Genomic DNA, 71578 nt, shown 5'->3' with positions numbered 1-71578 from the left:
GCATCCTGATGAAGTACACATTTCTTCTCCTCAGCTTGCTGGAGTTGTCTCTGAAGAAGCTCGCCATCAGGTTTGGGAAGTCCTGGTGTGATCTGGATGATTTCAAACGGATCTTCTGGAAGCTAAAAAGTCCCATAGCTGGTGGGTAAATACACACTGGTGGGGGGAAAATGACTAAAAACCCAAACGGCTGGACGCTTTCCTGTTGCCTGCTACTAAGTCAAATAGTTTCTAAATATTTATCTTACAAGGACAGAAACATCCAGGGTTGCTTACTAATCCAGCATGTGTGTTTGGCACAGAGTACTGTATGGAGCACTGGAAGGAGGACTGGTTCTTTGGCTACCAGTGTATGAATGGCTCGAACCCGAGGATGATCCAGAAGTGCAAGAAGCTGCCAGAGAACTTCCCTGTCCTACCAAACATGGTGCAGAGCTCCATGGCTCCCAGGACCAACCTGGACAAAGAACTCAAGGTGGAGAAATGCTCTACATCTGTCGACAAGTATTCAACGTGACACCACAAATTTAGCAAAATTAGTACATGCTTCTATGTTTACATTCTTAGTTGTTTGCTTATGTCTCGTGCAGGCAGGGAATATCTACTTGTTAGACTACGCCATCATGGATGGGGTTCCCACCAACACAATCAGGGGTAAACCTCAGTACATCGCTGCTCCACTCTGTCTCCTGTACCTACATCCAGATGACGGACTCATACCTATTGCTATACAGGTATGTCATTCAGGAGGTGACTGAAAATATGAGTTAATGTTAATCTGAAAGAAAATATGTAGAAATCTGAGAAGATTGAATGTAAACCTGAAAAATTATTTAGAAAACTGAAACAAGATTTTAGAAAAATTTGAGAATACTGATTGTAATTTTCAAAAATATGAACATATGAGAATACTAAATGTAAACATGACAATATATTTATAAAATCTTAGAAAAATTAAAGCAACTCTGAGAACATTTTATAACAATCTGAGAATAATTGTAGAATACTGAAAATATTTGCAAAAGTCTGAGAATATGGAAAGTGAACCTATGAGAATGTTATCAAAATGATCCAATAATGAAAGTGAACCTGTGAAACTTGTGAATATTTAACAAGAACATAAGTAAAATGAATGTAAACCTAAAAAGACTTTATGAAAATCTCTGAAGATTCCTGCAAATATTGAATGTGAACTTGCCTGACAATACTGAATGGATGCTGAGAATATTGAATGAACCCCAAAGAAATGCTCGTGGTCACTTTTTATAAATCTTATTTTACCACTGATGACTGACATCTGTACTTCTTATGCTCTGGGACGTCCTAGTTATGTGAGGATCAGGTTCATGTTCCCCTTTCCTTGTCCTCAGCTGGAGCAGAATCCAGACCGGGACACTCCCATATTCCTGCCCAGTGACCCGCCCCTGTCCTGGCTAATGGCGAAGATGTGGGTGCGTCACTCTGAGTTCCAGGTGTTCCAGCTGCTGTCTCACCTGCTCAGGACTCACCTGGTGATAGAGGTGTTTTGTGTGGCCACTCTGAGACAGCTGCCTGCTGTGCACCCTATATATAAGGTAAACATGCACAAGTCGTATTATTCAGAACTGCAGTTTTCTGTTAGAAGATTTCATCCATGTCTGTTTACAATTCTGGGGACAAAGTGGAGTAATTGTAAGTTTACATTATACGGTCAATGTGAAAGTACTATACCAATTTACAAATACAGAGAGAACCTGACCTTTAGTTTAAAACATGCTTGTACAGAGACAAGCCTTTATTTCTAATGCCCCTTATTCTGTGGACAAACTCAACACTTCTTCCACATTTACCTGTTAATAAAATAAATCCTTACAAGAACAGAGTCATGTCATACTAACCACTCTGCTTTTTTAACAAAAAAAATAGTTGCTATTTATTGATTATTTACTGCCTTCTCTAGATTTGTCTTTTTAATTTTTTAATTTAATGTTTCACATTAAAAGACTTCCAGTGCCTCAAAGGACATAATTCATTCTTTTACTGGCAAGCTTTTAATTTGAAAAATCTACAGGAAGTGAAGTTCCTTAATGGTAGCTTAACTAAAATATATAAAACGGCAAAATAGAGACAACTGGAAATAACTAATGAATTAAAAAATGTTTTGTGTTGACGCCATTATTGCTGATTTAAATTGTACATTCAAATTATCCTACAACATATTTGAAATGTTTTTTATAGAAGTTTAGTTCTTGGTGCTATTATTGAAGACTCTGTGACACTCTGCTAATACAGTTATTATGTTGTACCTTGAGCATTTCTTTTATGTCTTCTTACTGCAGCTCCTGTCTCCTCATCTGCGCTACACTCTAGAGATCAACTGTAGGGGGCGCACTCAGCTCATCTCGCCTGATGGCATCTTCAAAAGGGTGTGTCCCTCTGGAACAATACATTGTTTAAAGATGTTCACAGGTTTCACCTTATTTGATGTGGGCTTGATATAGGAAGACTGTCACTGGGCCCTCCACCTCATCACATCACATCTCGGAAAAACGAACACACCTTCTGTGTTAAACCATCTGATGATGAAGCACATCGTCATGGTCGTGTGTGTGTGTGTGTGTGTGCAGGTTGTGTCTACGGGTGGGGATGGCCTGTTGATTCTGGCTCAGAGGGAGTACAAGGTGCTGACGTACCGCTCCCTGCAGCCCTGCAACGACTTCACTGACAGAGGAGTTAACCAGCTCCCAAAGTATTTCTACAGAGAACACGGGATGATGCTGTGGGACGCAATACTCAGGTAGATAACGCACACATGTCAAAATACTTGTTTGACTTATTTTTATTAAATGAACCTTTTTCAAGTTTATTATTGATCTGCCCAGTTTGCCCCAATTCCATTTTGATGTCTTACTAACTGTGCCTCTTCTTTCAGTTTTGTCTCGAGTATAGTAAACCTATACTACCAGTCAGACCAGGATGTGCAGGAGGACCTGGAGCTCCAAGCCTGGATCAGAGACATAACCGAGGAAGGCTTCACAGAGCTCCCCAAATTTGGTCAGTTATTAATAGCCTGCATTTTTTATCCTTAAGATCCGTGTTAAAAAGCACATTTACAGCGGGGCATTTTTACAAAAATCCTAAGCCTTTATTCAACTATGCAGCTGTGTTATGTGAGAAAATGTAATACATACTTAACTGTGTGCAAAAGTGGTTTCAATATTTTAAATGCCTGACAAAAAAGGTCAGCTTTTAGAAATCAAGGTATAAACTAAGAAATGCATTAGCGATCGTTTGCATAATAAATCACAAGATGCCTTGTGAGCAATTTTTGTGTTTCGTCTTTGACGTGTACTCAGTCTATCCAGGAGACTTGTGCACAAGTTAAAATGTTGGCCTGATGCAACTAAAAATAGTTAGAGGGTCACAGGAATCAGGAATATTTATAAAATTAAAAAAGAAGAAAAAAGGCCAAGTTCTGGACCAACATTTTGGATGGATGCTTCCACTTTTAGGATGCTGCCATGAAGCAGGGCAAAGATATAAAATAGCAGCTATTTTCTAATAGAGTGATACTGGTCTGGAAAATATGAAGAAATTATATATTATTTGTGCATTTCTTTTTAGATTTTTTGAAGTGTTGCAAAAATGCAAAAACAGAATGTATGCAAAGAAACAAACATGTAATGTACTAATCTAATTCCTGATGGTGGATGTATGTTCAGGTCTGCCCAGTACGCTCAGCACCAGAGAGGAACTCTCCACCCTGCTGTCTGTGGTCATCTTCACCAGCACAGCCCAGCATGCTGCTACTAACAACGGACAGGTGCTACACACTTACTCTCCGTTACTTATGTTAATGCTGTTGCTAAAGATGCTGTCATCTCTGAAATGTGAAGTGTTGGAGGAAAAATGATTCGGTCCCGGGCCACAGTGTCAAACATTCTGTTCTATTCTCTCTGTTGATGTGTTTCCAGTTTGACTGGTGTGCCTGGGTCCCCAACACCCCCTGCACCATGAGACACCCCCATCCAAAAGACAAGGATGCTGTTACCATGGAGATGATCATGGACACCCTTCCTGATGTCAGCCAGTCCTGTATGCAGATGGCCATCACATGGCATCTGGGGCGAGCACAACCAGACGCGGTGAGTCCATCTGGGTCTGTTAATAGCTCATAAACTAAATGTGGACTCAATTAGTTCCTCTTTCTTCAGTAACTTCCTGTTTTCTCCTGCCTAGATTCCTTTAGGGAAATACACAGAGGACCACTTCATTGAGGGGCAGGCCCAGGAGCTGATTGACAGGTTCAGAACAGATCTGAAGAAGATTGAGAGCCACATCGAGAGTGAGAATGAAGGACTGGAGCTTCAGTACCTTTTCCTGCTGCCCAGCCGCATAGAAAACAGCATCACTATATAGAATACATGCAGGTTTCTTTTCACATTAGATTATTTTGTGTTTAGAAAGGAAAGCACAAGTAGGGGAAAATACATTTTAATTTGTATAAACAATTTAACAGGCACAGCCGTCTGTTTTTGCAATGTGTACAAGTTGTCAAGCTAAACATGGATTATTTTTGTCATTTTATTACACAGCCAATATTTTCATGTATAGGTATTTAACACTTTTTATGAAACTTTTAAAATGTTGTAATTACAGATGTTGATGTGTTGGAGAGCTAGAAAGTCATAATTCAGCTAATAAAGAAAATTCCAGGCTGGTGTTAAATAAATTGAATTCAGTCATCCACATACTTTTTAATGCAATCTTGGACATTAAATATCATTTTGATATAAATAAAAGACAACCTCAAGGATATGATTTCATTCCAAACACAGATGGATACTTGCAATCACATTCTGGTGTACAGTACAGTATGAAAGAAATAATTTATTACCTTTTACATATAACAAGGATAAATCACTGGGACTCTGGAGAACAATGATTTGCGTACAGGTGGGTAGTTTTTAAGTCCACAATCAAATCATTTCAGCTCTTGCGATCAGAGGTAGAATTAATCTCGTTAAAGACAAGAAGAAGCACAACGTTGATCTGCTGTCACGCAGCGTCCAGTCTCCTCCCTGTAGTTTATAAACCAGTGAGCGCTGCCAGTGGCACTAGTGCACCAGGTACTCCTAAAGAACAAAAAACACATTAAAGACTGCAGCAAACATTATTTTTAATCCATCAATCATTTAATATACAAATTAAGCATGGATCAAAAATATGTATCTCACTACTTTCACACATGCTCCATTTCTGATCAAACTTCTTATACTGATTTTTCCAGGATCGTATTTTAAAAATGCACAATATGTAATTTTCTGCAGAGACAGATTTTGGTGGTGAAGTAGCGTGGGATCATGGCAGTTGTTGTCTTTACCACCAGTGCAGTCAACTTCTCCCAGATTCTTCATTGTTCAGGAGTTTCCTCTTAAACGCAAAACTTGTAAAACAAAACTAAATAAAGCAGGTTCTTAAAAATCAGTGTTTCTCCGACACTGTTCGACTGCCGCTATAGTTGTCTCAGATTGTTTAACTTCAGATCCAGATGTCCGATAACTAAAATCCTTTATCCGGTTAAAATATATAGTAGGACCTAGATATAAAAAGTGTATCGTAAAAACGTGGCTTAAAAAAAATCAATTGCTGAGACATGCACAAAAGGATACGTCACCATTACAGGGGACTAAATGAAACACACCTGGATTAATATTACAGATTTTTTTCTAGGTTTTAAAATTGTTGGAAACATTTTGGATAATGTATGTACACAAGTCAACATTATATATAACTTCTAGTTGTTTTTGCACATTCTAATGCAGAAAATTAACAACTTTAATGTCTCAACCCACAATCACATCACACGTCTTCTATTACTGCAGAAGAAAGTAGCTCCAATGTATCTGCATGAAGACACAACTCCCCTCTGTAATTCGCTGTGGTCTGACTCTTTCCACAAAAAGGTTAATCACATAACATTAAACAAAAAAATAAATCACCTTCTGTTTGTTGAGCTTCATCTGGCAGCAGGAGAAGACTCCGAACACGACGTAGATAGCAGCTGCTATGAAGCAGTTGTAGCCCACTTTGTTGTACAGGGCGTAGATCCTCTGAGGAGGGTTCGAACTGAGGGACAACACAACAACATTAAAACCTAGGGAAAAAACCTGAAGATGTTCACTTTAAAAAAAAAAAAAAGGGACAGTTAACCCCCAAAACACCTATTTCATCACCTACATGTAGGTGTCTATATGTTTTGGTGTTTTATCTAGGAACTATTTTCTTTCAACCGAACTACACTCGCCACCTGCAGTCACCTACCTCTACAACACACCATATAAAAAAAAGATAGTATTCTATAGCTGCTGTTTTTGTTTTTTTATTAACAAAAACACAACATAAATAATTGTGAACAAGATACATGTACTGTGTATAAATCTACTTGTGAGTGCTGGACAAATGCCGACACTGGTTCTATGCAATTTCTTGTCGTTAGTCAACCAACATGTACACAGATACTGATATGGATGCAATAAGCTAATATCAGCCGATATATCAGTCTAGCTCTAATAGAAAGTGCGACAGTAAAAGCCTTACTCCTGGTGGATGTCTTCCTCTGACACAGGAACATCTTCAAACAGCACTGCTGAATGTGTGGTGAAGAAAATCCCCAGCATGGCCTGAGAAAGAGGGGGGGGGACTCGTTACTGAAGGGCACAGGGAAGTCAGTCAACATGGCTGATGTTAAGTCTAACTGTAGATTAGATTGAAACAGAAGATACTGAACTAAGACTACATTAAATTAATGTTTTTGTCTAATTGGTAAAACATTTGAGGCTCTATATCTCACAAATTAAATACATAGAAACCAATACTAGGAGTCTCCTTCAGCATATGGCTTTACACTAATCTTATGTCAAATATTGGTTCACATTAACCTATCATGATATGGTTTACAAAGCTGTGAACCCTGTGTACCAAGTATTATCAAAACCACTTCTTTGTAACTATAATTTTAAAGACATTTTCTAAAAAGAAGAAAGAAACGTTTTTCCTATGACAAAGAAAAATTTAATAAGTAAAGTTAGTATTTTATTTTAATTTAGTTAGTTTTTCCTCATTTAAAAAAAATATGAAACTCAATATAAATAATAGGCGTATCAAGATTTTTTGTCAAAATATATTTATATTGGCTAAATAACCGTGTAAATTGTAGTTAAACTAAATTTGATATCCAATTACATCAAATGATTTTGACCAAACGCATTTTGTTAAGTGCAACATTTACCAGTAACAGCAGTGTTTGTAACGTTATACAGGACATAATCCAAGATGAACTTTACCTCAACAACAACTATGTGTGTAGGGTATGTTTGAAAATGTTATGTCATTTGACCTGTTATTAAACGTGTCTTCCTTAGATGCGGTTTAAATTAAACTGAGTGACTAAAGTCTATCGAAAATTAAGGTTTGATTACCGAGAATAAAAAAGTAAAGCGAAGAATCACACTCACCAACATTATAACCCCCCACGCGCTCAACACAATCCCACACGCGGCGAATTTTGGTCCACATATCAACCCACGCATTATTAAACTCTATTCTAACAAAGAAACAAAATTGACTTGCTGCTGGTCAAACTTCTGCCACTTGTTAGGTCATGTGACTGTGATTGAACACCGGAAGTTACCGGGATGTTGAGCGCGTTTGGTTTAGAAATGTTTCTTTATTTAAATATAGCTAATTGTGTATATTTGATTTGATGATTTGACATGCGGTAAATCAAACACAAATAAGTACATGAGGATGAAAATGCTGCCATTAATGTCCGTATCGAAACTTGATTTAAGTCACGTGACATTTCTTTAATGGACGCTCCATTCACGCAATGGACAGAACAGGGAAAACTCACATTATTCCACTAACACCACATAGCCTAAATTAACTGCTTTTGTTGAGTTATTTATATGTTTCTAGTGGTTACCATGTGACAACAGACACAAACAAACAGAGTATAGCTCCTATAAAATTAGCTGAATGTATTATTATGTTTTTGATGTAACTGCCAGCAGTGGTTGGCTACATTTCATCGAGAAACGAGGCATGGGCATGACGTGGTAGTCCGCTGCGTTCATGTACTGTCGGAATTAATACAATCTTCAGCCCACACAGGCAACAAAACAGATGATACGTTCCTTTCTTTATTTCTGCAGTTGCTCTTACTTAGCACTGTCTGTGCCTTTTTATTTGTACTGGTTTGTATTTAATTTGTTCATTGTTGTTATTGCTGTTGTGTGTTCAAGTTGTAAGTAAAGTTATTCATGTTGTTACAGAAACAGTATGGTGCATTCAGGCTGGTTTTTCGTTATGTTGTAAAAACATATATTTCCCTGTTTATTATCAGGAAGTTGCCTTTAAACAGCTGATAAAGTGATGAATAACAGTGCTAAACACAGGCAATTTCCATGTAGTCTACAAGATGTAATGTCTCACTTCTGCAAATGATGGGCGAAGAGTTTATTTCTGGCTTCCATTGACACACACTGGTAAATATGACATGGTCATGTAATATGTTCTTACTTTAAATTCAACTTCAATTCAACTTTATTTATATTGCACATTTCATACATAATGTGGCAATTCATCAGGCAACACAATGTGCTTTACATGAAAAAATTACATGCGAAATATATAAGACTCACACACACAAGTCTACATACTGTAGCCAAACTTGCATACATATCTGCTAAGAAGTTAGTCAGAAGAGTGGTGTTTTTAATCTGCTTTTAAAAAATGTGGGGGGGCTAATTTAGATCCTCAGCCAGGGTGCTCCATCTACTTGGGAAATAAATACATATTGATTATATACTTAGTTTTCTCTAAGCAATTTAAACAGACAACACATTTGTTTAATATGCCTTGGCCTACAAGAACAGTGCAACAGTAGTATTGCTCTTTTTTCTTAATTCTTAATTTCTTTGGCTAGCTCCCACTCATCTACTGAATAATGGTGGAGAGCACCCCACATTTTGTTTATTAGTGCTTCTAGGTAGTTTTACATTTTGTTGTTTGTAATTTTCTTATTTTGTGACAATATTGTAAAGTAGTAAAGTATGGCAGACAAAAATGACGACACATAGCCTGTGATTGAAACTTGAATGGCTGCTATCATTTCTGCAAACCACCAGATGTCAGTGTGCTGCGTGATGTCAATGCCCCTAAATGTTCTTTCTTTTTACGGCACAAACTCAAAGAAAGTATTTTAAAAACCTTTACGATTATTAATTGAAACTACTTAAATGTACATTTAAATATCAATTTATTTTACTGAACGCAAACAGCTCCTTCCAGTGTCCTCATACGTAAGGGTATTTGCGTAATTTCATTCATTGTTAACTATTTTCCTCCTTTTTTTTCTTTCTTCATATATGTAGATGTTGTGTCTATATTGTAGAGTGTTACAACAAACAAACAAACAAACAAACAAACAAACAAACAAACAAACGAACCGTAAAGCTTCATAAGGCTTCCGCCACCCATTCTATGTGGGCAACCATGGGGTGTATGACATAAAGTGTGTAACTGAACATGGAGTTTACAGGTGGACATTGAAGGCGGCACTAGCCTCATCGTTGTATTGTGTGTGCCCTGACCTATTTGTCTCCAGTGATAACGCAACTCACCACAGATACAATTTAATTAGCAGTATGCAGCGGTCGGTTCAAATGTCGGACTTTTCTAAGCAGCACCGACGCTAAAAGCGGTAGAGGAACAGATTTCTAGCTGCTCTGCTACATCAAGAGGCGCACCAAATGCTAACTTACCTAGCTACACTGTTAGCATCTTAGCAGCTGTTCCGTCCACTTGAAGGCATAATTGAATCCTACTATACAGTCTATTGACTATATGCAGTCTATGGTACCTCGGAGATAATCAAAATGACCTCAGCTTCCACTAAAGTAAGTAATCTTTACACATGATAGTTCATGAGAAGTAGTTTGATGCCGCAGTTAGCCCCGTTTGAATATAACGTACACAAACGCACGAGCCCCTCAGTATGTTTCCCGCTGCTGCTCGCGGCAACAAGGTAGAATAACAGTGAATTTAAGGTCACTTCAGTGTGGGCAGAAGCATGTAGATAAATTGGATACTTTGATCAGTTCTTTTGGAAAAGCTTCTAGATTAATTATTCCGCTGAACACATTTGATGTGATCTAAATGTCTTCGTCTAATTGGCTTAAAGTTTGCACTCATAATTTCCATAAAGCTTCTTCATAAACTGTATCCACAAAAGTATGTGTACACTATGTCCACATGTTTTTCCTGGTTAGGTCCAAGTCCCTCTGAATAGAAATGCTCCAGCATATAATGGTATTAGACAACCTAGTACTTCCAGACCATATCACACAACATCAGCGTTAGCCCTCACTAATAAATGTTGTTGTATTTGAATGGGAGGAAATCGCTGCTTCCAGGCTCCAACATCGCATCATTCATGATGACACAGATGCCATTGGAATTTCAAAATAAAGGTGTATTTTAAAGATGATGACATGCATGAATGTTTTCACTTTGCATCAATGATATTGGATCGTTAATCCGTATCGGTACACCCCTAATTTCCATTTTCACTTATTATTTCAGTCTTCCTTTTCTCTGCAAAGTCGGTTAATGTGAAACTGCCACCGTGCACTGTTGTAGAGTCCAGTTTTAAAGCTTGGTCTGTGTTCCACAGGTTGGGGAAATCTTCTCTGCAGCTGGAGCTGCCTTCACCAAACTAGGAGAGCTCACAATGCAGCTTCACCCAGTGGCAGACTCCAGTCCTGCAGGGTAACACACACAATACATATTAATGGCACATTTACAAAGAAACTAACGTATGTAAACATGATATAAATACTAAACTCAGTTTAGTTCCCATCCCCCCTCCAGTGGTCAGACAAAGAGCACTGTGAAGAGGAAGCTGTATGAAGATGGAGCTCTCCCTGCCATCTCTGACGGGCCTAAGAAGGGCACCAAGAAAACCCTTGCTGCTGTTTCCATGGCAACGCAGGGCACTCCGACCATCATTTCCATGCCCACTGCTCGGGTTGTCGTAACGTCAGGACTGCAGGGTTCCCCCTCCAGACAGACCACTCTGAAGAAACAGAAGACTGCAGGTGAGTCAGGAAAACTACTACTAAACTATTAAAGTTTACAAAACATTGTAGCCTCCACACGCTCTTTCTTTTACTCCCGCAATAACTTGTATTTACTGTTGCTGTCCAACGTTTCGATCTCAACGCTTTCTTCTATACATTATCTACATTTACACAAACGATACTAAAAATGTTAATCTTTCTGGTGTGTGTGTGTGTGTGTGTGTGTGTGTGTGTGTGTGTGTGTGTGTGTGTGTGTGTGTGTGTGTGTGTGTGTATAGACGTGACCCTCAGTGCTCTTAACGACTCAGATGTCAACAGTGATCTTGTGGACATCGAGGGACTGGGTGAAGGATCCAACTCCAAAAAGCTCAACAACTTTGATCAAGGTGAAGTTCATGAACAGCTACTGAAACACACCACACAGAGGGGATGATCCAGAGGAATTTAAAGTAGGGCTGGGGATAGAACATCAATACTGTTTTTGGTACCAACCGACATAATGGCTTTAATTCTAACAGGCAGTCTACATTGAACATTTCACGTTTCGCAGAGTGTAATATACAATTACTACAACTAACAAATATTCTGTGTATCAAAACTTGATATATCTTATTCCTCTGTGCCATCGAGCTCCATTGTTGTCTAAAAACTATTAAAAACATATAAATGAGCCACACTGTTACACTGGGTGCCATATTCCTTTATGAACACACACACTGTAGTTTATTCTAACTCAATCCACAAGTACTCACCAAATGTGGATTAATCCGCCACTAAATGTAGTCCCCAACATTTCATTCAACTATTTCATCCCCTTTATTTGATAAAAACAATAGTATCCTGCTGGTTTAGGAAATTACTAAGCCTTTAAAAAATGTTTAACTTAAATTCCCACAGATTCTTGAAAGTTTGTGAAATTGAGGAGAAAAAATCAAGACTATGAAAGTTTTTGAAAATAGACATGGGTCATTGAAAGTGCTTGAATTTATATATTTTGTGTAAGAATAGAAATGAGTTATTTTGATTTTTTTTTTTACTCAACGTTATTAAATTGTAAAGCCTGCTAGTTCTCGTTGTAAAAATTCTCAGTGCTGTAGCAGTTATTAACCGTGGATCCTGTCTCCAACTTTGCCATGTTGGGTTCTTGATTTTGAGGGAATTGGGCCTTGAAAGTCATTGAGATGTCTTTTAACTGGATGTTTAAGGTGTGAAAACTCTGATAGACAGGGTAGAGAAGTCAGAAAGTGTTGGGAGACGGACTAACACATTATTCGTTTTTTGTCTTTTCACAGAAATTGTTGACAATAAAACTTATAATAACCGCAGACTTCTCTCCCCCGTTTCTGTGTCTCCACAGATAACCTGAACCTGGACTCGAGCCTCATCATGAACCCCAGTGACCTCCCTCTGCTCTCCCGCTGACCTGTCACTTCCTGTGGACTTGAAGTAATGGACAAAACTATGGAAAAAAAAAAGACCCAAGTTGTAATAAACTGGACTTATCCTTTGAGCCAGAAGATGCTATCCACCCACATTGGAGTAAATACAGTCAAGAGTATTAAATATTTTTGTTGTGTCATGCGGGTTACCAATTTCGATCAGCTAAAATATTTTTTACTGCAATCATTTTTATTCTACTCCTTTCCTCGTTGACTTTTAAAACCTCAGCTGCATCAACTAGATGAAATTCAGGCCATGGATTAGAGCGCAGAAGTTGTCGTAACAATGTAAACCCTAACTTCTTAATACATTTAGCTAATTATTGTATTAGCAGGTGAACACAAGGCTCAGTTTAGTTGAAAGGTATTGGAGTAGCCTTTAGAGTATTTAGAAACACAAAGACATTTTGGACTCATGTCTGAGTGATTTGGTTTCAGTATAATTTGTCTACATTTCTTTCCTGCCTCTTAACTTGACAGAAGTGTTACAAGAACACAGAGGGTCAGATCATACACTCTTTTCCTTCCAGTTAAGGTGAAGCTAAGTAATAACTAACAAGAGTAGTTGCTAATCGTTTTAAGAGCTTAAACATAATTATCCCCTTGAAGTACAGTATACATTTTTACAACACATGTGATTTGTCACTAAGTATGAAGCCAGACATTCTGAGGTTTATATTTTAATAAATGAAAGAAAAAGAAATACTCACTTTTCACACAAAAATAAATGCTAAAAGGTCTTAAAATGTTAACATTACTACTGCTGCTGTTTTCTGTATTTAAGGAATAACCATGTAACCACCCATTAACTATAATGTTCATAAATACTTTTTTGAAATACTCACAGGTTTCATATCATGATATCAATCCTTTTCTTTCTGAAAGTGAAGTCAAATTTATGGTAGCGCCAGTTCTTATCCTACTATATTTCCATAGCAATAATACCAATAAACATGTATTTATACAAGACTTGCATAAACACTTAATTATTGAAGTTGAAATGTTATAATTCATTTCCTTTGTCAATTATGTGACGTGGCTGTTTTTGCCTATTGTAGCATTTAACAGCATTATGTAATTTTTCACCTTTAAGAGCCATTTGATTCTATTAATTTCAGAAGACTGAGTTTGGTTGTCAATCATGTCTGTGTTTATCTTATTTTTTACTGTAAAGCTCTACGACAACTGAGTAAATGACATCACTGAGATGTGTATAAAGCTTGTAAGCTAATTTTGATATATTTTCTTGTCAAAATAAGAAAAACCAAGCATGGAAGATCTACTGCTGAGCGTTTAGTAACATGTATGTTACTTTAGACACTTCAGTATTTAGAGACAATTGGAACATTTGTCACCTGGGCATATCTGTATTTATACACCAACGCTGAAAACAATTAGTGCTTAATAATCTAAAATACTATGGAATGCATTGGAAAAGGGTCAGCAGGAATGTATAGTGGAGGCACTTAGTTTAAATTAATATATAACATGTAAGACAGAGTGTGCAGGGATCCGTTAAAGGACCATCGTATTTTGTTAAATGCTCTTTAGGAGGGAGTGACTATAATAGATCTACATGTGATTATCAAAATGTTACTTTCTTCCCCTGGATATAAAATTAGCCACAACACAACCATATTCCCTTCTTCTTTTGAAAGTCATCTCCTCCTTGGTCCAGTTTGAGATACTTTCCTTCTGCGTGTGTTGATTTAATCTGTGTTGTCTGTTTTCGGAGTGTAACAGTAACTAAGGAAACAATTTAATTGCTTCCTTTTCCAAAATTAGGAAAAATAATCCTCAAGTGACTTCAAAATGTGAAAGTGGCCTTTATAAAGAAGTGTATAAAGAATTAAAGGAGCAGACTTGTTATTTTTTTATTATTAGTCAGTGAAACAGTCAATATCGAAACATATATGTCAACCTTTAAAGAGCAATATTTAATAAATAACATGTGTTCTCATTCGATACAAGAAAAGTATAGAAAAGGTATGAATACATTTCCTTATTTTTTGGAAGAAGATGTTGATGAAGAGGAGTGTGTGTCTGACAGGAGCAGCACATATCATACTGGCAATGCAGACAGAATAACTACCAGTAATGATGTGCTGCTACAGCCTGGCACACTGATCGCCCGCCTCAAATATTCAGTATTTCATCTGGATAATTAATCATGTGGTATTTATTTTAGCTCAAATGTAGGGGCTGTTTCTGTAGAACATCACTAGAACATCAGAAGCTTCACTCACAGCGACAGAGCGGTAGTTCTTCTTACAGGGAGGCTTCGACACATTCCCCTGGTGGAAAACACAAATGAAAAGGTTAGAGTAATTATATTACCACAGTAAAACAGATGAATGGTTAAATTAATTGGTGTCAGAAACACTGAATACTGCAGAACCTGTCCTCTCCTGTATATAATAAAGTGACCATGAGCCAATCAGAGCAGAGTATAAATTACGCAGTGCAGACAAGTTGTGACTGACTTTAGTACAGGATATTATAGTATTTTAAATATATTTATACTGCAGTTAATAGACTTTGCTTCCATTTAGCATGCGCGACAAATTAATACTGCATTATATTATTTACAGAATACAATTCACTTTTATTCTCAATGCTAGATACATGTTCCAGACTTCCCCTGAACGTTACTTTCAATTGATCCACAACCATCCATTAAATCGTAACCTGTCATGATGCGAATCTTATCGCCAGATTTTTGCCAATACACATTCCTGATTTAAACTTTTAGCAGCTGGCATAACTCTTGGAAACATAAAGAGAAAGACGAAGTTCATGTTCTACAAATTGTAATTTGAATAAACTTGTTACCAATTTCCCCCAAAATGAAATTAGTTTATGGAGAGGACACACATTTATTTAGTTATTGAGAAGGAAAGCGTCGCCCTGCTGTTAACCCTTCTGAAGGTAGTAATGTAGAGGAAAAACAGAAACTGGATTTTTAACATTTCACTCCAGACACTAATTACACCACTCAAACTTCTGTCATTAATTCAAACAGATTTATTTGGTTTTTCACTGAACTGTTGTTAAAAATAATATTTTTTCTTGTTTTTTTACAATAATTGACGGCACTTGTAATGCCCACTTTTCATTCAGTCCCTTATCTCATTCAATCTACCTAATGTTCTTAAAACCAGTGACAGAAATCAGCCAATCAAATACAACATGTCATGTTTCCAATACACATTCTCTATAGTAAGAATTTGCACATATCAACTTTAAATGTTCTTGAATACTAGTGTAGTCATTTGCCAGTCATTATTCTGTTTTTAAAAAAAAGTTTTTATATAATCTGAGCACATTAACAGAATGTGTTGTGAGGACTGTGGTGAATTAAGGATGACAGGTTTGAACAGTTTTCATACACAAACACTAAACTCTCTGAATAGACAGTAAAAACACGTTGTTTTTTACTGGTGCCAATAAAATAGCAGACTTAATACTTTCTTTTTACATGTTTTTCTACAAACACTTTTGAACAAAATAAACCTGATGTTCCAGTGAGTCTGATGAGGCTGCACACATGGACAGAGGACATGCAACACTTCTGACCTTTAAGGAAACAAGTAGTTACTGCAGTCACAAGGAGGCTGACTGGGAGCGTCTCCAGTGTTTTGTTGGGAATCCCAGGGCTCACGGTGGCAGCACATAATGATTTGGAGTGATTCAGCAAATATCTGCAAAACATGATGTGCTGCTAGAGCGCACCCTGAACACTGAGTCCATCACATGTACTGGCTCAGATTGCAGACTCGGGGGGGGGGGGGGTTACACCATCAGTGTAACACTCAAAGACATCAAAAGGGAAATACATGTTTTTTCCCTTTCCTTTCTTTTATAAATGTAGTAACCCCTAAATAAAATGTGCCTTAATTTAAATGTAAAAGACATGCCTAATAGCTGCACATTGCTTAAAATGAGGTTCTCTTTTAGCAGCTCACTTCAGCCAAATGTGTAACTTTTTGTGGAAAATGACAGAATAATGTCATTATTATGAAGATTAACAGACACATACGTTTTTGAATGTTCTGTATCATTTGTGAAGAAAATGTAACACAAACAAAATGGTTGAAGAGGACAAAATGGAGGAAGAAAAAAGAGGAAAGACAAGAAGTGGTACAGAAGAGACACACTGCTTATCTGCTTTTAGAATTGTTGTAGAAAATAAATTCAGAATAAGAGAATTGGATTTGTTACTTTTTCTTTTTGGTTGAGATTAACTCTCATGTAGGTTTAACATATTTCAAATGTTCTGTAATGTTACATATTTTCAAATGAAAGGTATGTTATATCTCCTTACTTCAAAAATACATCTCACAACACAAGATGAAAAAAAGAAAGATTGTTTGACTAGTTAACACAGATTACTAATCTGCGTCAATCTGCCCTGATCTCAAAATACTGAAGATTTTTCAAAATGTTACATTTTATGTAAATTAGAAACAGCTCTATTAGTAAAATCGTTTGTATTTAAAACAGTTTTAATTTAAGATAGTTTTATTTTTCAAATCGGCTTTCAGTCATTTTCCCATAAAAGAGCCCGAAAGAGAGCAGGATATTCATGTCTGCATAATGATATGATCTAATATTAATACATATGAGCCTGGTAAAGAACATCAACAACATACTGTATATTGTTATTTAAATAACTAAAATATTAAAGGAATAAAAAGTGGGCCATATGGAGTTTGTAGCCATGGGACAAAAGTTAAAGAGGGGAGGTGTGATCAGCATCTTACCTGCAGAGGGTCACACATGAAACACTGGACAGATGAGTTAGTGGGGGTGGGGGCTCGTCATGTGTTGCTGATGTGGCCCAGATTCATGCCACGTACAGTTGTAGTATTAAAAATTATTTTCATATTGCTCGGTTTAAAGGCGTGCCAACCCGTCACACAACTGTTTCACTTCACGCGTTTTCTACCTTACTCAGCAGGCGAAAGTGAGATGGAGATCAGTCCATCATATAAATCAATCAATAACTTTATATGTCCCCAGTGGGGCAATTGGTTATGCAGCAGTGAACACATAAAACACAGGGCACATAAATACAACACTAAAACCAATAAAAACACAGTAAAAATACTAATACTAATTAAAAAGATGAGAAAACCAATAAGTTAAACCATTTTACAAATAACTACCACATGTGTCGCAGGACAGGATCAGACAAATTACAAAGTGTTGCTGAGAAGGAAAAACAAGTCAGGTGAGGAATGATCCGAAGCGGCTTGTGTTATGTTTTATTAGGAGCATGCATAAATTAGTTTATAAAAGAAGCAGAAGTTCTTTCCATATTGCTGAAAGCCATGCCATCATAAAAAAGACACAGCTGCAACCAACTATTATTTTACACTGGCATTGGCTGATTAGTTTTATTAACCCATTTATCATTTGCTCTATAAAAATGTCATGTGTCCACAAAGTGAGATCTTTAAATTGCCTTTTTATTTTAATCAAAAAGTGTATTAATTGTCCGGCAGTGGCTCAGTCAGTAGGGGCTTGGACTGTGAGCCGTAGGGTTGCTGGTTCACCGACCAGACCTAAAAAAAATGGAGTGTGACTGCTACTTGGAGAGGTCCCAGTTCACCTCCTGCCCTGCAGCCCTTGAGCAAGGCACCAGATCTTCCCCCCCTCACTCACATTGCTCATAGGGTGCTGTACATTAGCTGCCCACTGCTCCTAGTACTGAACTCCTGGTACTAGGATGGGTTAAAAGCAGAGTACAAATTTCACTGTGTGCTCTGCATGTGTGACCATTAAAAAGAGGGGTTCATCCCTCCGATTCTAATTAATAGGGAACAGAGAAAAAGCAGCAAAACCTAACTCTGGGCACTAGTTTGGATCAAAATAAAATGATTAAAATGAACTAAGAAAAGCCTGTAAATTGATCAGATTTTACAAGTGTTTCACAACTAACAACATCAGCCTGAGCAGCCATATTAATGCCACATAACCAAGGTTAAGCAGCCACACGAGCCATTTGAGCAGAATGAAGCTGTCAATCAAACATCTTGAAGAGGGTTCTAATAGGAACAATTTTACATATGATGGGTTTGTAGATAAATAAGTGAGCGGTTTTATATTGAATCTGTTCAGCTCTGGTACATACAGTAGGTGCAAGGGGAACACAACTGGTCTTTAAAAAGTCATTTAAATTTATATGGCAATATTGATACATATTGTGATACAGGCCTAGTACATTTATTGTAGATATTTATTTTGCTTATTTAATAAAAAATTTGGTCTAAGTTCCCAAAGCGATGTTATTAACCAACAGTGTAAAACTCAGAGGCTGAAACCAGAGATATTTTGCCACATTTGTTTCTAATTAATTTCCTGTCAATTGATTAATCAATTAACTAACATTTGCTTCAACACTAAAATACAATATAAACAGTAAACATGAGTTACATAATTTAACTGAAAACCAAGAGTTGTGCTGGCATTTTACTTTAAAGCTGAGAGACGGGAATCATGGCCTGTAAGCACCACACCCAACGTCATGTACTTTTCATAAAAAGAGGTAAAAATTCCAATATACATCTCATTCTTTGCCACAAATAATTATTAGAAAGTCAAATATACATTAAAAAAAATCTGATTAGGTATTTAAAAGGTGGGGTCAACATTCGGGACAAATATGGACGTGATTAAGTGGGAAAAGCTCATGCTGAGCCTCCAGGACTGCTCAAGTGAAGCCCTATTATAGAGCCATACGACCACAGTCAATCAGAAAGATCTCTACTGATGGAAGGGGATTCGATTTGAAACAAGAGGTCATGTCAGCAGGGAGCGCAGCAACAGACAGACCCCAACTTCCAGCCTCAAAACAGAAGAGGAAAAACATGAAACAGTGAGAGAGAGAGAGAGAGAGAGAGAGAGAGAGAGAGAGAGAGAGAGAGAGAGAGAGAGAGAGAGAGAGAGAGAGAGAGAGAGAGAGAAGAGAGAGAGAAGAGAGAGAGAGAGAGACAGAGACAGACAGAGGAGTGGGTGAGGGAGAGAAGGAAAAAAAAGAGCACAACTGAAATTGTAGTGGAGTGATAGGAAGGAGAAAGAAGCAACGTAGAGCAGAGAAAAGCTCTCCCCTCTGTGGCCTGCTGCTCTCTCCATTCACATCAACAGAGGCCATTTTAAATGCTTCAGAGAGAGAAAAAGGATTCACTTACCGTCTGCTGCTGAGATCATTAACCAAGTGATGGAAGGACTAACTAGCCCTGACTGCTGCCTAACTAAGAACGCTGCTAGTTTTCTGAACAGTCCCTCTCGCCCCTCTCACTTTGTGTGGATGCTCTTACCAAAAGGCCAGTGACACGAACCAGACCCAAACTAGTCCTCAAAAAATAAAATAAAAAGAAACAACACACACGCATACATACACACACACACACACACACAGAAACACGCTCACACAGAAACACACACACACAACACACTCGTACTACATTTAGGCTACAGGATGACAAAGATATTCAAATAAAAATGAAAACAGGAAAAACAGCACAACACACACACGCTCCATACAAACAAATATCAATGGGAATATACCCAGTCTACTATAGTGACAGGGAGAGAGCAGAAAAAAGGCCTGTTAAGGGTTTCTGGTTGCTCCTGCTTCTGTTCCTAGTAAGAGGGGGGTGTCAGGGGGGGTTGGGTTGGGGTGTTCGGGTCCCAGTCCCAAAAAATTGCCCCCCCCAAAAACTGAGTGTCCCCCCCTCATCCTTCCTTCCTGGCCCTTCACATCTTCACCTCCTAGCTATGTGAGTGTGTGTGTCCCAGTCCTCCTCAATGCTGCCTGCTGCCTCGCTGGAGCTCCAGCTACGCACACTGAGAAAGTGAGGAGGCTCAGTAGGCATAAAAACCTACAAGGCTGCAGCCTTTTTCCCTGGCCATCACTTTCTACAATAAAAATCAACATTTTTGGGGGCGACAAAAAATCTGAAAAAAATTAAGGTCGACCCTGTGGGTGCGTGTGAGACAGGTGTGAAAGGAGGGGTCTGACGGAGTTACTGTTCATGAGTAAAAAATTTATTTGTATGAGGCGAGGGGGCTGCTGCGCTGAGCCGAGTGCTGAGCTGTAAGCCTGCCAAGCTGCTCGGCTGTCAGACGGAAAGAAAAAGACTGAGGAGACGGGGTGGGAGGAGAGGGAGGGAAATAAAATGAAGAAAGTGTGGCTCTGAGAGGAAGCTCTCTTCGCTTTCATTCGCACGGCTTAAGAAGTCTGCTTTCATGGGTAAAGTTGCAAAATAACAACCATAAACCACAGCAACGACATGAGGGAAGTGAGTGCAACAGGCTGACTTTCATACACGCAGACACAGAAGGGAAGGGCTGAACGGAGACACAGGTGGACTGGCATTAATGCAGAAATATAATGTTAATCGCACTGATGGCTGGGCTCAATGTTTGCCTTACTCTCCTGTATTTTCTCATGTAATTCGGTCATGAGATGGGAGTCGGCGGGAAGGAGGCCGGCCCTTATAATGCTGAAAGTGCTGCTCTAAAACGACACAGCTTTACCAGGAGGACACAGAGGCCCTGCCCACCCCCTTTTTGTTACCCGTGCATGTAGACACACACACATACAGAAAAACATAGTGCACATAAAAAAAAGAAAAGAAAAACCAAGCTCTCTGCTGAATTGTGACTTAAACAAATCCTTAACCAGACATAAAATTGGCTTAATTCTCCAGCACTCCTCAGTTTAACACTAGTTACCATAGTGAAGCTACCAGGTAGGCCCCTAAAGAGAGAATTCTGATTTTATCCTTATTTAAGTCACTGGAAATTATCTCACTTACACAGTAATAATGACTACGCTCCAGACTAATCTCATCAAATCACCCCAGGGTGATAATATTGAAAGGAATGGCATTAAAACTGGCTAGTAGTACGCGTGGTTTCTTAAAATGTCTGTTTGAAACCTCAAAACTTTGAGCACAGCCACGTTTTAACCATACATTTTAATCACAAAATGTCACTTAAAGGTTCGAACTGAATACCCTGGTCAGATTCTCACACTACTTAATATTTGAATCCAATATTTCCTGATTTAAGTCAAAATATTGTTCATTTTATTTTGTAGTTTGTAAAGTTCAAATTATAATTTTGGATATCTGCATCAAAAATCAGGTATTGGCACCATCGACATCCAACCTATATCTAGTTTTGTGCAGCATTCCTCTTTAAACTGCTCTCCTGCTTTAAAATTAACTGTTTAAACGTTTTTTTTAAATTGATTAATTGTTTAAGTAATTTATTAAGCAAAAATGTTAAACAACATCATGTTGGAATGTGAGGATTTGCTTCTTTTCTCTCTTTTATAATCACTGTAAACTATATTTGAATTTTTGACTGTTGGCCGGACAAAACAAGCAAACTGAACACGTCAACTTGGGCTGGGAAACTATTATCTGACATATATAGACCACATGACTAATCCAAAAATAGTTGTCAAATTAATGGATAATGAAAAATGGCAATTGTTTCTGCCCTAAAAAGCTAAGTAGATTTCTTCCTAAATCTAAAAAAGACAGGTATAGTACTTTAATGTTAAGTAAGGTTCAGTTAACATCCTAACATGTGGGTAAACTGATGGCACATTTAAGTTGATAAATATAACTTGTAAAAATGTAATTTCACATTTTGGATGTCATATTCAGTGCAGAAAGTTATTCTCAATCTAGTAAAAATAATTATGAGAATCCTCTATATATAGAGTCTACTCTTTATAACCAAATAGAATACGATATAGCACCTAAATATATAGACAATTCAGGTGACAGGAAATATACAGATGGCAATTTTGATAATGTGAAAAATAATAATCCAATAAATTAAAAATGTGAAGACTTTCTGCTTTGTTCTCGATGATCTCACAGTAAAATGCCTGAGACTTAGTTTCCTATTTGAAATCATAACTTTTGGCTACTAAAACTTGTGATGGAAATACTTTGACTTTTCTTTTTAATAAATAGAAATCAGCCCTTGAAAATACATTTTACATTACTTCTATGTGAGCACCTGTTTTAGCAATATTCAACTGTATTTGCTCTCAGAATAAGTGCACATTCTCAGAAATAAAGTACGAGGATCAGTTGACTTCTAAAAGGGGCTTCAAACAATAAACCCAAACTCATATTTTAAACAATTCCTAGACCGGAGACATTATATGATTATCTACACTCCACTTAAATGTAGGGCTGATGGTTGTATTTGTACAGTTTATCCAATAGTGAGACTGCATATTAGATGCTAAATACCAGTCTTAACTAAACTATTGCTGAGCCGTTGGAAGGAGCAGGAGGAATATATGGACTTCTTAATGCATTTTCATATCTGAGTCCTCTAAAACAGGCATTTATTAGTCCACAGATCACTCCCCCTATTTAATCCATATGGAGAAGATTTTGGCTGCCTGTATTACTTTAAGAACTGCCTGCACTGTTATACACAAAGGTTAGGCTTTTTATTATGTTAAGTTCTACTAACATATAATGAAATGATATGCTACTACTATTTTACAATTAGTTGGAAAATCATTACAAACTTACATTAAGCCACGCCAGCTCTTTATATGGCTCACAACATATTCTAGCATGTTTGTAATCAATAGTGTGGATCTAGTTTTTTTTTTATATATAAAACAAATTTATGAAAGGGCCTATTATGTTGAGTCAAATGTACATTTAAGAATATAAAGTGGTGATTATCATTAATAATAAAGACTGCACCTGTAACATTGTAGCTAACGAGCTGTGGAAATCGGTGGTAATGGGTCGAAGTGTCGACAGTCTGCTCTCACTGTAATGACAGGTTGACAGACAGGGCGAGCCCTCGGTAAACTGCTGAGTCAGTTTTCCTCCCACACCGACGACTTCGTTTGAGCTCTTTTTTTCTTCAAAAACTAAACTGGATTAAACTAGTTTTGCCTCGAACTGCAGTCTGAAGCATTAGTAGCCATTTCGTTTGAATTAAAGTGTAATTTCGAAGCCTATTTAGTCGTAGTGAACGGCCCAAGTGGGCTGGGGTCTTTGGGGAGGGGGCTGTGACTGGGGGAGTGTCCGCTTCCTTAACTTACTCAGTTATCTCCTAAAACTATTTTGTGCAGAAATATAAAACAAATCTTCCCATGTTAATGTTTGCCCATATACTGAAACGGCTTAGATTTTTTTTAAACTGACTAGCCTCGATGTAGAAAAGGATAAATGCGCAGCTGTCCGACAAAAGAGCCACGTAAAGCTTTTTTTGAAATGCGACACAGCCTTTGTTTTAAACAGCAGTTCATTATAGCCTACTAAGCAGGAGGTTACACAACGGCTTCGCTGTAGCCAACAGTTACACTAAATACGCTCAGAAGAAGTTTGTTTTCTTTCCCTAGAACTATAAGAAGACAACAAAGTACATAACGTAACCATACATATTGATAAAAACACAAAAAACGAAGTATTACACACAAAATAAAAATAAATGTACAAAATATTTAATGACTGAATTGCTTACCTTCCGAAGGAGAAAAATGCCCAATAGTTAAATGGTGTTAAGATATTCCTGGCCTTACAGTAATAATTAAGTAGTGTGTAAATGTATTTGAAGCCGGACTCTCATTCTGTGTCAGTGGAGGATTTGAAAGTGGCGCCAACCGCTCTGCTCCTCAGCTCCCTACACAGCCGTCACACACACAAAAAATAAATAGAAATTCAATCGCGCGCGCAGCAATATTTCACCCGTATCAAAATGTGCATATGGACCAGCACAATCGATCCCTGTCGTTACTTTTGAATAATATCACTCCTGTGATTTTTAGTTATTATTTATGTTAAATTAAAATAACCGTCACAGGCTTTTCGAGGCCGCGGTGCAGGTCGGGAGATTGTGCAAGGCGGTTGTGTTTTGAATTTCTAACCGGTCTGAGAAGAGGAGGGCAGTGTCTCCCCCTGCAGGGGCCGTGCGCGCGCGTGTGTGTGTGTGCGCGCGTGCGTGCATACATTTCTTGACTATCTTTTCTTATCAAGTCAAACTTTATAGCATATGAATACAAAGTGTGTGCATAATTAGGAATTTAGAAATAGGCCTATTGACACCATGAGATTATAATAGATAAGGTTTTTGATTTACCAGCAGTTGCAGCTGTTGTTATAATTGATCCTTGTAATGTTGTTGTATTCTTTATTATGTATGCTGCAAAATAAAAAGTCAAACAAATGTATATTGTAATCTATATTGTAACCTACAATGTTTTTATTTTATTCATTAAATATGACCACACACCCCTAAACATGATGATACAATGCCCATATTTCAAATAGTGGTGGTCTAGTGGTTAGGCTTCCAAATAGATCATTGGAAGCTGTGAGTTCAAGGGGCTGCCACTAGTGTGCCCCTGAGCAAGGCACTTAACCCCGAGTTGCTCCAAATAAACTTTCCCTGTAGTTAGTTTAGTTTTTCGAAATGAAAAATGTAATGTATGTGAAATGTAAATAGTGTTCATTATCGTGGCAAAAATATTAAAAACCTGCATTTCCACTAGAAATTTGAATTGACACATGGTAACAGGGTTCTGAATCCGCTACATTGGCTAAAATACTTGAAACATGACCTCGCAGTGTCCTCAATAGTAGCTACTTAAAGTATTGTAACATAATTTCTCAATTTATGAGGTTGTATAATGTTTTGCACAGTGTCTTGTCAGATCTGTAAGTTCTTATGAAGTTACCTGGGTAAAGACTCCCCTTCATCTACTATGCACCAGCAGAGGGCACCAGAAACACAAGTGTACAATGAATAATGGTAAATGGAGCTTTATACAAAATCAATATTTATGACAAGAACGAGTCATACAGTGGTTTATTCAAAATGTTCATTAGAGTGTTTAGATGGTGAAGACACAATTCACAATCAGACTTACACATCCGAGGACACATAATCCTTCATAACACAGGAAAAACTCTGGTTATCACCTTATTCCGAACCCAATGATTTACAGATACCTGCATAATGCATTGCACTGCATGCATAATTCATTATAAGAGTTGCCCTGAATCTTCATTATGATATAACAAAAGGACATAAATAAGTGATGGATGGTGCATGATAGAGAAGAGGTAAAAACAATACAACCAAATCATAAATGACTAAAATCTTTAACTAGAGACTGAACCAAAAGCTAGAACAATTCTCTAACTCTAAACATACATTAGCGCCTGGTAATACATCTTGGTTATGCAAGTGTCGTCTCTTACTGTATATTAATATCTTGTATTGGTAGGAATAGCTGCTTTATTTGGAATTGTGGAGAGGTAAGAAAAAAAGAACAAATGTTGTGCGTATTTCTATTAAAGTATAGAACTACCATCTAACAATATCTTGGGCAGCATCCAGCTAACTCTAAATAAGTCTGCACTTTCATAAGTTTCGGCTTAAAGATTTGTCGCCCTGTCAACAGCTCCTTATACATTTGACATTTTAAAATCAAAATCCTAAAGGTTCTGTGGTTTTCTGTGGACAAGTATGTTAAAGCATCTTATATGAATTCAGAAAACCATATCATTGGTTAGTTAACATAAAACAGTCCAGGGGAAAGTATCTTGACATTGCGTCTCTTCTGGTTAATTAGTCTAGTTTGCTTCTTTTGCACTGTATAACAACGTATGCCTGGCTTTCTCTGAATCGGTCAGTGCTCCAGTGACTCTTTTTGTGCCACGATTAGAAACATCAATCATCCTAATAGCTCCAGTAACAGAGTAATGATGCTGAGCTGTTTTAGTGCACGATACATTCCTGTAACACCTTATAGGGTGTGCAGAACACAAGCCAAAACGTTCTTAAGGGACTTCATTTGGTCTTAAGCATTAGTTCATGTACCTCTGGGTTCTGAAACTCATTAAGCAATCCAATGTTTGGTTTGAGGTATGAGGTCGAGGGTGGTTCAGTGAAGTATTCTCTTCTTTTCAGGTGTTGTGATTGTGTTAGAATTAAAATTACAAATAAATGACAAGCTTCCAAAGCGCAGCACAGTGGCGCTGTGGTTAGTGCCGTCATCTCCCAGCGACACCGGAGTCTGAATTCGGACCTCTGCCTCGCACTTCCCGTGTTCACGTAGGTTCCCTCTAGGTACTCTGCTGTTCCTCAGACATCCAGACTCAGTGTTTCTTGCTATCATTTCATCTAGTGTCAACAACAGGTAACACTTAGGTGTAAGTCAAGACAAGATTTATTTAAGTGCATTATCACAATAAGGTGTATCATATTTACAAAAAAAAACAATATTAGAATGAATACTAACACTGTAAGCTGTATTAATAGATCATTAGGAGAAAATAAGAGCATGTAGGATAAGAGAGTGATACAGTGATAACAATACAAATGTTAACAATGTTAATGATAAAACAATGAAACTAGTGCAACATGAGGGTTACAATTGTGTCATAAACCAGCCATATTAAAGACCGTAGAGTCTGGCCTTAAAAGGTGTCCAAGGAAGAAGCTACTCTAATGTAGGTGGGAGGACTTTTTCACTGAGTGTGGACTGTGGAAGGAAATGCATGAAAGGTCATCCAGTCAACAAAGAGTATACAGGTTTATATGGTGTAATGAGATCTGAGAGGCAGCCAGGTTTGGCGTAATGGGATCACATGTAGGGTTCTAGAGCAGCAGTGTTGTGAACAACTTGCAGGCTTTTGACCGATGACTGGGTAAGGCTGGACAAGAGAAAATTAGAAAATAAAGAAGTCTGGAAGAAATGAATGCATGTATCAAAATGAAATTATTTGATACAATAAAACAAATGCTGGCTGTTGCAGAGGTGGTGAAAACTTACGACTTAAGGGTTCAGTATGGCTTCACACACTAGTGAAGAAACTTAAAGTGTTGTCTAAAAAGGTCTTAAGGCAAAAATTGGAATTCATGGTGTTGGTACACACAAAAAGTAATCACTGTAAAGTAGGCATGTAGGATTGTCGCTTTCGTGGAATTACAAAAGCTTTCTCACACAGCCAACAAATTCTGACATTGGAAATATGAGAGGGGATGTTCGCTGATCTGCCATGCACTTCATTTGGAGCATGTGTGGTACCAATACCATCATCATCATCATCATCATCATCATCATCATCATCATCAGGACATACCATTAAGTTAAAGAAACGTCTTTGACGAAATCTGTGTTTGGCCGGTCCAACAATAAAAGTTTGAAGACATGGATTCACGCAAGCAAGTCACACCTCAAAAACAATATAGCTTGCCCAACACAGCATGTCAGATTGTCTGACAACATCTGAAACCAACACCAAACATTTTCAGACCACGACAATATGTGTACACTTCCTGAATCCTGCAAGCCGACCTACACACACACTTTATAACAGCAATTGGCAAAGTGTGCAAAGGTGTGAAAGTATGCAGGGTTTGTATTTCTCTCTCAAACTCTATTTTTTCATGCTTCACAGAACTACCCATGTCACTTGTACATTATACAACAGAGTGCTACAACATGAATGCCTTCACGGAGAGACTGTTTGAATGTTTTCTACTGTAGCCGTTTGGAACAGGTAGAAACACTTTTACCTTTAGACGTTGACATTTTGTACAAACAATTTCTTCTTTCAAGGCCTTAAAATGAAATCAGTGGTCCCAGTGTATAACGTTTAATCTGAAACACATTATAAATATACACCCTGTAAAACACAATAACAGATTATCACAATAACAAAGTGTTACATTTTGCCTTCATGTTGCATTTAGGGTAAGTTTCAAAGTATGACTTGTAACAGACCAGCAAATAGGCACATACAATTATAAATAAAAGGTCTACTTTAATCATTGCATTTCCTACAGTGCTCATATATTATATATTTAGTTTTAAAGGAAAAATCAACTTACAGTGTATCTAAAATGATTTCTTTAATTCCTCATGAAAACCTTCATTCAAGTATATATCTGATTTTTGCTCTGCTCATGTATGATGGACTGTTGTGAAATGCTTTATTCCCCTTATTGTCAATTTTGTCTTCCAGCCCGCCCTCCTCTGCGTCCTCTCCTTTTCCCATCATCCTCAGTGGCAATAGAAGCCCACCATGTTGATGGGTGTTGGTGTTCACCGTGTGGCAGCAGTGAGCTCCCCCCTTGTCTTTAGTCAGGAAGTAAAGGAGGGCGTTAAGCCATGCGTTGAATGACGCCAAAGGCCTCGTGATTTTATAAGCACATGGAGACCATGGTCATAGTGTGACAGGGAACTCCCTTAGTCACTTTCAGTAGGAGGAAGATGGTTCTAGTTACATGAAAGGGGAAGAAACATAGAGCAAAGAGAAGGGTGATGGTGATGATGGTCTTGATAGATTTCCGTCTGCGATTGGCATAAGGCGAGTGGGCACCAAGGAAAATGGAAGTCCCGTCCTCTCTTCCAAATGTCCGCGACAGTCCATTGCTTCCTCTTCTTCCTCTTGCAACTATTGCAGGGCTTCTTCTCTCTCTTCTCTCTAGTCCTTCATGTCCTCCCTCTCTCCGACCTCTGCGGGATGAGGGCTGAGAATGCAGAGTCCTAAATATGGTCAGGACAACGTGAGAGTAACACCAAGCAATTATGGAAAAAGGCAGAAAAAAGCCCAGCAAATGGAGTATGATGCCATAGGGTACGTAATCAGGAAACTCCTTATCTATGGCATCGTCCCAACAGTTCTGGTACTCCTCAATGACCCCTTCTGTGTTACCATAGCTGGCATTGCCATTTATCGATGATACCTCGTGGCTTGGGTTGTCTAAACTGCTTGCATTGGCGCTAAGCCCTCCCGATCTTGTCACATGACCAGTCTGAGCAAATCGGAAGATAGGGCAGGTCAAAGCAAACACTACGATCCAAACCACGACACAAGTGCACTTGACAGCCTTCTTGGTCTCTAGTGTGATTACTTTCATCGGGTGGCAGATACCGAAGTACCTGTGGACAGAGATACAAGTGAGGAAGAAGATGGAGCAGTACAGGTTAAAGTAGAAGAGAAAACGGACCAGGCGGCACATGAAGTCCCCAAAGACCCAGCGGTCACGCATGATGTAACTAGCCACAAGGAATGGCAGTGACAGGCCATACATGAAGTCTGTAGAGGCGAGGTTCACCATGTAGATCAATGACGCATTCCAGCGCTTGGTCCGGCGGAAGGAACGGTAGAGGATGATGGAGTTCAGGGAGATGCTGAAGAGGAACGTGAATGAATAACAGATGGGGAGGAAGATGTACTTGTAGGATTCGTCTATGCTGCAAGATGGAGGTGGAGTGGTGGTGGTGGAGGGAGAGGGTGAGGAAGAGTTGAGTAATTCATGTAGTACTGAGACACTGATGTTGGGAGGAACTCCACCTCTGGATGACATTGTGAGGGATGAAGGGATTTTCATGTGAGGGAGAAGATGAACAAGGTTGTGGCTTGTACCTTTGGGGTTCTGTCAATCTTCTCTGTCATCCTTATACTCTCAATTGTTTAATGGTAGTTTTGTATGATCCTGTACAGTAGATTTTCAGATGGTCAAATCCATGTGTGGGTCTTCACCTAGAGATAAAGAGACACATTAGTCAGCCATCTGTACTCATTTAAGATCTCACTCCATCTGATAGACCATGTCTCAGCTAAAACAGTGCAATCAGCAGTATTTTACTGTTTTTTTTGTCCAAAATTCGCTTGTAGTTGTTTCAAATCAACTCATTCAGGTAGAGTTTAGTTTTTAGTGATGGTTTCTATAAATGTTTGATAAGGGATCAATATTAGGCCGTCCTGATATTTACTCTACACATTTATTTTCCAACTGAGAAAACTCCAATGTCGATTTTATACTGATGATACCATCTTGTGTGCCATCGGGTCGAGCACAAACCAAGCAGGCCTTCATCAGGTTCGAGTCTGCTCTTGACAACCTCCAGACCTCTTTTTATTAATTAAAAGCGTGCTCTCAACTCCAAAAACACTAAATGTGTAGCATCTGTTCTTCGGCAAAAAATGGTAACTATTACCTCAAAAACATCAGTCTGTCAACACTGTGTGTATGTTAGCATGCTACTGTTAGTATTCAGCTCAAAGTATAGCCTCTGTCTTTTCTTGGCTCATATTAAAAGGGGAGGAATGGAAAGATGTGGTGCTTCCCAACACCACGCCTCTCTCCCCTTTGACTGTTGACTGGGGCCTTTGCACAATCTGTTTGACCTCCTGTTGTATGCTGCTGATTCTTAGTGCTTGTTTGCCTTCCTGTGTACAAGGGTATGCTGCTGATTCAGTCTCTTCTCACCCCATTAACTCAGCAATAAGTAACCACACTTCCCCTAGGTAGACATCTACCTTCTGTACATTGGTCTTGCTCTTACTCCATTGACTATATACTATAACTCATCCGTGCTGTCTTAAATGCTTCCTGTCACAGTCAGACTTTGAAAAGCTGGTTCATGCATTTATTTCCAGTAGTATTACTCTATTGCACTTTTTTGCTGGACTGACAAAGCAGGTGTTAAATAAACTACAGCTTGTTCAGAATGCTGCAGCCGAAAGGTTTGGACTCCTATTTTAAAATACTTTATATTCTTTTAAAAATCTATTAAATAGCTTAACTCCTCCCACTGAATACACACCAGAAAGATCCTTTTGATCATCAAGTAAAGGTCTCCAGACTAAAATGGTAATAATAATAACTATTATTATTAATAATAATAATAATTTATTAATAATAATAATAATAATAACCTATAATAATTAGGGAAAATATTCCCTTTTTATTGTAATACATTCTTATCATATATCTTTATCTTAATTGATATGTTGTTATAAATGTGATACCTTCTTATTTTAAATGTTATTATGTTATATCTTTTATGTATGTCACATAAGGATGGGCTACAGCATCATCAAAGTCAACACAATTAAACCGGATTCACTCAGGCGATGCTTCAGCTCTCAGTTGAAAGCCTCGCCATCAGCTGTACGTATTAGGATCAGCGCACAGGCAGGCGCAACTGTGTATGTTTGTGTAAGTGTTAAATGAGCCACCCGCATGTTATATCACCACTTCACTTCAGAGTTCAACTAAATAAGGGTAATGTGTCAACCAGTAACATGACATATTAACAGTACAACACAAATATGATGTAAAAGGTCCACGCCCTATAACCTAAACATGATCTTACAACCTGTGGCAGTCTCATCAATATGCTAAAGTTTAAATATTTTTGACTGAGAGCTAAGAACAAGAACAAGGTATGACATTTAAGACCTGCTTACTGGTGTGTAACTGTTAATGCTTAATGAAATACCCTCCTATTAACGTAGTAAACCATTCAGACAATCATTTGCATCAGTTAGTGCGCCCCTTTAAATGACCCTTGTATGAAAACTACACACGCTGACTATTTTTGAATGCATGATACACATTCGTAGATTTGAATGGAAGGCAAAGGATGTTTTAGCCCGTTAACTAATATAAAACAAAAAATAAAGAGACAATTAACAAATAACGGATCCATTACATTACAGCTAACCTTTTAGTAAACAATGATACAGAGTTTTAAAAATGTAAATATTTTTTTTCTTTCATTCCAGGCCTCCATTGGCTTCCATTCATTTGTATACAATATGAAAATGTGTAAAGATAGGATGTTTCTCTGTAGTGAAAACACGCTTTTTCCTTATAGCATGAATAAGTTTGCGTTTTACAAATAGCACACTAATTCAGACTTACTACTATAGACTACCTTCAGTTTTTGTTGTCGGATTTTGGATGGAAGTATTTTGAATACAAATATGTATCGCTGTGTAACAATCTTTCCTTGCCGCTGTGCTATCACAGGGATCATTTTCCCAGTGTGGGAAAAAAATCACTTTTTGTGATGCACATGCTCACATTTAAGTTAAGAAACCTGCATCTGTTACATCTATGCAAGTATCAGGTTTCTCCAGGAGAAATCGAGCAAAAACAACAACGGGGTTTTGCACATACATGATGTTTGAGAAATCTACAGTACAAATCCAACTGTAACCAAGTAACTTAAACAACTGTACTGCAGATCTGATGTTCACTGTGATAGATTTTTACAACCCAATGCTAATAGATTTTTCATACCACACAGAAATGAATGGAAATAAATGACTGCTTGACATGCTACGATAGGTTGGTCAGTTTATCAAGAGCTTTTGAGAACAAGTTTAGAAGTTCAACATAGCAAGAGATTAGCTTGGATTTTACTATATAGATTTTATAGAAATTAGATAGAACCTTGTTAAAACAAAGTCTTACATTGAAGTCAGGACATTTCTGTGACTTTTAGTGCATTATATTTGTCAAACTTATAACCTGTTTTAACAAAATAACAAAATCAATGTCACAATTAAGTTACCGTTTTGCTAAAAGATCATATCACTAGGAGTGAAAACATTTTCTTTTCTGGACTACATGGAGGTCAAATCAAGAGAGGTTGTTTTCCAGGAGCTGCTAATAGCTTCCGAGAAAACCCACTCCAGCCTGATGTATCATCCGCCTCTAAATTCATATATTCAATCTCATTAAGAAATGTTCCACGGTAAGCTTTTTTAATGTAATTAAAAGTAGTTACAACTCTTGCACTGATGTTTAAAACCCTTTTAATTCTTTAGGCAAACAATGTGGACTAAAATAACCCCTGTGAAGACTTGAGAGATGCATTAGGAGTTTAGTGTTTGTGTAAAGGGAACTGCACTGAACTCATAAATACCTGCATCACTGCAATCTGCTGTTAGACAAAGAGCTTACCTGTGACAGCGATGACTTTTACTCCATATGGCTCATTTTCTGTCGCTCATCGGAATAATCACAAGAAAACACGAAAACATCCAAAAGGCTTTGAGTGTGTGTTGGCAGCTTCAAGATCATCTTTTTTCTGGTTATTTAAAAATCGAAGAAAACATCAGCAGTGGCAGCAGTTTGAGTGATCAGTGACCTTGACAGTTGGACCACTTCAGCTTTCACCTTTTTCTGCTGCTTCTCTCAACAGTCCGGGCAGTTTCTATGGTAATTCAGTCCCTCCCTCTGTCCTTCACTGTGTGTCATCCAATTCTTCTTCCCCGCTTCATTATTGTGCGTGTGTGTGTGTGTGTGTGTGTGTGGCTCCCTCTCCTCTCACCTGTTGAGCTGAGCTGGATGTTTCGCAATAGCCCTGAGAACATAGACAGACAAATGGACCCCACAAATACATGGACATTTATGTACTTTTGGTGCGATCACAAAATCCCAAACATAACTTAAGTTCACCCCAAAATCTAAAAAACAGTATATATCTACTCACAGAGACAGCAGTATGAATCGTAAAAATCCTAAACTTATGAGCAAAAAGACTTAATTTTATTAATTTAACAAAAACACACACACTTGTTTCCATCACTAGAGCACATTACATTGAGATACTTAACCCTTAACTTAACATTAAAATGAGTCTTCACCTTAAAATATATAGGTAATATGAGGAAACATAATGTCCACACACACACACACACACACACACACACACACAAAAAAAAGAATCAAACCACCACCAACATTAAACAGTATTGGAGCGTGCAATCAATCAAGTGAATTTAGTTTTTCCAATACAGATTTAATAAAAGACAAAAACAAAAAGTCTAAATGATTCATGTTTTTAAATAAAGATGTCTTTACATTAGTTTGTCAATAAAACAAGGAGTTTAACATTTACATTTAAGCTTCTACTTCAATCTAATCTAAATGACCATGATGTTAATCATGTGGGTTAGGGCAATAATAACATGAGAGTTCATCTTTAAGGTTAGGGAAAGACTGTAGTCATGGTTCAATTATAACAATGACAAAGTATGAGACAAAAATTTGTTCAATTACTTCTTTCTCCAAAACACTAAAGTTAAGTGTCCTGTAAAGTCCATCCACATCTACTGAAGCCCTGACACACTGCGCTGACAATCAGCTGTTTGGTGCCAAGTGTTGTTAGAAACTTGAAATACCAGCCACATGGTGCACACTATTGGTAACTTGTACAAATGCTAAATCTGATCTGTACATTCAGAATAAAAGCCGATAGTAGAATAATTTGACGGTTTCTAATAAAGGTAAAAATTGAAATTAAATTACAAATAACTATATGGTTCCAATGGTAAAATCAACATAGTTTTTTTAATTGCTTCTACTTCAACTATTAAAGAAATTGTGTTAAGCTACTGTGAATGGAGTTCAACACTTCCTGAAGTTGTGTCACACCAACAGGTTATCAGGAATGAGCTGTTCGAAGGCTTTTAATTCAAAACAGGAAGTGTTGCATTTTATTGATGGTAGTTTAACAGCGAACCCAAAAAAACGTGCGTAAAGTAGGATTCAGTTACTTTATGAACGAGAGAACAGATCGGTGAGGATAACATGACAGTTGTTGTACTGACGGTTGTGGAAATGTTTGTCATACTGATATTAGAAACATAACAGGTAAACATTATTATTTTTTGCGTAGTGTTTGTTAAATGAAAAAATATCAAAACGTTGTGCCAAGACTAAATTGGATAAAAACAGATTAAAATATCTTCCCTTACATACCAAAGAAAAGCGCTTAAATTTGTTCTACATAAGATCACATTTAATTCTTTACTAACTACAAGCCTAGACAAAGATACGCATTAAACATACACAAAGTAGAAAACAAAGACAGATTTAGCAGCTTCTTAACAGGAGTCCTTTTCATATTGCAGTTTTAAACTTTAGATAATTAAAACCCAACAATGTCTTAAAAACAGTGTTGACCCTCCCTTTGCAGATTGGCATCTCTGTTGTGATAGTGATGCGGGTCCACTTTCTGTTTTGAAAAGCGAAATATTGTCCTGCTATTTTTGTACATGTTGAGATCAATGGAATGATGTTTATCAGGCCACCATGTGTACAGAAGCAAAGCGGGGACCTGCTGATCAAAACATTGCTCCATAGTGGTCAGAAACGTCTCAGCTTTAAGGGAGAGACGCCGATCTGGAAAATGAAGCCAACTTTCGTCAACACAAGACAAATCCTTAAAATGAACATTCGGATGTTTGGGTAAATATGTTGGTCAAACTCTCAAATGAGATAATTAGTATTAGTATAGGTCTGATCACTTTTTATTCTGCCTTAGTATAAAATGGAAGGTGGCGAAAACTGTCTTGATCTGTTTAAAGTAAAAAGATGCAGCTTCCAACAACTCAAATGACATCTTTTTTGTGCTACTAAGTAGAGATGTTTACACACAGAGTCTGAATGTACGTGTGGAAAACAAGCAGGTAGTTAAATCGTTCCGTTTCTATTCCGTCTGGAAAAAAACAAAAGCAAAAACTCCCGAGGTGTTCTTTCTTTATAAATTTCGCGCGGTCAGAACTTGGCTTCGAAATGAGTGTCTATCCGAGAACATTAGAAGTTTGTTATTCCATATTTCTCGTCCACATCTTGTACATCCAGTATTGAATGATGCGAGTCATCAGCACAGGCTGAGGGTCACTGCAACAACAAACAGCTGATGGTTAAAGTCAAGTGAGAGGAGCAGGAGAGAAGAAGCCGTAAAGTGGCTCTGTAAACAAAAGAAAAAAACCCATTATGATGTAAACTCTAAGAGATTCCCTTGCCCTATGCACAAAAATAACATTTTATTAAATAGAACGCAGTGTACAGTTTTGACTCTGACGTGATGTGCATTTTTGGTGTGCAAGATGTATTCAAATAAATGTTTCCCTTTTCATTATTACCTCCACCGAGGAGGTTATGTTTTTTCCCGGCTCGGTTTAAAATTGCGTCATAGGGCTTTTGTGCTGCATGTCAGAATAATCGGAAGAATTACCTCCCGACTGGGAATAATTCACGTGAACTTCCCCTCGAGTCGGAACAACTACTCGGAAAACACATAACGTGTCTTTGTAGAGTCCAAGTTGTTTCCCATGATACGACTTAAAAGCTCATGAACGCACCAAAGTCGGAAGAACGACTTCCCAATTTGGGAAATGGGACGATCCAAACCAAGAGATTAAACTGGTACTGAAATTCTAATCTGACTCAAGAGTAAGACGGCAAAGAAATGTAATCCCCTCCACAAAAAATGGTAGCTTGTTCCTTTAAGGCCACCATCCTCTGCCTGGATGTTGTCCAACTCAGTTTCAGCTGTTGACCGTAACATACGGCTCTGACATCGTGACCAGGCTGGACACTGTCCTTTAGTGGGACACAACTTCCCTTATAAATATACAACACAGACCATAATATTAAAAAATACTAAGCAACTGAATGTCCTAGTCCTTTCAGGGAGTGACACTCTTCACAGTGATTGGCTGGTCAGGAGGGACTGACTGAGATGTTTGTGGAGGTCACTGTGGCACCGTCTGATTCCCAACAATGTTCACAGACTGCGACACTCGATCAGAAGGTTGTTGGATATAACCGCGCCCGACTGCTCGACAGGTGAACGTCGGCAGGGAGCGATAGGCAGGGTTCACAGCGACGTCAGATCCTGAACCTCCAGCAGCATGGCGTCCTGCTCCGTCCTCAGCTGGTCTCGAACCTGCAGGCGACCCACCAGGTCGGAGCTCAGGTCTGACGTGGACAGATGAGAAATTAAGAAAAGAAGTTCAAGATTATTAGCAGCACTTTAGAGGTGTGGTGCATCTTAGAATTAACAAAGGCAATGTCACTTTCCCCCCCCCCCCCCTTTTTTTTAGGGTTGTATGTTGCCGCTCGATGGATTGTACTTGCTGTGTGTGGGAGAGTACCTTGTATTGTCTGGCTGAGAGACGTACAAAGAGCATTCAGGTCCTTCGTACTGAAGTTTTGTAAATCACTGCGCTCCACATGTCTTCTCTGGACTACAGGATCACTACGAGCTGCAGCCTGACAGGAGAGAGAAGAAGAGCGGAGGAAAAGAGAGGAAAGGTTGAAAGGAAAGGAGAGAGGAGAGAAGGAAAATAGAGAAGCAGAGAGAGGAGGAGGAGAGGATGAAAAGACGAAAGGAAAGGAGAGAGGAGAAGGAGAGGATGAAAGTAGAGGAGGAGGATGAGAGGAGAGCTGTGACAAACTGTATTTGGGAGTGAAAGAGAAAAACTTAGCTGCATCCTGCATTAGAAGGAGAAGTTCAGCTCTCACCAGTGCTTTGTGGTCTGTTCTCAGTCGGTCTCGTAGGTTTCTCAGGGTGTTCCTGAAGCCTCTGGATTTTGGTTTCTCCAGCTTGGCAGCAGGCTGAGGGTTCTTGTGGACCTGAACAGTCCCTCTCTTTGTCAGCAGGGATGGAACACAGGGTGGGAAGAACATGGAGACGATGAAATAAGGGTGTGGCTCTGATGATATTTCTTGTCCCCTTTTAGAACTTTCTTTTATTGTTTGCTGCTACACCAGTTTCAGCTCCTCTAATCTAAACTGCATTCTGTTGTCAGGATCTTGTGCTAGGGGTAGTTACCCATGTGTTGCTGTTTTCTTTCTTGCTCATCTCTCCCTCCTTCTCGTCGTCCTCCTCCTCACTTTCACTGTTGTTGATGAAGCAGAGCTGAAGATTCATCTGGGTCTGCAGGCTGGAGGACACACACACACACACACACACACACACAAATGACTACGTGTGTGTGTGTGTGTGTGTGTGTGTGTGTGTGTGTGTGTGTGTGGTGGGAAAATTAAATTCACAGCTATGCAGTCACAATTACCAGGCATTAGCTCACAGTGTAAAATAAAGAAAGTCTTCAAACACAGTGACATCTGGTGGCTTGTAAAACGTATAGCAGCCCGTCAAGACTGCAAAACAGCAAAGCTTCTTTTTTTTTTTACAAAAAATATTTTTAAGATGTTTTGCTGCATTGTAATGAGTACTCCAGTAGTACTCCCATACTGCACTATTAGACCTTTCTTTAGTGCATCTGTAAAGAAAACCTTCTTTGATCACGAATGCAAATGTTACTGTACTATTCTCTGGTTTATCAGTGAAGTGTATGAGGCAGTCGACTTCTGTGTTGATTGGTCACATGTCACAAGTAATAACCAATCAGCTGGTTCTGAGGACGGGACATTGAGAGAGACAACAGAGTGATGACAAAGTACAGACAGAGAAAGAGCGGCTGCATCACAGCCAAAGTAGCACATTTATTAAAAACAAAATGTTTTTTTTACCGCAATTGGTTTGAGTAAATACTTTTGAAACTAAAATACAGTACAATATAATCTAGATTTAGATTTCTTGGTACTCTTCCTCTGCTACACTTTGGGCGTGTCAGGTTGAGAGATGATACACACCAAATCCAAATGACATCACACACGACACTATGCTCATGAGTAATAGGTCATCGTGAGGTGTGTGTCTGTGTCTGTGTGTGTGTCTGTCTGTGTGTGTGTGTGTACCGGGAGGTGAGTGCCAGCACGTGGCTGTTGCAGGCGTCGTCTCCGTCCTCCCAGCTCTCTGCTCTCCTCCCTCTCTCCTCCGCCCAGCTCACCGGAGCTCTGCCTCGCTCCAGAGAAACTCCACTCTGAAAACCAGGCGAGTCATGTGTTACAAGACAACAGAATGGTAATAGCTGGTATTGAGTTTGACCTGTAATCAGCATTTACAGCCAGGACATCTGATAAACAAACACATTTGTAAATACTTAATGTAGAGAATATTGCAGTCCGAAACTTTTATAAAATATAGATTTAAAAAAAAAAAAAGGGGCTGTGTTTCACAAAACTTTGCAAGACTAAAAGTAGTAGAAACTTATAAAAATAAGGCGCTTGTCAGTCCTAAAAAGTGTTTCCAGGACTAAACCTCAACCTCTCCCGGACCACGACCACTGACCTTTGCCCTCTTCTCCTTATTCTCCTCCTCCTGCTTCTCCAGCTCAGCGATACGCAGGCTCAGCGCTTCCCAGTGCATGATGGGAAGGCCCAGATTGTCCTCGCCGTAACCTTCCTGCCAGACCAGTGCCGCACCCTCAGAATCTTCATCCTCCTCTTCCTCGTCATTGTCAGCATCCTCATCGCTCCTCCTGTCGTCTTCTGCCTCGTTACTCTCCTTCTCGTCTCCCTGCTGCCTCTGTCTCTCTTTCTCTCCCTCCATCTCTACAGCGGTAGAAACAGCAGTGTACAGGTTCAAATCTTCTACAAGTGACTGGGACACAGCGCTCTGTGTCGAAAACACGAGGCCCAATGAACATGATATCCACATTACTGATGATTATTTGTAAAAATGTCATTGTGTACATATTTTGTGAAAGCACCAATGATCAAGCCCAATTTTGCCCTTGACCTAACTGTAGCCAACTATTTTTCTGGGAGTGGGAAACATTTTATCAATGTTGTGTAACACAGAAGACAGGATTACTTTTTTATCCAGATTGTTCTAAAAATCTTTAAGGACACTGGAAATACTGCCTGAACACCTTAATGTGTCATACCATAGTAGGGTTGATGCCTTTTGTGTTCAGTTCAATGTTAGATATAATTTCTTTTAACTTTTTTTTTTTCTCCAATAAACAATTTGTTATATTTTAATAGTATACTGAACTAAGAAAAAAGGCAGAATACTGCACACTTCTGAGTTTACATATCGATTTAATTAAGCAATTAGTTATCGCTATATTTAACAACGGTACTGCTATTTACAGAACGCTGAATGTCTGATAAGATTTATAATGTTTTTTGCATATTTATTTATCAGAAAGTTCCTTATTTAAATCATATACCATACTTTGTTGGCTACTTTAGATGCAGTTCTTGCGTTACTGCCGGTGTTTAGACAACATTGAACATTTGATGACTTAAAAAACATCTTATATATGGAAATGCATATTCTTAAAGTGTTGTTATTGGTACTGAACGTTATGTATTGTATTGCACTAGAAGCTACTGTATCAATAACGAGAGGCCTATCCGGTACGTTCAAACTATATCCAGCCATAAACAAAACGGTTAAATTATAAAATGTCAAATAGTTAGGGGGGGGAAATGAAACTTCTTGGTAGTGTTGAACTTTGGGGTCGTCTACTTGGACTCATTCCCTCAGTAGTTTTTTTTAAACCCTGGTAACGGCCCTGCCTAAAATCTAAATTAGACTAGCCAGCCTGTGTTTTAAAGCTGGTTTAGTCGTCTATGTGTATCACACCAAACTATCATTAGTTGTTCAAAAAGTAACTTACCACTTTCTCCAATATATAAACACAGCTCTACTGCTCTCGTTGTCAGAGAAGTAGAAGAAAGTTTTGCCACATAACAGCTAGTTAGCTCCGCTCCTTCTTCAACTCCTCCTAGTTATCTTCCCTTCGCTTCCTTTCCATCAGGAGTTTCACTCTGCCTCTGCCTTCTTACTCAAAATAGCCAAAAGAAGCTGAGAAATATGTCCACAAGAGCCATTCACATCTCATTCGTCTCAGTCTGCACACTTACTTACATTGCGTAATGGCGGCTTTCAGTTTTTGGGCTATTTTCATGCCAGCTATCCAATCATTCGTGGTCCAAACATACAAACAAAAGACACAAACTTGAGGAATTTCACGCAAGAAAAAGTTCACAATTGGAAATTCAATTCTGGGATATCCTGTCAGTCCCTTCAAAATAAAAGCCTTCTTGATAGTTTTAACGTAGCTAGCTGACCCCTGTCCTTGTGTAAAGCTTGCGTTCCCCAGTCACACTGTATTTTAGCAAATAAAATACAGCATATAATGTAACATACTGTTACACTCTAAAAAGATTTTTTCAGATTTTCATTGTTTTTTTACTATTGTGTTGGTAGACTACAGAATAAATTGTTTCTGATTGTATTATCTCGTGAATGCGATAACTACTCCAATCCAAAAAATAAATATGTATTAGTTATTTTTACACACACACACGCACGCACGCACGCACGCAAACACACACACACACACACACACACACACACACACACACACACACACACACACACACACACACCTCACGAGGACCTAATGACCCCTAACCATAACATTTGGTAAACTCACATTTAAAACAATTTTTCATGTAATGTGTTAAAACAGCATTATTTTATTTCATTGAGGTCTTTAATGTTTCAGTTACAGTGTGTTTCCGGTTGGACTGGATCTTAGCCATTTTAGCTTGATGCAGTCAGGAGGGGAGGTGGAGGTGAAGGTGTCTTGTTTCACTCGTTCCCATCATTCTGTGCAGATTCAAATGTATGAAATGAACGGTTGGTGGGCTGATCTAAGGGGAATAATGACACACAGGCGGCTCGATGTAAAACTGATTTGAATAATGCAGATACCTTTATTTTTAAGAAACATATAAGAGAGGTAAAGTGAGGTAATATCGAAAATGAAGGTTTTTCCCCAACAAGTTGTTGCATGCAGGTGAAATGTGACACACACCCTACAGTCTACACACCGCGCGCGCGCACACCCATACTCATGTACGTCATTCTGTTTGTGTCCATCTGGTTGTCTGTAAATACATTATGAGCATGATAAATATAACATTGAATTCATTGTAAACTTATTGTTTATACATGGTACAAATACATAAATAAAGGCAGAACAACAAAAGTTAACCCTTATTTCACGTGAATTTAAGGAAAATGCTTAATTAACACTCAGATTTATAAACACTAAAAATGTAATAAAACTGTCAACCTGCACGGTGAACTCTTTAAAGAAGAATAACATGTTTTAAACAAAGATTATAATTATCTATATCATTTAAGTTTATTTATCCCAATTCTATTTTTTATTATTATTATTATTATTTATTTGAATTCATATTATTGTACCATTATGTTGAGTCTGAAATATTTTGTATATTTAAATGTTTTGGTTTTTTTCAAATAAAGATTGAAGAAAAATAAATCTGGCTGTGCCTAAAGTACTGCAAATTAGCACACAAAAGGTGTCCATAGGAAGTTCAGAAAGTGTTATGGTGTAAAGAGACAGTTTTTTCTGTGTTGTTGTTTCACACGTTATTTCACAGTTTTTTTTCATTTGTTGCTTTAGCACAATCGTCTAATTAGATCATGACTGACAAGATACTGTGACATTTTCACTTCTGTTCCTCTTTTTTTTATTAACTGTAGCCCATATTTATTGTTGCGTTCACACATAATACAATATGAGTACAATTATCTTTAATTAATCCTGTCTTTATTTCACAATCATAATTCTCTATTCCAATGTGACAGACCAATACTTATCTCCGGCTTCCACTTCAATGTTATCTTATTTAGAGTCTTTCTGATCTTAAATGTTGGATGTTACAGAGCTCATTTATGGCCAGACATCCACTGACACAATCTTAACATTGGATTATTATCTCCACTATGTGCACATTTTACTGCAATGATGATGAAAACTGACATTTCAAGAAGCATTGGGATGTCGGTGGTTAAATTACTGTTAGGTGCAACTCATTTCCTGTTATTTGGGGCTCTGACATAAAAAATAGGGACGGATTCATCTCAGTCTAATTGCTTAATGTTACTCAACTCAAGTGGACTCAACTGTGGCCTCTCAAATTCACTTAATAATTTAGGTGCCATCATCCGGTGACAAAATACAAGGACCTACATATTTGACTTGCACATTTTCTTCCTCCTCTTTCCTTCTTTTGTGAAGCGACACCACTATCCACAAGCGATAAAAATAATATATGTTTTTCTGGCTTTAAAAAGAGAGTAGCTTGTAAACTTTCCTATATATAAATTAAAATATAGAATCATTAATTGAGGTTGTGTTCCCCTTTTAGGATGTTGTCTTAGGTGTTGCCTTTGGTTGATAGATAGATTCATTTGACAATAAGACAAATAAATACAAGACTAAAACTATCCTGGGACATGTTTAAAATTGTGAGGATAACAACTAAAAGCTTAAGTTGACAGATCTCCAGTCAGGATAGGTTAAAAACATACATAAATGTATGACTGGCTATTAACATTTGCAAAACCAGGGATATAAAGAGTATTTTAGTCAAGTAAAAGTAACAATAAATGGGGTAATACAGTATATATTTAACATTTAAAAACACATTAGGATCCACCTGAGGTGAAAGCTGGATTGTGGCAACAGTGGATATTTGGTATTATGACAGTGAGCATGTTAGATGACAGAGAGCAAAAAGAATTAGTGCAGTGTTTAATACAAAACAATTACATTCAGTATGATGAGCTTCAGTTGCTGTAGGTAGGAACATATAAAAGACACTAGGTGGCAGCATGAAACCATTATCAGTGAGTAAAGGAACATCTTAAATTACCTCTGGAAACATTTCCTTTCATGCGTGTCCCTCGGATTGACAAAACTAGTTCATTATTGATGACAAAAATAGAAATAGTCATGGCAAGTCTCATAATTACCGCTTAGTATCTCGTAATGTTGACATGGTTTTTTTCATTTATCAACTTTTTTTTCTTTCCCTTTGTATGGATGTGATGGGAAGTAGGAGTTATTGTAATGTTAAAGTCAAACAGCGGAGGGTGCATGCCGAGACTCAATAAAAAGCTCAATGTGGACAGAAGCAGCAGGGTGTCTTTATTTCTGTTGCTATAGCTTAACCAAGTCAGCATTCATGATACACAGAGACATACTGGGAAGCTACAGAAGCCTTCAACACTTACAGTACTAGTGACTGGAACAAACAACGATGAGGCAGAGGACTGAAACAAAGTCAAACAAACAGAAAAATACAAGATAAAAGATTTATGGCACTCATTTTTTGTTCATACTCAGAATAATATTGCTTTTAAAACACAACCTCTATCGATCATCATTGTTGTTTTATCACGTTATATTTTCACTGCATTTAAATATCAAATATATTCCTTTACTGATATATTTACGTTATTGCTAACATTAAACGTACCTAACATTAGTTATATTAGTTACTTTGATAATAGTTTTGTTCAAAAGTACAAATTTTACAGAAAATAACAGTCCAAGTTTGGAAGGATATACTGGGGACAGGTGGACGTCAGGACATGCACAAGGGTCTGATAGGAGGGCAAGGGAAGGGGGGCTTAAGCGGGGGTCTCCCATTGGATGAGAGGAGCTGGAGGAGCTGTCACTCACACAGCCAGTCACACATGCATTCTTCACTGGTATTTTAGACATCAGGTACAATCCTTTATTCATATTTAGTTCTTTTTAAAGCTAGACTACTCTACTCCGATCCATAAATAGGAGCTTTACATGCCAACAGAGACACTTTGCTGGGACAGCCATCAGCCAATCAGAGCGCTGATTCAGTTCCCTCCCAGTGTTAATACATAAAAATGGCAAAGAGGTTGACAGACAGGAAGAGTGAGCGCGCACGCGCACACACACACACACACACACACACACAAGCAAAGTCAAAAGTCCCATTAACTGAAAAAGCCCTGAAAGATTTTATATATATATATTTTTTAAATCTTAAATACAATATATGATATCTTAAGCCTGTGGATTATCTTGTTCCCATAAAACAATAACGTGCACACGACGAACGGAACTTTTGCGCAGTTATTATCTTGAGGGATCATTTACTTCACAAGTTATTATTTTTGTGCGCACACGAACAATGTGTTGCAAACCACCTAATAACTTATGAAAAACATTGTTCATGCAACATATGGATCTTCAAGATAATAACTTGTACACACAGTATTATGTGGAACTTGTAAGCAATTACTTAATGCACATAAGATATCATGTTTCAGGACTTACAGGGTTCAAAATCGGCCAAACTCAATTTATTTCTAGTTTTCTGTTTGCAGATTTGAATTCTGTTAAATAAAAGCTTTTACAATGTCACAATAGAAATAAACAAAACTGTCCAGTGTTCATGTGTAAAATATGTAACCTTTAGCCAATTGTTTCGGGTTAAAAATATATAATTGTATGTTGGTTTGTTCTGAAACCCAAATCTGAGCAGGATATTGTATACTGAGTTTATTATTAACTCAGTTGGTAATTTATGTCATTTTAATATGAGGTTTTCAACTTTAATTACATTTTAATAATTAATTCTCAGTGCCACACACGTGTAAGCTGAAACTCACATACACACAGTTTTTCCTAAGGACAAGAGTTATATAATGATGTATTTCTCTGACTGTCTTTTCATCTTTCCATCACATCTCCACCTGTCCTTCTGCCTCGTCCAATTGCCCTCCTCCTCCTCCTCCTCCTCCTCCTCCTCCTCCTCCTTCTCCTCCTCCTTCTCCTCCTCCTTCTCCTCCTTCTCCTCCTCCTCCTCCTCCTTGCCTCATCTCTGTACCTTTCCACCTCCATTTTCCATCCACCCATCCATCCAGTGTGTCCTGTTGGCTGGCAGGACAGAGGCTGAGCAAGCGCTCTGTCACATTATCCTGCTGCTGAGTGAATTACTCTGCCTCCATTAGACTAACGAGAAAGCAGGAGGACGGAGAGAGATGGGGGGAGGGGGCCGGGACGGAGCGCACAAGGCGGAGTGGTGAGGAAGGGGAAGAGTCATGCGAATGTGAGATGGATGAGGAAGGAGAAAAGTTAGATGAGGTGGAAGGAGAATGATACGAGTCGGGGTCGGGAGGAGGAAGGGAGAGTGAGGGGATGAAAAAAAAGAGAGTAGGAAAGGCAGGAGGGTGGGTGGAGGTTGATTGGAGATGAAGATGAAGCGGGAGGAAGACTGAGAGGCGGAAAGCAGGGCAACAGGGCGGTGGTGGAGGGAGAGGAACAAATGCAAGAGAAGAGGAGATGGAGGATGGGGAAGAAGAGGAGAGCGGTGGGCAGTTAGTAGAAAAATCAAATGAAGGATAGAAACAGGGAGAGGGGAGACATGAGGAGGGATAAAGAGTGAAACAACATGACAGAGAGATAAAGCAAAGAGGACTGTAATGAACAGCGAGGGAGAAACGTTAATGAAATACATCACAGCTGTACATGACACTGAGTGGATGACACACACACACACACCTAAGACAGCACACACACACTCACTCAAACACATGTAATTCAGTGCAATGGTTCAGTATAGTAATGGTTCCTGAACAAGGCTGTTTACAAGATTTTAGAAGGACTTAGGTCACATGACCTCAGTGACCTCTTAGCTACAGCCCTGCTCTCGCTTCTTACATATCACCAAAAAAGCCTTGGATTGAAAGACGCACACACAAACATGTACAGACCAACACATTATACTGTATATTTAAAGGGTTAACTTTAGCTAATGAATGTGAAGTTGTTAGAATTCAAGGTATCCCTTTATCCCTCATAAAGCAACTGATTCACTCTCACTGTAATGTGAGCATTTGTCAAAATGTAGTACTATATATACTAACTGGAATCATTTACTTAATGATCGTGTAACAAAGGAAATGGTATTACAGGTGGATATTTTTACATTAAAATGGGCGTATTCACTCTGCCATTTCCGAATGCTACCACCCATTTACACTAAGGTGATTAAAATGCTTCATATAGTGGCTTTAAAGTGAGACCAACTTTTAAATTTGTTTTTACATAATATTCCTGATACAAATTAAAAGCTGAATTTATAAGCAGTAAAACACACCCTTTCCCAATTCCACACTCTCAGCAGATTTAAGAGTCAAAATTCATTAGCAACTATTTTAATAATCTATAAATCGCCTAAATCAGCGATTCTCAAATGAGGGAACTAGTACCCCTAGGGGTACTTTGGAGTACTGCAGGGAGATATAAAAAAATGTTAATTAAAAAAACATCAGTCATGCATAATTCCTAAAATAATTATACTATAATAAATTCAATAAAAAAATGTAAATGTTCGTTCGATAAACCACGTGTTCAAAATTCTTATTTTCAATGCAATCGTCAACTGTCGCAACAAATGCAATCACGATTACATTTGTTCAGTTACGTTTTGCGCGGGTTAGGGCTACTTCAAAGGGATAAAATATTGAAAAACTTTGAGAACCACTGGTCTAAGTCACTTCCTTATACCATAAAGAAATTACTATTTTTATTATTATTATTATTATTATTATTATTATTATTATTATTATTACAAGTCATCCCTTCATATTTGATTACATTTTGACCGTTTTATTCTTTTTCTTTTTTTACTTTATCAGTAGACATTTTCCGTTCCTGTCTATCTACACACTGATAAGCAAATAAGACAGTGACAGGTAAGGTACTAAACTGCTGACAGAGGGCCATAAACATTAACATGATTTGTTTCTGTTCATGTTTCGACAACAAGCTGATTTAAAAGTGAACTTTTGAAATGTAAAATAGGCACCAATCAGTTGGGCTAAGTGTCATGCACGGCTCCGTGGAGACTTTACACACAAAACCACTTGGATGTAACCCATTTTATGGCTTTACCACATGACAAACACACAAGACAGAGTGAAGAAGAACACGACAGGTAATGGGAATAGTGGTCATAATAGTGGTAACAAGAACAAGACAGAAAGGCCTCGACAGAAATAAACAGTGTTGTTGAGTCCAAAAAAACAAAAACAAAAACCCTGATATGTTGGAAAGAAGGAATCCTCCGAAAACAAAAGATGAGCTGATGAGATCAACACAAAGACAAGTGAGTCAACAGTAAACCAGCAGTGGTGCAGTGTCATGGGCCTGTTGATATTTGAGTTAAACTGCAGGCTTTCAAGCCACAAACACACACACACACATGCACGCACGCACGCACACACACACACACCCGAGGTAATGACACATCTTTGACATTTCTAATATTCCTCCATATTGATGACAACTTCCCTCCATAGCCCTTAATTCCCACAGAGACACACAGAAATAAACAAAAAAATATCGCATAAATAAATAGTATAAATAATACAAATAAAGATAAAACAGTGCCTGTGTGATTTGTGTGTGGAGTGAAACAGAAAAATAAATGTTTTAATGAAGTTAGACTTCACTGAGGGGCTATGGAGGAAAATGGCCACAGCTTGTTCTCTCTGCCTCCCCCCTCCCCGTCATTCTCTCATCTCTCCGCTGAGGCTCTTAGAGGTCAGTGCAGCGCTCCTGCTTGCTGTAGTGGTCAAACTGGCTCTTCCAGTGCATCATGTAGGAGGACCAGCGGTGGAACTCAACCTTCCACTGACGCTCCGCCTCGTCTATGTTGTCTGAGAGAAGAGACACGGAGGAAATAGTGGTTAGCAGTTGAGCTTGTATTGATGTTGTTGCAGGGCTTTACACTAAGTCTATGTCATTTGTGTTTTATTTGGCCTTAGGGTGCTTCTACTTTACTGTTCTTTCGTTTGGCGTTAAAGGGAAACGTTGCCGATTTTCAACCCGGCTTTGAGTCGTTTCAATGTGGATGGTTTGTGCAAAACAAAAAAATAGATAAAAGGCTTTTAATGTGAAGGATCTGTAGCAGATGTTGAGGTTCTTTGAGCTTGACACTGTCAACTGTCTATGGAAATGTAATTGATACTGTATTTACCAAAATAAAATGTTCTGCTCAGTACATATTTAAAACACATCTTCATACCTAAATTTGTGATTTTTGTGTTTATTTATTTCCCAGCTATGGCGGCCTTTATTTGACACTTTGCTTATATTAGAATACCAGCTTTTATTTGAACATTTACGATAAGAGCCTCTTAGTGACACCTTCAGGCCTATATTTTCTTAATTTCTGGTATGACTGTGCCATAACTGGGAGCACAATGACTAGTGTGTTGAGTACAAGCAGTGTTTAGAAGCTGCGTACCGGTGATGTTGAGGAGGCGTGGCAGGAAGCGGTTCCAGAAAGCGCACATCTGGTTCCTCAGACCTTTGTGGACCTTCAGTGGTTCAGTGTTGAGTCCGACGTGTTTCTGCTCGCTGACGGTGAACAGAGGCCAGCGCTTCTTGCTGTCCACCAGCCCGTCGTGGTTCACATTGGGATTTCTGGCAGCGAGGAGGACGAGGGTGAAGGGTGAAGGAAACAAGGAGGGATGTTACAAATAAAAATAGATACAATGGATAAAGAATTATCTGGACACTCAATTGCCAGTTACTCAGCTACACAGCCACTTATTGTGTAATTTAGCACGGCATGGCACGTAGCCATACTGTTCAATAGAACATTTGTCTGTGTGCACATTACCTTGACATTACAGCAGGAACCGACTGCACCGGCTGTTCATGAGTTAAAACTTAGACTACTTCTAATGTAAGTGTTTACTAAGTGGAACATTGTCATTTTTGGAAGTCGTGCTAGCTTGTGACGTTAGCATGATTGCTATTGATTAAACAGTGCTAAAGATGTTTGCTAGCAATACATTTACACAATTAAGATTCACTAAGTTTTAGTGGTGCAACCTGATTAAGTACACCCGTACTAGTACTAGTTTGGATCTAGCTAGTACTAATAACTTAGAAATTAGGAAGGACTCAAGCTTAGTCATTTATTAAGTTATGTAAGTGTAAAATGTTACCCTAAACATGAACTACATGAGGTGTTATTACTATTTTGTAATCTTGTGTAAAAGTAAGAGATGTTATCAGTGCACTGAAAGAATTAGTGGTAATTCTGTGTTTCTATCTTCTAGTTATACTCGCATTACAATCTTAGTTGGTGAAAAAGGTTACAAGCAAATATGTGAGATATGTTCCACATTCTGATTCAAATACATTGTAAATAGCAGCCTGTAATAACATAATGATGTTTGCTTTTTGTGACATTACAGTAACATGAAAGTGACGACACATTACGCATGTCAAGCATACATTTCTCTGCAGTTTAGATATGTACTTCATACTGACGAGAACTACACTAATAAATATATTTCAGCATGTTTCAGAAACACTGTGACAAACAACATCAGCTTAGAAAATGGCCAGTCTAACAGTGTCATATGCCATGTCTTGTAAGTTATAAAAACACTTCTGGAACCGTTTCTGAGCTCGACTGGAAGGAAATCAGTTCAGTAGATGGCTGTTTTATCAAAAGCCTGCCATCAGCATTCTGCTGTTACTGCAGCAGGGCCATTACTCACTTGCTCAGACAGAAGAAAAAAAAAAAAAGACACGACCACCGTCCAGACATAATTCAATTAGACACATAAATTATTCTCAAGTTGCGAAGAGACAGAGAAATATTAATAATTTATTTTAGAAATGTCAGGGCGGAATTAACATTTTGAAATGGACAAAACACTTTGGAAAAACTGGTGGTTGAGGCTGAGGGGAATGTCATTAGTTTTGCCAATATTTGGTCATACATTTTAATACAATAAAATATTGGACAAATTCTAGTTTTGACCTGATGATGGCGCTAGATTAAAAGTCAGAGCATTACCAAAGTCAGTGGGATTCATCCTCTGGGGACCATGAATGTATGTACCACATTTTGGAATCCAGCCAGTAGATATTTCACTGAATAAGTGACAACTTTCACCTGCTGGTGGAGCTAGAGGAAAAGTGAGGGGGATTACCAAAATAATTAGAATTCATTGTCTGGACACTATGGACATCTGTGGCAAATTTCATGGAAATCCCTCCAATTATTTTTGAGATATTTCAGTCTGGACCAAAGTGGTTCATCAACTGACCCGCATCTACTCTATAGCTAAGCAACCTAATCAAGATCGACTGGTCTGTCCTCCCTGGTGTACTATTCTCTCTCTGCTGCCCATTATAGTTAATAAGTACATATTCAAGTTCTCCAGTCTGTGAAGCCTCACCCAGTTCGTGCAAAGTTGGCCCAGTATTTCATCATGCGTTGGCTCAGTTTCTCCTCCTCTAGGGTGTAGTTAAGTCTCTTTTCCAGTGGCAGGCCGAAGACAAACTCGATCTCGTAGCCGTGGATCACACCCATCCACTCCGGCCATGCCAGGTTGGACGCTCGGTGGTCGAACAGGTAGAGGTAGAGCCCTCCTTGAGCAGCAGGAGAATAAGCGTGGTTATTTTGCATCTACAGCTTCTGCAGATGCTGGTAAAATGTTTTGTTCGGTGGATCTTTTTCAAACCACAGTTGGGGATTGTTGTAGAAAGACTATCAAAGACCGTTTTGATGAATTCTGTTTCTGTGGAGTTTGAATGAAGTGTGTTTTACAATGATCAGCGAGGTAAAATGACTGTTTCTGTCAATGAAGTGTGGTGGCTTTCATGAGAACATATAATGGCTGTTTCTGATCACATTGGGGAACTAAGGGTTTATTTCAACCAAACCAGAGTTGGAGTTGACTCGAGTGAATGAGTGAGTGCTGAAGTTACGCCATTGGTTGGTTGAGTGTTGGAAATTCTCCATTGGTCGTTACTCTTTAAAAATGAATAAAATGTTTTTGCTTTGTAACGCTACATCCTTAGAAAATGAAACATTCTGGGATCAATCGTCTGATCCACTTTGTTAATACATATGCGGTTTTTGTCTGAGCAACGCGTTTGTTACTCTACCCGCATAGATGATATGTATTATTTCTTTCATTATTTCAATATAGTGGTACATTATTTTGAGAATATAAAAAAAAACAGGGAAATGAGAATATTTTAGAGCCAAGATTGCCCTAAAGGTTCCCCATTAAATAACAATGAGCTATTAGGGCAATCTGAGCAGTCAAACAAACAGACAGGAACCATAGTTCAAAAATATTATTTAAGCCACTCATATAGAAGAGTGACGGAAATGCTTACACTGCAGTGTAGCCTGCAGGCACGCACACATATATAGGTAAGTAAATGAGCATAGTAGGTTGAACCAGAGGTAGTTCTGACAAATGTTCCGCACATACGACAGACAGTTGTAAAGGTGAAATAGTTAACGTTAACATCGATCTTTGTTTCAACCTCTAAATCAATGCTTTATATGATATGGTTCAACCTGTGGACTTAAACAAAGTCTCTTTTATGGTTTGTGTGGTGTCGGAGTTATTATAGATCTCAGACATGAAGCAGGGGAGTCAAATGTTGTAGGTCTCAGATCGACTACAGTCTGTGATACACAAGCCCAGCTGATGCATCAGAACCACACTACTGGTGACAACTGTGTGAAATGGAGCACACAAACACACTCACATCTTACCTTGTGAGTTTCCTCCACTGTTTATCACTCCTCCCATGTTAGCCTTGAGGGCGTTGTGCTGGGCGTAGGAGCGAGCAAAGTGGGCCAGCGGGCAGATGACGTTATGGTCGCCCACCATGTCATCCATGGCGTCGCGGTTCTTTAATCCGTTATTCTCATCCATCCAGTCGGTGTACTGCAGCACCACCGCCTCCCGGCCAATATCATTAGCATGTGGTACAATCAGCTTCACACCTGGCACAGGGAAGTTTAACATTTTTAGGTGCATTCTTTATTGTTTAGGAAGTATAACTGCAGCTGTGATGTGGTGAAGTAAAATCATGGTTGTAATTGTTTTGGTTGAAATTGATAGTGTTGATTTCTACAATTCTCTCTGATAAGTCACGTTAACAGAATGATTATGGAGAACTGTCAAAGTCTGTTCATAGAAAAGGTTTAGAGAATAATTTTTGCAGTATTGTTTGTGCTATTTTTTCCAGCTGAGTGAGCTTCACCTTCCAAGAAGTCCTCTCTGGAGATGAGGCTGTCGTTGTCCTTGCTGAAGCCCGGAGCTCCGTACAGCAGGAAGTAGGAGCCCTCGTCCTGGTTGACCCCGAGCAGGATCTGTGTATCTTTAATGTTGCCTGAGCTGAGCATGGCCTCGGGAGTGTCAGGCAGAACCTCGCCATCAACAACAGGAACAAATGAAAACCGGAAGAGGGCTGGCCATGGCAGCACCTGCTCAGAACAGGATGACAAACGTAGCACTGAGTTGATCTGAGTGGCTATGGAATGACATGCGAGCAAATGTCATATGACTGATCTAGTGAAATAAACCCCAAAAGCCTCGCACTACAATCCTCTTATGTCTTACACTATGCTGTGTAGTCTGGCAGACTGGAATGTTCCATGGATCTTAAATCATGTCATAATATACAGCGCTTGCAGGCTCGGAGTGGCAATCTGGCAATTCTGGCAAATGCCAGATGGGCTGGGTGCAAGGCCACAACCAGCAATGGTTGGGGGAAAATATTGTAGGAAAGAAAATTGACCTGTCGGTTGAAGCCCACTTGATGTTGGAACAGCCCATCTGTTAAATGGTTACACAGTCCCAAAACTGTCAATATGCTACACATATATTTGCAGGTGCAGTGGTACCGACCATCGGCACCTCCCCCCACCATTTAAAGGGTTAGGGTCAAGTGGGAAATAATCAAATGAGATCAAGAGAGAAAGAGAAAAGTCAAGTCAAAGGTTTAGAGAGACAAAGAAAAGAAATCTGGCTGCAAAATGTTTTTAGATAACACATTTATGCATTTATGCTAGAGCCACACAGAATCCTGCTAGTTGCAGCAGTGACAACATTAACAGTCTGCCAGCACTAAATGAAGAGGAGAGGGACAGAGTCTGGACAGATGAGCAGCCCGCTGATTTGGGCGGAGAACAGGGTCAAGAAGAGGTGATACATAAGTGACAGCATTAAAGAAGCTAGTCAGGGGAGAGTCATACTGAGGAGCTTGCTTAAACGTACTTGTCTGTTATTTGTGGTTGAGAGCAGTGCTTTTGTTAATGTAATTGAGTGTACCTGTGCTTTAAATCCCGTGTTTTTGAGATACAAGTGAATTTATCTCTAGTTATTGTGATGATGGGGGATGGAGCAAAAATTACAAGGGCTTGATTTTTTTCCCATTCTGACCCTACACCGCTGCATGAAAAACTGAAGTGCTTTGGACTTCAAAAATATGCAAAGTGAAACAGCTCACAAATACGTTTTTTCTTTTTTTAACAAACATCACTCAAACAGGAAACAATTGTGCATTTGTTGGGGACTATTTCCAACGGCGGATTAATCCACATTTGGTACAGTAGTTTATTTTGACTCAATGTGTGTTGCTGCCTGTGTATCAAGGCCTAAAAGATGAAGATGAACTTCATTGACTAAGTCTGCGTTACCTGCCACTCCTGGTCGATGAGTTCCTGTGGAGTTTTACTGCGCAGACAGTCCACCAGCTCTGTGTCATTGCCTCCATTGCAGCCAACCTCTTTGCCCAGCAGTGTGGCCCGTCTGCGGGCCTCAGCAGGGCTGACCGAGGCCCAAGGACAGTTGGGGACCCCGCTCTGGAGGATGGCCCTGGTGAAGGTAGGTCTGCTGTCTGGAGACAAAAGGTGGAATCCTACTGAAGCACCACCGGCACTCTCGCCAAAGATAGTCACCTTTTTGGTAAAAAGAGAGCAGGATCAAAATGAGCTGGCATTTGATTCTTTGTGTAAAAATAATAGGATATAGACAACTTAGACAGAAATAAACTAACCTGTTTGGGGTTTCCACCAAATACATGGATGTTATCTTGTACCCACTGCAGTGCCATCCTCTGGTCCAGCAGACCCACGTTGCCAGGAGCCTCAGAGGAGCCAGGCAGAGCGAGGAAGCCGAAGGCACCGATACGATAGTTCATGGAAACCACAATGACCGTCTCACTGTGAGCTAGGTACCGGCCATCATACACATCCAGAGAAGAAGAACCACTGTAGAACCCTGGAAATGTTAAATATCACAGTATAGTATCAATCCATTATATCACAATCTCCCACAAACAGACAGAAGCTTTGCTGTCGAAAAAATAAACGTCCACTGAGATTATAATTCAAGTTTTTGAAGGATACAATTTGAGATGTTTAGTGTCTAGAAGAGTCCAATATCCTAAAATCTATAAGGAAAGAGTTGAAAAGATATCAGAATAAGAGATACAGTCATAGACTGGGTTGCATTATCTCATTTTTATGTATTCTGTACTAGTTACAAGATCAACGGCCAAGATGCAAGATAAACAGCATAAGCAAGCGTGTCATCTGCATAAAATTAAACATTGTGCTTTGTAACCCCTCTTACCATTTATTTTATATGCACCTCACTGCTAATTGCCCTGTCCAATGACTTGTTTGCAATGACAAATATTAGTGGCTAGAGAGGGCCACTGTTGCCTCTCGACAAATGCGGAACTTTTGTAAATGCTGTGATATGATTTTGGGTCAAGCATTCTAAACAGGTAATGTGACTCCACTCAATCCAATGCATTCTCTGCATGGAGTGAAATGACTTACAAAGAGTTGATGAGTGAACACATATTGAACATATGCCTAATACTGACATAATTGGCAATATTTTAAGCTCTCTGCTGGAGTACAAGGCACAACCTGGTGCACTGCTGACCCAATGTCTTCACTGGAAGAATGAGTCATGTCTAACAGATTTATGTCGTGACCAAGTACCTCCGCCGTAGATCCACACCATGACGGTGAGATTGTGTGGTCTGGGTGAGGAGGGCACCCAGATATTGAGGTACAGGCAGTCCTCGCTCATCTCTCTGTTGGGGTTCCACATCTCACTGCCTTGGAAGCCGGGGAACGACGTGTCCACAAACTGGTAGCAGGCGTTGGGGTAGGCGTTGGCCTCATACACCCCTGTCCACGGACGCTTTGGCTCAGCACGACGGAAACGCCGCTTCCCTACCGGCGGCTCACCGAAGGGGATGCCCAGGAAAGAGGTGACGTAGCTTCGGTCTGGCACCGGCATGCGAATGCCACGGACTCGACCAGTACGTGTCTGAACAACGAGGTCTGCCTCGCTCTGAGAGCAGCAGATGGGGATGAGGAGACACAGGAGGAGGATTGGGGAAAGGAGAAGCACGGAGGTCTGCATGATGGAAGCAAAGACAATCTGTGCGGCTGGAGCTGTGGTTGTGATTCCCTCTCCAGTCAGGGAGGGCAGGGTCTGCTCTGCTTCCCCTCAGCTCTACAGACAGACACAGACAGACAGACAGACAGACAGACAGACAGAGAGAGAGAGGGAGAGTAATGTGATTATGATAAAGGAGAGTGATAGAGAACAGAGGGAGGGAGAAATCAGATGAGGAAAATGATGATAGGACAGAGGAAGTAGGAAGTGTCATCAAGGAAGATTCAAAGATTTGTTCAGACAGAGAACTCCAATCCAAATAATAATTTGTATTATATGTAATATCAGTCACACATCTCTTAAACCCTACAATGGAATCACATATTCTTCTTTTAGATTTGAACCAATCTTGAAACTTTGTCATTCAAAAATGTTCTCCCTCAAAAGCATTTGATAGTGGAGGTGGTGAACACTGGCGTTGACTGATAGGACCCTGCCTAAAAGGGCTGTTTGTCATAACTTCAAAAATCTTTTTTTCTGACCTTGCAACTTTATTTTTCAGGTCAGGTGGGACATCTCCACTATATAAACACTTTAGGAAACCCTGGTCACATATCTTGAAACCAATTGTGGTCTTAAAAGTTCCATACTTAGGCCTAGGTCAAGTGATGAAGACTGAGTCCAACTGCTCCCAAAAACAAAGTTCTGATTATTTTGTCACACAACTATTTGAATAATTTTAATTCAGGACAGAAAGTTTAACACTCAAACATATAATAGCTTTTTGTCAGATTCTTACTGTAAGTCAAATCTGACCAATTTAGCCAATAATTTAAAAAGATATCTATCAATATTTATACTAATATAATAATATATATGCATTTTGGTCAAGATTAAATGAAATGTCCCTTTGATTTTGAAAAGAAGAACAAAGCACTATTCAAGATTCTTTTTTTCACAATGGCCGCAAATCTCTTAGGGTGTGTCAGGCAAATAATTTTGGAGCATAAGATGCAGTGGGAAATGAAAGCTCAGACTTGTGTCACTAAGATAGATCAGATGTGAAAAAAGGTGTAAAGTGTCCAATATACAATGTGGAAAATGTATGCAAAATCAAAATCAAATAAAACGATCAAACAGTAATGATGTTTATCGAATGAGGTATTTCTGCATTACATCAGACAATTCTTAACACATTGTATATTGTGTTTGGTGGTTTTAAATCATAATTAGAACAAGAAAATGTATTGTAAAATGATAACATAATATCATTAAATCACTTCTAAAATGAATATCTAAAGGCTGGAATGAACAGTATTGTTCATGGCTTGGATTTAGGGAGCTAGTTAAACACATGTGAGGGCTGTCTACACACCCTGATGCAGGTTATCAGTGAATGTAGTTGTGTAGGCGGGCTGTGGCTTCCCAGAAAAGACTTATTAAATATTCATCACAACACCAAGACAGTGTACTGCTGCTCTACCACATAGATGATTGTCAGTGTTACAGTAGAATCAAACTGCTTCTGTTTAGGTTCGGTAGTCTCTTCAGGATACAGTGTTCTGTCACATCCCAAAACATGACATGGATCCATCTAAACATACACGTGAACCAGTGTATAGCGTTCTAGACCTGAATGGGCTTCTCATTGTCACAAAACACGGACTACAAAACCACAAAACCACTCCAACCATCAATAATGAGCCAAAAACCCTTATTGTTGTATGTGAATGCTGTTTGCTCGGTGGAATGGAGTGCCTTGGAGTAATCGAGAAGACGAGTGTTGAGATGAATTATCTATGTTGCTCTCTTCACACTGAACTGCTCACATACCCCAACTGATCCGATTACTTGATATTGTGATGTAATTTTCATGTCCATTACAGGGTGTATTTCAAAACAATTTCTCTGCTATACTGTTACACCACTAGTACAAATACTTTTTTCTCACCCTCATCTATCTTATATCAATTGAGAATGAAGAATAGCTGCAGACCTTTGGTGGGAGAAAAATAGATTCACAGAAGAATTATGATTCATATCTTCTACTGTTCCGAATCGATCCACTGATTCCAAAAATCGTTTCTCATTCGTTATTTATAACATTATGGTTTCTCCTCAAAATGAACCAAACAGTTCGATATCTTAAAAAAAGTTATTTTTCATGCGTTATCCTATGAATGTCCACCAATACGATTAAAACAGTGCGCATGGCTAGTGCAGAATCTGTTTAGACAACAAAACTACTTTGTTAGGTTTAGGAAAATATCGTGGTTTGAGAAAGTACGCAAGTTACGTAACAAAAGTAAGAATAAGTCAACGGGACACGAACAGTGGAACGCAGACTTCGTCGCTCTTTCTGCTTACGTCACCTTACTTCCTTAGGGGAAGCCTTGTACATCCTGGCTGATGTTTACGTAGTTTATCTACAAATTATATTGCATTACCTTTCGTAGGTACAAGTACGAACAGTGTAGAAGAGCAGCTTGTGTTGCGACGGCACAGCGCTGCTCTCGGACAGCGTATGGACACACACACTAGAGTTCATGTTGAAATGAATGCGAGTGTTAACACATATTTTGGATTGAATTACTTTCCAGGTGAAGGTTGACCATTTGTCTCAGTATTTGCTGGAAGTACAGCCCCATTTGTTCTCTGGACAATTGTCGAACTACTTTGTGTCGACATTTGGAGGAACACCCATATGTAGTAATGAAACCCTACTGTAATTGCGGAAATCTCTATTACCAAGTTTCCACTGTGAAGGAGGGAAAGTTATTTTCTTTCAGCATGCAGACGTGTTAAAAGCCCCCCAGTACTCAACAACAAAGACTGAGACAGGTGTGTGGTCATGAGGGGACTATAAAAAGACATCAGAGTAAAACCCTGGTATATGCCACATCGCTTGATGGATTAATGTGGCCCTTACCAGATATGCATCTCCTTATAGTACATTTAATAACAGTAATAGACTGTATGGAAATGATTGTTGCCGGGTTAAGGGATTAAAATTTTTGTCACCATCTTTTTTTTTTCTATTTGTATTATATTAGGCAGAGGAACATGTTGAAACAGTGACTCTCATTGTGTGTGTCTTAAATATAATGTAGAAAAATTAAGTTTAATATGCAAAAAAGGCACGTTCCTAGCAACTCTTTTCCCTAATGTTTAAATGGAAGTTTAAAATTTGAGTAGTAGACTAGTCTAAAAGTGAATAAACACTCTGAATACAGTCTATATTGAGCACAATGTAAGCTATGAGGTTGAATATTGTCAGAAAGAATATTGCGAATATTATACGAACCATTTTAAAATCGGCTAAAATAGTAGCTGACGGACATTTGACTCGGAAGACATGACATTTTATTGCAAATATTTTAATTAAATGTGTACATAAATAAAATAATAATAATAATAATAAGTTTAATAGAGTAGTACTTCTGTTGCTAGTGAGGGTGGCAACGTTTAACTGACTAGTTGACAGATCGCGCACATCCCTAGTGCAAAACGGACAGAGTTCAGAAAAAACTTATACCAAAAAGAAAACATTGTTTTTTTATCCTGTAATAAATAAATAAGGATGTTCAGTTTACAATGATAGTTCAAAGGACAAATCCCTGTACTGTAGATGTTGTTGAGCACAGGAGGAAACTGCAGCACTCGGCTGTCCTTGCACCTAATAAAAAGTAATTAAAGAAACAGCCGTGGGCTCCAGTTACCTCCTGGGCTCAACTATGACTACTGACATCTATGCTGTTGAGTATTATGCTTTCAACTAATCCTAACAGCGGGTTCTATATGCCCCCGTTAATTACTCAAGAGGATACAATTGATCTGCACTGACATTTCTACAAATAGCCATATTGTCTGAACCATTATAAAGACTTTACACTTGAAACATATTTAACATCAAAGACGTGACTTAGACTTGGCATTTGTGACTAAAGTATATCCCCGGTTTAAGAAAATAGTTGGGGATACTGCTGCGGTTATTGTCTGTGGTCTGGAATGGATGCAGTTTACTGGGTCTTACCCCCCAAAACTCTATGGGGTCAAAGTCAATAATCTTTGAGCTGTGAAAACAAAAATATATAATATGGCCTTCAGTTAACTCTATGTATGTTAAGAATGGCCACACCGTGAATGGAATGGAGTGAATATAACAGCTGGATAATGTTTGCTGTGGACGTTCAGTAATGTTAATATTGTGAGACATTTGTTTAGATAAGACAATATGATGAAGTGGCCAGACCTGATTTTTTCTTCTTTTGTGTAACTCAGCAAAGAGGGGAAAAAGTATCAATCTCCTTTTTACTCGCACTGGCCATGTTGGAAAACATGTTGGAAGTCCATTGATAATATCACCACCCAGTTTGTTTGAATGTATGTGTGGCGGACAGAGAAAGGTGACATCACCAAAATAGATTCTCTATACAGTTGAGAGGAGAGCGTGTTCAGAAATAGTATCGATACACACACATACACACACACACACAGCTGCCCCCTATCCCTTACAGCGCCTCCAAGCTAATCCTGTCACTATGACAACCATACGTTGCAAAACATAAACAAGAGCCTCCAACCTGACAGGTGGGAGACAACTGTCTCCAGGCATTGTTGCGCATTTATAAGCAAACACAAAACCACACTGTGTTTGTGAGAGTTCATTGCAGAAAGATGGTGTACGTTCGACAAATTCAAACCCGGACCCAGATGAAGTGTTGATGATAGCTAATGTAGTCCATCAAATGTATCGCTAACCCTGAGCCAGGACCTTACACACATGAAATAATATCATGAATCATACATGTACCAAGGAATAGTGTTGGTGAATCCAAACCAAATCAACTCCTGTGTACTTTTTTGTAAAATTACTACTTTTGTCAATGGAGTCTGGTGGCTTTAATGAGAGCATAAAAAACACCATCAGTTTCCCATCTGTTAATTATTTTTGTACCTCTGTAATAACCCAGATGTTGACACGCATGCACGCACGCACGCACTCCGGTACTGGTAAACAAGCCAACGAATATTGCAGCACTATCAACTTCCAGCTAACTTTGGTTGGGCCAAGACAATAACTCAGTCCATCAGTTTCATTTCAAAAGTCCTGTGCCAGTACAGCTCTGTAGTTAAAAATGGCCCAGGACTAACATCGCAGCAGAGATGCTGCTCTACACTAACATTAACACTGGAGAGTGCGCCACTTTTCAGTCCAGTAAATAGAGCACCCTTTCTATTTATTCAATTGAGATTCAGTTTTGAATCACCAAAAATCGTAATTAAATCTGTATGGATTTATACACAACTGTAAAAGTATTCAGATTATTCTTCTGGCGTGTGGCGGAAATGTGTTTTCTTGTAAGTCTATGTGGGCAACGAACAAACAACTATTACTACAACCACTAAACTAAGCTGTATCTAAAATCAACACCACTTTCTTCCCACACATACTTTGGCCCATTAAGCTGTAAATCCACACTGTGATATAAACACTGGTCGAGGAGACACGTCTCCTGTAGCACTGGACAAACTTAAAGGTCTGGGAATGTGGACTCAGATGCCCCTTTCCACTGGCTCAGTATAGCACAATTCAGCATTGGGCAACATGGGGGGGCTGTCGTCGTGTGCATTTCACTACAGGGGGAAAGCAGCAGTGTTACGGGCCTGCATTGGACCACAACTGTAACATTTGTGATTTGAGTTTTGTTTCAATCCCATGTTCCTGTTCTATGTTCATCTAGACAGCGTCCACATTTTACTCATGCGTTCTCCTTTGCCTTATGTTCATATAACGGCTGCTGTTTTACATTAAAAGCTTTTCACTGCAAAATCACTAGAAGGCTTTTATCGCATTATCTACACCTCATTATAACACCTCAAACATTAGTTTCCTGTCAGAAACGAGCCCCACTGCACCGCTGTATAACAGGAGGAGTGAAAGCTAATGGGACTGGCCATTGATGCCAGCCTCTGACACACCCACTGATAATATTTAATAATGCATTATATTATATATCAGACTACATAGGTCATTCTACCAACAGCAGTATATAATTGTTAATCTTCTCTTTTCCTGTAGCCTACATTTTATTAAAATGTTTTGTTATTGACTTATTAATTAATATTATACATTTATTTTATAACTTATTTTTAAATAATTAATTTCTACTTAGATTATTTTATACCAGTATTTTTACTGTCATTTTTACTTAATATGCATTATTACTATTGCTATCTCTCTATATCTTTATATATATAAAAGTATTACTATTAACCAAATTACATTCACATGCCTGCAAAGCAGAACAGAAATTCATAAACGGAACTGCTGATGCCTGTATGCTCTGAAAGTTTCAATTATCAAAACCGTGAAAAAAGACTCAACTTCATCAGCTTTTGTTGGCTGACAAGGCAAAAACAGTTTTTACGTGTGGCTCCAACCTGAACTGCATAACTGTGCTGACACTGAAGTTAAGCTTAAAACAATTCCTTTGATATGTTAAACTTTTAATTTTCTAAATATGATGATAACAATCTTTATTTATAGAGCATGTGTGCTTCAAACAAGGCAGCAAAGCAACACAGCATAATAAGATTTAATGATAAAACAAAACCAATAATCTAAGTATTGTAAAACTACACAGAATAAAAATAGAAATAAATTTCAATTCAAAACTCAAGTAAAATCAGGATAAGCTCTGATAAAAGTGTTTTTAAGTAGAGAATACATTTCTTGTCTGTTTTGTCTTTCTTTACAGAATTGCTGTGGATGTTCACATGCCAAATTTCAGGCTTCATTAATTAGCCTGGATCCATGTGAAACTCAAGAGAGAACCTCATGTAAGAGAAAGGGAAGGGGGAGGGAATGTAGGACTGGAAGAAGGAAAGATGTTTTTTATGGAAGAGTGTGTGTGTGTGTGTGTGTGTGTATGCATCGCAATTATTTATAGCAGTGACAGCTGCGTGGCGGGACAACAGTGAGGAAGTAAAAGAGAGGAGGGAGAGTGAGGCTGCTGGGAAGTAGAGAAGGATGCTGGAAAAGGAGATGAGATGAGAGGAGATGAGATGAGATGAGATGAGGATACAAGAGGAGAGGAGAGGAGAGGAGAGGAGACAAGAGGAGATGAGAGGAGAGGAGCTATGGACCTATATGTCTGAACTAAAGTTAAATTGAAAATGTAAATATGTAAAGTGTGCTATTCTATCATTTATAACAACTGTCTCCAAATTCCTATGGCTAATAATAATGAAAATGTTCAAATGTTCCAAGTGTTTTAACCCTCAATACTATAACGTATTTTCTAATGTTAACAACTGTGTTAACACCACCAGTCGATATTTTCAATTAACAATGGATCAATGACTGTAATGTAAACGATGTGGCTGGTAGTGATGAACCACCAGCTCTACAGTTCCTCTCAGCTCTACTTTGTGGCCTCTTTAAGTTAATTTATTATGGTTTCACAGCCTGCAAACTCTACTCTCATCAACCTTTTATCCAGCAGCATGTAACGGTTCAGAAACCTGGACCAAAACTGCGACCCAAACCGATCTAAACCGAACCGGGTTTGGCTAATCGTTACACCCCTAGCAGACAGACAGACAGACAGACAGACAGACAGACACACAGACAGACACACACACACACAGACAGACACACAGACAGACACACAGACACACAGACAGACACACACACAGACAGACACACAGACAGACACACAGACCGACAGACAGACAGATACACAGACAGACACACAGACACACAGACACACAGACAGACACACACACAGACAGACACACAGACAGACACACAGACACACAGACAGACACACACACAGACAGACACACAGACACACAGACAGACAGACAGACACACAGACAGACACACAGACAGACAGACACACAGACAGACACACAGACACACAGACAGACAGACACACAGACAGACACACAGACAGACATAAATGCTGATGTTGCTCTGTGTCTGCTGGATGTGTGACTAGGCAATTGCATTGTTTGTGCATCTGTACACAAACAGAACTGTTTGTGGTTTTAAGGGGAAAAACATGTTGGGACAATTTCTTGACGAACAAAAGTGTATTCATCCGCCCGGTCACCCACCACAATTACAAATTGTTATGTTTACATTTCTGTTTGAGTACAAAACTGGATTTTGAACAGAGCCAGGCTAGCTGTTCCCCCCCCGCTTCCAGTCTCTATGCTAAGCTAGGCTAACCACATTCTGACTCTGAACATACAACAGACAATCAAAAGTGTCCAGTGAGCATGACATGAACAAAGGCACTATATTTTACACACTAATTCAGACATTCAAATAAAATGTCAGACATTAAATATAGTGCTCTATATTGTAAATAGGGAGTGATTTTGGACACAGCTGAAGAAAGCGAATATTATAATATATTAATATATTTCCCAACATGTTGAACTCTTCATTTAAATGCACCAATGTACCAGCCCTACTTTAACTTGTGATAACTTCTGAAGGTGCCCCTGAGAAAAGAGGAGGGAAAAGATAAATACAAAAAAGACTTGTGGGGGGGAGAGGAAATAAGAGAGGAGGGCAGAGGGAGACACTGAGTGGAGGGGGATAGGGTGGGAGAAAGTGTGTCACTTCTCAAATTAGACTGAGGAATTTGTGTATGAAGTTCACAGGAGGATTGGTTTCACTGGGGGCGGGTGCAAGTCATGCGTCTCTCAGGATAAAACACTGGCCAGAGAAGTCAATATCAACTTTATATTTATCAATGAATAAAAAAAAAAGCCTTTGTTGGGGGAAATAGTTTAGTAAAAATGTGTTAGTTTATTGTAAAGCACAGATCAAATGTAGCTGCATTATAGAGGTCCACTGAAGAAATGCATGTGGTCAAATACTGTCTTGTCAATCATGTTCAGAATTATTTGGGTGTTTCGTCCAATAGTCTCCCAAATCTCTTGAAGAAGGCAAAACTCAAACTGGTTAAATACAGCAGAGCGAGTGAGAGTGACGCATCAGAAGGGGGTCGCAATCTTGTCAGCAAAAAAGTGGAGAAATATTTCATAGGCTTCTGAGATAAAGGACCAAGACAAGCAGATCAGGGGTTTTAAGAATATTGTTAATTGTACTAAAAACAACACAAGGTTTGTGACAATTAGTTAAAAATGATATTTGATGATGAATGATTTTCAGCTATCTGCACCAGCTGTCCTTTAAAATGTCAAAAGACACTTGCAACTATACAGTATACTATATATAGAAACAACATTCAAATCACATGGAAAAGATAAAACAGGCTCCAAAAACTCCAACGACAAAACGGGAGAGTTAAAAGGCTCAGGTGATCAGTGACGGCGGCACTCTTCAGTACAGAGACAGAGGAACGACTGGATGCAGGAGCACAGTTTGGGCTCCGTATACTTGGTTTGCCTAACAAAGCCAGAGTCCTTTTACTTAGTAACATGCAAAAACCATGAAATGTGATCTACGTTTATGGGTAAAATGAATAGGACTGTGTGGATTAAATAAACAGAAGAAAGGAGAAAAAATGAAAATAAAGTCCCAGTTTTATTATTGTAGTAATTTGTAATTAATTAATAATCAGGAATTTATGAAATTGAAAATATTGGGAAAGAGGTTGATTCTGGTCTTGGGGATGTAGGGGTTTGTAGTGAGCTATGACTGTTAGAAATGAAGTAACTAAACTGAGAATAAAACCTAAACTATGAATTCTGAGCATTGTTGCAAATCAATAAGAAGGATTGTTTTATGGCAGCGTCTCAGCACATTCAGGACTGTTGCATCAATATCACCAAGGACCTTGATTTGTCAGGTGTTTAGTTGGGCTGTCCTTCGACTAAAGAAATTCTTAAAATCGACAAAGACTCGTAATCGACTAATCGATTAGTTGATTTACTCTAATCGACAGTAAATCTGTAAAACTGAGTTTCTTGCACCACTTTAAATCTTGTGTTTACCAGATATGTGCAAAATAAGTGTCTTGGAAATAAGTCGTTCGGTATGAAAAAAGCATGAAAGATGACTAATCGACTACAGAAAATAACCAATTAGTCGACTAATCGAATAAGAGGGGGAAACCCTCCTGATAAAAACATTCCTATTTTATCTATAAACTGTTTTTACGATGAACTTCAAGAAACTTTACTATATCACAATGTATCAATTTTATAATACATAATTATGCCTTGATAGAAGATTTAAAATGTTATTATTAAAACACATTTATGTGCTGTGATTATTTGAAATTTTTGCATGCCGTCCATAAATACAAAATAAGGCAATATATGTTGTGCTTGAGAGTCACACAAGCTCATTCTAAGTGATATGTGCAACAAAATAAAAGTCATCAGCTCTGTGACAGACAGACTGGCAGCAGAGGAATCACTGGAATTTTCCATTTTGCAGTTTGGCCATCTAATGTTACACACTACCCGCGATTACATGGCATACACACTCACACACACATGCACACAAACATGCAGTGATAGAAAGATACTGAGTCGGGCTTAGAATGGGATGAACTAGAATAGACCAGAGAGCAAAAAAAACAAACCCCGAAATGTCTGTAATCATCGAGGCTGTCTGAAACCTCATTCACCATTACCCAGATGATGAACACTACATAGTACTTCTATTCTGGGTTTTTTGAGAGCACTATAGTGCATATACAGTATGTTACACTGTTAGCTGTGGGGAACAATGTCAGAGACCGAAAGCTTCAAACCTGAACCGGACTGAAACTTTATGTCCATAAATGGTCCTGGATCCTGTTTTCATGTAGTTCCAGAGGATTAATCCTACGCTTCTGAATGTCAAGGGTTATTTTCAGGGTGCTTGACAATACCCTCATGTTTCCACGTGATCTGTTCAATTAGAATTTAGGGATATCCTGCATTTTCTTATGAGATAAATTATATATCTTATATTTGTCTCTCTACAACTAAGTGGCATCATGGCAGGTGATGTGTGATCATCTTCAGATCAGACTGTAACACACAATTTAATTTGTCCAATCCTGGTCTTCCTTTACCTTATACTATACAACTTATGTTGTATTGTTATTGTTATGACTGCTAACATATTAACTATAACCATTTTACAACTCCATAATATGTCCTGGCTGTGTGTTTGTCAGCTTGTGTTACAGTTGTTAGGGGTCCATAGGGGTAACAATTAATTTCATTAAATGTATGCAGATTTAAGGAAAAGCTGAAACTTAAATCCTATTAACTAAAGTTGGGGTTTATTGGTCATTTTGCACGGATTTTAATTCATTCCAATGGAATCTCCGCAATTATTGGATTGGCTTGCGAGGGTCAAGGAAATCGTAATATTTTACATTAAGTTCAACTTGATGATGAACTGCGTGTCTGTGCCATTGACTCCGAGTGGACAGAGAGCCGGCCTTTCCTCGACTCCTCTCTGAAATACCTCTAGCTCAATCATCTTTGATTAATTCAGCAGGCTCGTAAACGAAAACAATGACAGCTGAGCTAACTACTTCCCTTATTGATTAGGCAATTTATCAGTCTTGCCACTTACCATTGTACCGTAAACACACATCGGATGCTAACAGTGACCAAACATGTATCCTTCTAGTTAGAGGACGGTAGCAGTCAGCGGGATGTGTAAACCCAGATTCTCTCATTTACAGTATGTCGGTTCTGAAGTGACTTATTTAACAAATTCCATTTCAATAGAACAAAAGTGGAAGTAGGGGTGTAAGGAAATATCGATACAGTATCGCAGCGGGATATTATGTTTTGTGATACTGTATCGATTCTCAAAAACACTTTAATTAATACCTTACATGCAAATATTAACTCAGTCAATACTTCATTTCATTTGCAAAGACATGCACCCTCTCAGCGAATGTGCCCTGATGTTGGATGTAATAGGGATTGTGATAAATACAAATGCAGATCCCACTATTTTTAACTCAGATGTTATGCAAATGCCAGATTTGTGCCAATACACAACACTAAGTGGAAGTATTATTTTTTTTACAAGGCAGTGGGAGAAATGTATTTTTCAGCAAGACCACACAAACTTATTTTATTTTATTGTATTTATTATTATTATTATTATTATTATATAATAATTATTATTATTATAATAATAATAATAATAATAATAATAATAATAATTATTATTATTATTATTATTATTATTATTATTATGATGATGATGTGTCTGGCATTCTCAAGATTTTTCTTATTGTATACAAATTCCATGAAAAGAAAAATGGATTTGTGGGGGACTATTTTCAGTGGCAGATTAATCCACATTTGGTGCTCTAGTGAGTATTTGGGGCAGCAGGACGGACCGGTGTATGTGGGATTGAGTCAGAATAACTGTGAGTGTGTTCATGAAGGAACATGTCACCCGGTCCAACAGTGTGGCTCATTGATGTGTTTTTAATAGTTTCTGAACAACATGGAACTCTAAGGCACATGAGGGACATCAGGCTTTACACAATACTTGTTAGTAGATACATTAAATCGCTGGTTTGGGTTTGTGACACAGCCTTCTCACTGGTAATAACTAGTTTGATTATAATATACACAGTACCATGTATGAGTTCTAATCATTTTCCAAACCACAACGTGGTTTTAAATCTTCACAGAGAGTGCTGGTTGAAGGCAGAAATCTAACATCCTTTTTAAAGGGGAAGGCAAAATGTTAATGTGGAGAATCAGCTCTTACAGCTACAGTATAAAGAGTCTTTTTTCTGCCCACTCCAACATGAAACTGTTCACTGCTTTCTGTCCTGACACTTAACCCACCTACAGGCTGTGCAGGTTACAAGTCAAGTTGCACATTAAACACTGCCCCTGCAGTAGCACTGTGTGGTTTGGAAACTACAAAATGCTAGAAGTTTTTCCATGGTATCATCTGATGTCTGCAAGTTTTAACAGTGAGCTAAATATCGATTAGATAACAACTGGATATCTTGTTTATGTAAGGCACTCTCACGCTGTGTAAAATAGGCAGCAGAATCCAATATGTCCCATCACATAAATGATGATACAATAAATGAGAAAATGTATTTGTTAGGTGTAAAGAAAGGCAGTAGGCTTATTTGGTGAAAATAAGAAAAATATAGAATCATAACCAGCCTTATCCTTTAATCATCTAACCATGTCAAACTAGCGAAGCAGCGTACAACAGAACAATGAAGGTGATCTACTCCCGAGAGAGCAAAAATGCTGAGTCAGAATTCACTTACAGATATTATCCCCATAACAGAAATTGCATGCAAATACAACTTTTAATACATGAGTAAAACCTGCAGCATTGATTACACTTTGGCAGTCATTCCACTGAGAATGCAGATAAGGAATGTGCACTGCATGCTGCCAAGACTGCGTTAACTGTTATGACTTACAGAAGCAATAAATTCAGGCTACAGTGAAGTACAGCAGCAGAGAGGGAGGAGAGAAGGACCACTTTGTTTTAACCACACAGACGGGGACACCAACATATCATCTTCTCTTCAGTTTATCTATTCACTGGCTTCAGCCAACATGCAGCTCCATGGAAGCCCTGACTGTTATGCAATATGCAACACAGGTGGAGATCTGATATGTTGTTGCAGACAGAGATGTTTGAGTGTCTGAGAGATTAAACAGAATATGCAATTTGATAAAACACAGCTTCTGTAATGAGATAATTGTTGCCACGACATACAGCATCCTACTAAAATCTGACATACACAGGTCTCTGTCAGTACCTTATAAAGCAACAATATTGCCACTGGTTCAAATATCATGTAATTATAATGTGCATTTATTATAATAATTTAAATTTAAATTTAAATAATGATAGATGATGTGGAGTTAGACAATATGAAGCATTTAGAAATACAAAATGTGTTCGAAATGTATTAGAAAGGCCTAGGTGTTAAAAACAGCTGTGGTTAAAGTATGTCACCACAAACAGGAAAGGTTCAAACTTGGCCCTTTGCAAACCAAAACATGAACATCTAAAAGCCTACTGTGTGTGTGTTTGTATATGAGAAGGACATAGAGATAGATAAAGTGAACGTAAGAAGACACCTACAACACACAGCAGCCACATGCGTCTCGCCATTGAGGCGCGTCTCACATCGATTTCCCCGAACAGTCTCCTCCAGCTATAACATATCCTGCCGTGTTCAATCACCCACCTCAGAGAAAACAGTGTCTCGCACAGTTAGATAAATTATTGCGACAATTTAATGTCCCTTTGTCGGAAAACATATATACTTGCGCGTATATGTGTAACTAAATTGCAATTTTACAAGACGTCAACCTGCTATTCCTACACGCTTGTGGGCAGTAGAATATAAAGAGAGCAGCTTCAATCAAGTTATAATACAATTTCACTCGAACTAAATATTTTTCAGGGGCTATCTGTATGCCGATAGGACACACAACTCCTCTCGATTCAGAGTTGATATCCAGCCATATTCCATTTGCTATGTAGTTTTGCTAATAAGCAAGGGGACCTTAAAATGACAATATATTAAATGGAATTTGGTTTAGCGCGCTGCCCACGTTGGAGAACCGCACGTACACACAGTCTGACCTGGTACTGGTTCTGTGGAGCCGGATTAATGGCTAGTAACCATGGCTACCGTTGATGTAGCAAAGATTAAAGGGCATCACATCAGTCATGCACGAGATAAATCTTGTTAAAACTGCACGAGCTACATGGGTTGGAGGCTCTCGCGGTGTAAATAGATGAAAGCAAATACAGAACGACAGTTGAAATTCAATAAAAGCTCGGAACCAGTGTTTATTTCTTACCTGTCTACCGCTGCGGAGCAAACCCAAGCTTATTATTTCTTCCTTTTCTCGCTCTGCTAGGACAGCAAACAGCAACACCGGACTGTGGTTTGTGGGCGAGTTAAAATGTTTCCTGCAGGAGAGGTGTCTCCAGCCGGCTGTCAAAGACGAAATGTCGGTAATGCCTCCTCCCAGCAGCAGCGCGTTTACTGAACATTCGCTCGGCCAGACCGTAAAGCAGTGACGGTAGGGGGAGACTGCCGCTAATAAATACTGCTAGTAAACATAGTACGAACAGTTCCTCTCGCGAGAATACTGTTTGATTTCCCCTGTCAAACAGTACGGAAATGCCCACGGTGCCACATTTCCCCAAACCAAGTGCTTCTACTGTAATCCACAGATTGTGAAAAATAAATAAATAATTGCATTGTCCCCAGTTTAATTGTTAGAAATTAATATTAAGGCATTAATTACAAATACTGACTACTGTCCAATTTCACTGCCCACAGTGATTGTTTAGCCACTCAGTTGTTTTAGTGATGTGGTATTACATGTAAAAGTGACACTAATGCATACACTGAGGTTCTTCATAATATTGAAATATTTGTTTTATGAAAAGTTTATCA

The 71578-nt window shown here is 38.6% G+C and overlaps 6 protein-coding genes across 9 annotated transcripts in view; 2 read left to right on the top strand and 4 right to left on the bottom strand.

The window, feature by feature from the left end:
* alox12 (arachidonate 12-lipoxygenase) overlaps nucleotides 1–4797 on the top strand; it is an 8330-nt gene extending 3533 nt beyond the window's left edge. Inside the window, exons 6-15 of the mRNA XM_029454407.1 lie at nucleotides 35–141; nucleotides 303–475; nucleotides 591–734; nucleotides 1371–1574; nucleotides 2319–2405; nucleotides 2607–2776; nucleotides 2912–3033; nucleotides 3702–3802; nucleotides 3954–4124; nucleotides 4219–4797. Coding sequence (XP_029310267.1) covers nucleotides 35–141; nucleotides 303–475; nucleotides 591–734; nucleotides 1371–1574; nucleotides 2319–2405; nucleotides 2607–2776; nucleotides 2912–3033; nucleotides 3702–3802; nucleotides 3954–4124; nucleotides 4219–4398 — 1459 coding nt within the window. The 3' untranslated portion in view covers nucleotides 4399–4797. The remainder of the gene's footprint in view (nucleotides 1–34; nucleotides 142–302; nucleotides 476–590; nucleotides 735–1370; nucleotides 1575–2318; nucleotides 2406–2606; nucleotides 2777–2911; nucleotides 3034–3701; nucleotides 3803–3953; nucleotides 4125–4218) is intronic.
* rnaseka (ribonuclease, RNase K a) lies at nucleotides 4703–7693 on the bottom strand. 2 transcript variants are annotated; one of them, XM_029454415.1, is made up of 4 exons: nucleotides 7497–7685; nucleotides 6580–6662; nucleotides 5982–6108; nucleotides 4703–5114 (listed from the first exon to the last, which is right to left on the bottom strand). In XM_029454415.1, the coding sequence occupies exons 1-4, from the start codon at nucleotides 7569–7571 to the stop codon at nucleotides 5097–5099; spliced, it is 303 nt and encodes a 100-aa protein (XP_029310275.1). In that variant the 5' UTR covers nucleotides 7572–7685; the 3' UTR covers nucleotides 4703–5096. The 2 variants fall into 2 exon arrangements, with proteins under 2 accessions (XP_029310275.1, XP_029310273.1); XM_029454413.1 differs by lacking the exon at nucleotides 4703–5114 and adding an exon at nucleotides 5177–5439 and having other exon boundaries at nucleotides 7497–7693.
* A 1641-nt stretch (nucleotides 7694–9334) lies between these two features.
* LOC115023850 (chromatin complexes subunit BAP18-like) lies at nucleotides 9335–13531 on the top strand. 2 transcript variants are annotated; one of them, XM_029455158.1, is made up of 5 exons: nucleotides 9335–9941; nucleotides 10718–10812; nucleotides 10915–11141; nucleotides 11402–11509; nucleotides 12481–13531. In XM_029455158.1, exons 1-5 carry the CDS (start codon nucleotides 9921–9923, stop codon nucleotides 12543–12545), a joined length of 516 nt encoding a protein of 171 aa, XP_029311018.1. In that variant the 5' UTR covers nucleotides 9335–9920; the 3' UTR covers nucleotides 12546–13531. The 2 variants fall into 2 exon arrangements, with proteins under 2 accessions (XP_029311018.1, XP_029311017.1); XM_029455157.1 differs by having other exon boundaries at nucleotides 9340–9941; nucleotides 10897–11141.
* A 14975-nt stretch (nucleotides 13532–28506) lies between these two features.
* On the bottom strand, nucleotides 28507–29971 carry LOC115023855 (P2Y purinoceptor 3). The gene is given in 2 exon segments (XM_029455164.1): nucleotides 28507–28782; nucleotides 28784–29971. Coding segments are annotated over 2 exon segments (1464 nt in total).
* Nucleotides 29972–34912: 4941 nt separating this feature from the next.
* LOC115023918 (schwannomin-interacting protein 1) lies at nucleotides 34913–41103 on the bottom strand. Of its 2 annotated transcripts, none has more exons than XM_029455281.1 (7): nucleotides 40959–41103; nucleotides 39369–39631; nucleotides 38936–39060; nucleotides 38007–38118; nucleotides 37697–37822; nucleotides 37327–37444; nucleotides 34913–37150 (listed from the first exon to the last, which is right to left on the bottom strand). In XM_029455281.1, exons 2-7 carry the CDS (start codon nucleotides 39627–39629, stop codon nucleotides 37050–37052), a joined length of 843 nt encoding a protein of 280 aa, XP_029311141.1. In that variant the 5' UTR covers nucleotides 39630–39631; nucleotides 40959–41103; the 3' UTR covers nucleotides 34913–37049. The 2 variants fall into 2 exon arrangements, with proteins under 2 accessions (XP_029311141.1, XP_029311140.1); XM_029455280.1 differs by having other exon boundaries at nucleotides 40708–41099.
* Nucleotides 41104–47828: 6725 nt separating this feature from the next.
* ache (acetylcholinesterase (Yt blood group)) lies at nucleotides 47829–71178 on the bottom strand. The gene is made up of 9 exons (XM_029455159.1): nucleotides 70974–71178; nucleotides 55757–56279; nucleotides 54799–55022; nucleotides 54440–54700; nucleotides 53002–53224; nucleotides 52508–52741; nucleotides 51171–51363; nucleotides 49214–49392; nucleotides 47829–48623 (listed from the first exon to the last, which is right to left on the bottom strand). The coding sequence occupies exons 2-9, from the start codon at nucleotides 56184–56186 to the stop codon at nucleotides 48502–48504; spliced, it is 1866 nt and encodes a 621-aa protein (XP_029311019.1). The 5' UTR covers nucleotides 56187–56279; nucleotides 70974–71178; the 3' UTR covers nucleotides 47829–48501.
* Between the last annotated feature and the right edge of the window lie 400 nt (nucleotides 71179–71578).

The sequence above is a fragment of the Cottoperca gobio genome, chromosome 18 (genome assembly GCF_900634415.1).
Source record: "Cottoperca gobio chromosome 18, fCotGob3.1, whole genome shotgun sequence".
Classification (NCBI taxonomy): Eukaryota; Metazoa; Chordata; class Actinopteri; order Perciformes; family Bovichtidae; genus Cottoperca; species Cottoperca gobio.
This window is presented reverse-complemented; position numbering and strand designations above follow the sequence as displayed.

Coding starts and splice junctions, on each gene's coding strand:
- rnaseka (XM_029454413.1), bottom strand. CDS start 7,571: ATGCGTGGGTTGATATGTGGACCAAAATTCGCCGCGTGTGGGATTGTG. Junction 6,663..7,496: donor CGTGGGGGGTTATAATGTTG/GTGAGTGTGATT, acceptor CCTCTTTCTCAG/GCCATGCTGGGGATTTTCTT. Junction 6,109..6,579: donor GAGGAAGACATCCACCAGGA/GTAAGGCTTTTA, acceptor GTTGTCCCTCAG/TTCGAACCCTCCTCAGAGGA.
- LOC115023850 (XM_029455157.1), top strand. CDS start 9,921: ATGACCTCAGCTTCCACTAAA. Junction 10,813..10,896: donor GCAGACTCCAGTCCTGCAGG/GTAACACACACA, acceptor AACTCAGTTTAG/TTCCCATCCCCCCTCCAGTG. Junction 11,142..11,401: donor GAAGAAACAGAAGACTGCAG/GTGAGTCAGGAA, acceptor GTGTGTGTATAG/ACGTGACCCTCAGTGCTCTT.
- LOC115023918 (XM_029455281.1), bottom strand. CDS start 39,629: ATGGAGGGAGAGAAAGAGAGACAGAGGCAGCAGGGAGACGAGAAGGAG. Junction 38,119..38,935: donor GTGCTGGCACTCACCTCCCG/GTACACACACAC, acceptor TGTGTCCTCCAG/CCTGCAGACCCAGATGAATC. Junction 37,823..38,006: donor AAGAAAACAGCAACACATGG/GTAACTACCCCT, acceptor CTGCTGACAAAG/AGAGGGACTGTTCAGGTCCA.
- ache (XM_029455159.1), bottom strand. CDS start 56,186: ATGCAGACCTCCGTGCTTCTCCTTTCCCCAATCCTCCTCCTGTGTCTC. Junction 55,023..55,756: donor GGTGTGGATCTACGGCGGAG/GTACTTGGTCAC, acceptor TAACATTTCCAG/GGTTCTACAGTGGTTCTTCT. Junction 49,393..51,170: donor GCCAACTTTGCACGAACTGG/GTGAGGCTTCAC, acceptor CCTCGCTGCCAG/AAATCCCAATGTGAACCACG.